At 34.3% G+C, this 72,089-nt stretch overlaps 5 protein-coding genes and 1 long non-coding RNA gene across 6 annotated transcripts in view; 2 read left to right on the forward strand and 4 right to left on the reverse strand.

The window, feature by feature from the left end:
• Positions 1–11,669: 11,669 nt before the first annotated feature.
• LOC129004439 (cuticle protein 19.8-like) lies at positions 11,670–14,794 on the reverse strand. Its single transcript, XM_054433023.1, has 2 exons — positions 14,735–14,794; positions 11,670–12,023 (listed from the first exon to the last, which is right to left on the reverse strand). Exons 1-2 carry the CDS (start codon positions 14,753–14,755, stop codon positions 11,736–11,738), a joined length of 309 nt encoding a protein of 102 aa, XP_054288998.1. The 5' UTR covers positions 14,756–14,794; the 3' UTR covers positions 11,670–11,735.
• A 5,471-nt stretch (positions 14,795–20,265) lies between these two features.
• Positions 20,266–21,620, forward strand: LOC129004317 (proline-rich protein 27-like). The gene is made up of 2 exons (XM_054432855.1): positions 20,266–20,309; positions 21,205–21,620. The coding sequence occupies exons 1-2, from the start codon at positions 20,292–20,294 to the stop codon at positions 21,613–21,615; spliced, it is 429 nt and encodes a 142-aa protein (XP_054288830.1). The 5' UTR covers positions 20,266–20,291; the 3' UTR covers positions 21,616–21,620.
• Positions 21,621–24,469: 2,849 nt separating this feature from the next.
• On the reverse strand, positions 24,470–26,507 carry LOC129002012 (uncharacterized). The gene is made up of 2 exons (XM_054429500.1): positions 26,489–26,507; positions 24,470–25,083 (listed from the first exon to the last, which is right to left on the reverse strand). Exons 1-2 carry the CDS (start codon positions 26,489–26,491, stop codon positions 24,586–24,588), a joined length of 501 nt encoding a protein of 166 aa, XP_054285475.1. The 5' UTR covers positions 26,492–26,507; the 3' UTR covers positions 24,470–24,585.
• A 9,825-nt stretch (positions 26,508–36,332) lies between these two features.
• On the forward strand, positions 36,333–39,187 carry LOC129004454 (TM2 domain-containing protein DDB_G0277895-like). The gene is made up of 2 exons (XM_054433051.1): positions 36,333–36,352; positions 38,835–39,187. The coding sequence occupies exons 1-2, from the start codon at positions 36,338–36,340 to the stop codon at positions 39,150–39,152; spliced, it is 333 nt and encodes a 110-aa protein (XP_054289026.1). The 5' UTR covers positions 36,333–36,337; the 3' UTR covers positions 39,153–39,187.
• A 16,464-nt stretch (positions 39,188–55,651) lies between these two features.
• Positions 55,652–63,814, reverse strand: LOC129003166 (uncharacterized). The gene is made up of 2 exons (XM_054431429.1): positions 63,781–63,814; positions 55,652–57,137 (listed from the first exon to the last, which is right to left on the reverse strand). The coding sequence occupies exons 1-2, from the start codon at positions 63,802–63,804 to the stop codon at positions 56,070–56,072; spliced, it is 1,092 nt and encodes a 363-aa protein (XP_054287404.1). The 5' UTR covers positions 63,805–63,814; the 3' UTR covers positions 55,652–56,069.
• A 4,789-nt stretch (positions 63,815–68,603) lies between these two features.
• Positions 68,604–72,089, reverse strand: part of LOC129004397 (uncharacterized) — a 5,133-nt gene continuing 1,647 nt past the window's right edge. Inside the window, exon 2 of the long non-coding RNA XR_008491704.1 lies at positions 68,604–68,878. This is a non-coding gene — a long non-coding RNA (uncharacterized LOC129004397). The remainder of the gene's footprint in view (positions 68,879–72,089) is intronic.

Genomic DNA, 72,089 nt, shown 5'->3' on the forward strand with positions numbered 1-72,089 from the left:
TGAGTTCCGGTTTTATACTATGACTTTCAACACTGGTGTTTATACCACCGTTAAAGTCTTTTTAGCCAACGAAGAATTGCCTGGTTTGCTTTATATATAATTGATTGATTGGTATGGTTTTATTAAATGGGTAAGTTTTATTATATTTATTACAATTTTTAATTTCTAATATAGCTATTTTACAAACAAATAATTTAGATGTATTTGATTTTTGTCTGTAAAGAGTGAAATCATATTATGTATAATTGCAGACTTCACTTAAATATCTATTGTTTCAACATATTTCTTGTATTTAAACTTTTAAATTAATAACTTACTGTACAATTTAAGGTCTTAATGATTGCAAACACATTGAAAAAACTATCACTTTGTTTCGTACTCAGCAAAACACAAAAGTCACGGTCTTTGCAATGCACCTCAATATTTGTTAACTATTAATTTGTCTACTTGGAATTATAATGCACCTAACTTAAAGTTCATTCTTCTGTCTGCCAAACTATCATATTACTTTAATTTTGAGTTAAGTTAAAACTAACAACTTTAGCCACTATTTATTTACTAACATTACTGCTGTAAAATGTTTGAACCCACAAATCTCTTAAACAAGAAAAAGTGTAAAAATATCATAATAAAAAATAGATATTGAACAATATAAATATATTTTTTTTAAACTGTTCTGTTCCAACAACCAGGATTTATTTGGGCAATAGATGAATACGGTAAAAATTAAATTCATAAACTTTCGTAAAATTGTGTAATAGGTCAAATTAGTAATTTTTTTCAAATTTTAATTTTACAGTCTTTGTTATTATTATTATCTGTTCCCAGTTACTAGTATGCAGTGTTGTTATTATTATCATGTTTGGTTTGTATTTTATTATTGGCATTATAATATAACAAAACGTAAATTAAATACAGGAACTGTAAATTAATAATTAAAATGGATGAGTATTCACTGCACATGATCTACGCATACCGTACAGATTTTTTTTTATTGTCAATTGTATCCCTTATATTTACTCACAATCAAATCACAATTTTTTTTTAACTGTTTACAAGTATTATTTTCCAGACAAGGAAACCCTGGAATAGCCTCTACATGATTCAATAACTCCGTAAACGCCATTGAGGAGTCTGTAGCTTGTAGTACTATGGATGGTTCAAGTCCAACCGGTTCAAGGGTCAAGTAGAAGTACGTTCAACCTTGGAGTAAACAGACGGACAGACAGAACTGCACGTGGTGAGAGGGTCCTTGAACTTTGTGAGGCAGCAAGGGGTCGTGCTCATCACGATCTCTCACACCATGACTGCTGACTCAGCTGATTGGCTAGAGCTAGCAACAATTGGTGGTTCCAACCAATGACTGGCCATTAGTCTTTTGGAAACTAAAGTAAGCCGTGGAGACAGTCCGAAGAGTTAAACCTGCGAGTTATTTATTCAGTAGGGGTTGCTATTTATAAAAAAGGTATAAGCTATTGTATAATTTTCACCACCCTAAGCAGGCAATTGTTTAAGTCTTCAATGTGTATCATGTAAATCTATAACAGAGTAATCACTTTCTTCTGACTTTCAAAAAGAACCCAGAACCTTTGTAGTTTATTCTTTAAAACTATAATAATGTTCTGTCGTATTACATTGTGTTTCCTACTTCATAATATAATAATAGAGAAATTGAAGAATCACACATCTATCTATCTATACTATTATAAAAAAGAGGTGGTTGCTGTATGTGTGTATGTGTGTATGGGAAAAGTAAACTCGAAAAATACTGGTCGGATTGGGCTGAAATTTGGCATGATGATAGCTCACATTCCCGATTAACATATAGGCATATTCTTATTTCAAAAATCCTTTCGGGCTCCGCCCCAGTGGCTCTGGAGTTTCCCATGTTAACCTTATGAGAAATGGAATTATTGAATCTTAACAGCTGTTTCAATTAAACAAGTTGGTTCTGTTCTATGATGTTCAATAGCATTAAAGTTACAAGGATTACCAACAGGGTGCAGCACTATTATTTCTTTTACATTTATGACAACAGCTAATTTGCAACCAAAAGGTGAGTGAGCGTAGCGAACGAACTTCAACCTGGAGGCGAGTTAGCGTAGCGAACGAGCTAACCTGAAGGCAAGTGAGCGCAGCGAACGAGCTCCAACCTAAAGGTGAGTGAGCGTAGCGAACGAGCTGCAACCTAAAGGTGAGTGAGCGTAGCGAACGAGCTCCAACCTAAAGGTGAGTGAGCGTAGCGAACAAACTTCAACCAGGACGTGATTGAGCCATGCGAACGAGATAATCTTGAAAATTAAGAAGTTAAACGGGGCAAAGCCCGCGGGTTACAGCTAGTTGAATATAAATTTATGACGGTAGGACAGTAAAAATAATACAAGAGAAATTTCAAGCCAAACTTCAGACCAAAGAAGTCCTATTGTCTCTCTCTACAAGTCGTTCCATTAGAAAAAATTGCAGATTGATAGTTACAACTGTATTTGATATAATCGAGTGTTTTATATCAAATTACTTAAGTGATATAGTCCATAAACATTAGGTTTCAAATACAGCCTAATATAATATTTATGTAGCTTAAATATAAAATCTTACTGGTCTATATTCATGCCATGTACTTGATGACTATTTGGTCTTAAAATTTAAAAATACATTCTCAAATAAAAGCCATAATTGATTGATTAGATTGTCAGAAATGTATCTTCTAAATTAACATGGTAATCTAAACTAAAGATACTTCCTTAAGTCCTTGTCACAATATACAATAACCCCTTCTTTCTATGGACAAAAAATACCGACAAAATTACCTTGAAACAAAACCTTAAAACAAACACATGACTCCTTTCCACCTGAGTTTGCATACCGCAAAACTTCCGAACCTATTATTAAAAGCCCCTTCACTTTTCAAGGCAACCAGATTTCATTACCACCTGTAATCGGACCTCTACAACAGTAATTGGTTACGGATCATTTTTGCAAACTGTCGACTTACTCGTTTGTCGTATTTGCACGTAAGGAGGGGAGCTAGAAATAGACCAGATCTTGTTCAACCTTGCAGGAGACTTCCTCTGGTGCCGTTGGTCCTGGTGACGTCACATATCCTTATATCCTTGACGCAGGACTTGTATCCTGCCCGACTCTGCTAGATACGCCCTCTGAGACACTACAAAGGACGTATGGATACGGGATGTTTGTTGGCGTTTCCTTGTACAAGGTGGCAAGGCAATAAATTATACTTCCAGAAGTGGTTTTTATGGCTTTTTAACAATAAAAGTAAAGTAGTAATTCAAGTTATTTTTATTTTTATTTTTACTAAAAGCTTACAGTGGTTCTACAATCGTTTTCTATTAATTTACAGTAATTTTTCCCCAGAAACTATACTATATAACTATAGTATATTTGGATTGGTTTTAGTATCTAAATAAACCATCGCAAAAAGAAAATGTTTAAAATGGATACTCTACCACGAAGACCAAATATTTGATAATTGATATTCAGTATTTTACACAGTAGTAATGTGTATTTAGCTTGTAATGTAGTTCCATTGTCACAAAAGATAGTTGGTCTTTGCCTGGTACCTCCCACTTTACTTCCCAACATTGTACATATAATGTCTAGCCAAAAACTATCACGTGAGTAGAGCGCAGCGACCGCTTTTTATCAATGACCTTGACCTTGTGCCTTTCTCTTCACAAGGTCATTGGTCGCCCATGTCAATATGGTGGTCTTTGTTTCATTGTCACTGGTTTGCACATCAAGCCATCTGGTATGTTTTGTGAATTAGAAAAAGTCAGGAAGAAAATGTGTTAAAGCAATATCGGATGGCGTTCCGACAGCAAAATTAGTTACATTGAATGTAAAATAATTTGGTTTATTCTTATTTTCGAAAACTATGAAATTGGTTTTTATTTTTACGATAAGATAGTTTATCTAAGAATTTTGTATCTTATAATTTGTGCCAGCAATATTTCTTTAACAAACTTGGGTAAATGTTTCATAATATATGTGGGATATCTGGGATACATGATTTAAAATATTACTTTGTATTTTGTTTTAAATTACTTGCTTCTCAAAATTGATAGGTGATTTTTTCAGACTCAATAGGTGATTTAGGAAAAATGCCTCAATTCCTGATCGACATGTTAAAAGGTAAACCAAAATGTATTATTAACATAGGCCTGTAATTTCATTTTTCTTATTAACAGGAAAATAACAAGCGTATAAAATATTTTTCCCCATATATATATTTACTTAACTAAATTGACAGGCAATGGTCAAATAGCTATAGTCGATGTAGTAATGTAAATTATATGACGATATTAACCAAGTCTTGAAAATAAACTGAAATAAAACTGAAAAAAGAATGTAAATGAATATCGTTATAATTAGACAAAAAAAAATATAAAACCCGAATAATATAACAAAGAATAATTTTAACCAATCACGTGCCACAAACGTTCCTCTTCTTAGAACCTTAACAAATAAATTGTATACATTTGTCTGAAATTAATGGACAGAGTGTGACGTTTGATATAAACATTTACCCAAATTCCTAGAAAATCATTAAAAGGGCAAATTTATTATGTTATTTATTTCTATGAAATCTTACTTTCATTTATTTTTTTTATGTATGCTTTACAAAATTGTTTCACAAGTAAATAAAAATTATGTCTAATTATTTACAATCGTGTTTTTTTCATACACCCTTTTCACCCTTTTTTGTGTCTTTCAAAATCATATCACATCCAGTACTTTCACATTTTAACAATGTGATGCAATAATCAAACTTCCTTTTGTCATATCGTTTCATCCTAGGTAAACTAATTGGAAGCTGGTTTGCAGGATTCTAACTAAAACCAACCAGGTGTTAGTCTATTAATTGTTATCATTTATACTTTGTAAATATACAACTATTGTTGCTATTCCAATACAAATACTATAAACACAAATAGTAGTTTATGATAAAATGTATCGTAGATTTGAATTTTAATTCTTATAATTAAAATTGAATGCATATGCTACAATGAATTTCGATATATTTCATAAACATTTAATATTAAGACCTGTGAATATTTTTTTACTAGTATTACTTTTCATAAACATCCGAATTACATTAAAAGTACATATGATCCCAGGGGGCGTGGCAGGAATATTCCAAGCTTGTTAGTAACTGATACGTCAAGGTCATGTCATGATCCGTCATCGTTAGTTTGGGGATGGTTAAAGAAGGAAGAAATTCCCCTTACAATACTTCAGGGGATTCTCACCCTTATATACTTCTTATATCTCACCAAAAATATAAAATAATAAATTTGATTGTGCTTAATTATAATACATAATTTATATTTCGTTAGCGCATACAGGGTAAAATATATACACTCCTCAAAATAAAAATGTTCCAGTCTGGTTATTCAAAGTATTGCAGTTAGTCTATACGTTTAAAAAAAAAAACAAGTACCTATCTTAAAGTTATACATTGCAGTAATGATTTATTAAATATTCTATCAGTAACAAATAGAAGCGACAGTCAAGTCGTGGCGCAATGACATTGTCGTTGTTGGTCAGTGTCGTCAGTGTACAGTTATAAATTTTTTTGCTGTGCCTTAAAACCTAAAACCTCTTAAAAACATTTTCGTTGATAAACAGATTGATTTTATTAACCGTGGGAGACATTATAGTCTTTTTATTAGCGAATTTCCCTATAGGGAAGTAGCTATTACCGTAGGTGGCACGGTAAGACCTAGACCCGGATCCGATTTACTTTTTCATTTTGATGTCCCCAGAGGCCAAAAACACCATTCGTTCAAATTTTTATATATGTATATATATATATATATATAGACTTATATATATATATATATATATATATATATATATATATATATATATATACGTCCGTGAACGCGATAACTTGAGTAACTTTTGTCCCATTTTGATGAAATTTGGTTTAAAGGTGTAAAGCGGGATAAACTTGAATGAGTTCGCGAACCAGCATGATCGGACCATGGGAACGGGGCTTTACGGGGGGTTTTATGGGGTAAAAATTGGTTTTTCTCACTTTTGACCCTCAAAACACAAAATTTCCCAATTTCTCTTTAGACCTTTTTAAAGAGCTTAAAAAAACAATTAATTTAGTATGTAAAAGTATTTTTGTTCGGTTAATAGTAACGGAGAAAATTTAAAAAAAATGTAAATTTAAAATTCCCATGTTATTTTTATGGAGAATATTGTCAAATGTTGAAGTTTGCTTGTTTATGGATATATTTGGTATTTTGATCAAATTTATTTATTTTGTACTAAGCTATCAATATTTTACAAAAAAAAACACACTTTATTAGTTTCTTGTAGCAGCAAACCTAGGTACTCGTTAAACCTAAATGTTATTAAAATATATTTAATTGAAAATCAATTAAGACAAATGGAAATTCGCTTAGTCGGCAGGTTTGCTGCGGCGGGGGTATTATATCATCAACTTTGGGCTTTTAATGTATTTTTGTAGATGCGTTTAATAGAATATGTAAAGCATCCTCGTTTAACGTTGCAGCATTGATGATTAGATACGTTTTTACAACCATTTGTATTTAATGATAAAAATGTGCATAATTATCCTACTAATATTATAAATGAGAAAGTTTGGATGTATAGATGTATGGATGTATGGATGTATGTTTGTTACAAGTGAACGCGAAAAATACTGGTCGGATTGGGCTGAAATTTGGCATGATGATAGCTCACATTCCCGATTAACATATAGGCATATTCTTATTTCAAAAATCCTTTTGGGCTCCGCCCCAGTGGCTCTGGAATTTCCCATGTTAACCTTATGAGAAATGGAATTATTGAATCTTAACAGCTGTTTCAATTAAACAAGTTGGTTCTGTTCTATGATGTTCAATAGCATTAAAGATACAAGGATTACCAACAGGGTGCAGCACTATTATTTCTTTTACATTATGTCAACAGCTAATTTGCAACCAAAAGGTGAGTGAGCGTAGCGAACGAACTTTAACCTGGAGGTGAGTTAGCGTAGCGAACGAGCTGACCTGAAGGCAAGTGAGCGCAGTGAACGAGCTCCAACCTAAAGGTGAGTGAGCGTAGCGAACGAGCTCCGACGTAAAGGTGAGTGAGCGTAGCGAACAAACTTCAACCAGGACGTGATTGAGCCATGCGAACGAGATCATCTTGAAAATTAAGAAGTTAAACGGGGCAAAGCCCGCGGGTTACAGCTAGTAGTTTCATAAATATAATTATCTCAACATCATATTATCAGTTAGTTTAGGATACTTTATATGCCTTAGTATACATTTCAATAGAGCACTTGATGGTTAAGCTAGGTTCTTGTTTACATAAAACACAGGTTAACATCATCTTCTTAAATATTTGACATCAACCTATTTTTAATAAATTGGCAGTTTCCATAGTTTATAAAATTAAATAAATAAGTTTAGTTATTCAAACTACAGCTGATTCGACTCCTTTTGGCTGTGAAAAAACCTTTAAGGATTTGAAACAAGCAAACTATGAAATATTTACATTCCTGGTTAATATTATACTAGTGCAATATCAAAATTCTTCAAAGGCAAGCTGACTATTCCAATTCATTGATTATTTACGAATCATTTCTAACGTGTTTGAGTTTTTCATAATTATAATGAAACGTGTTAATTTTGACTTTATTGTGCTAAATAGAATGATTACTAAACTTCTAAATACGATTGGCTATTGTGATAAGTTTGCCAGCATCCCATTCACAATACTCAAAAACAAACAAGCTAATTAAACGTCTAATCTGATGTTCTTTTGTACTGGTTATTTCAGCCTTATTAAATTAGATAATTGAGTAATTAGACTCCATAAACAATTCTATTTTGAGGGTAAATCTGTTTGATCTTTTATCCAACGTTGACACACAGAGAGTGTTAATAGTTATGATCATAATTTTGAACTGAAATTAAAACAATTATTGCACTGTATGCATTGATTGATTCATTGAAACGACGATGCATTATAAATAAACGCAATTATTATAATAGTAACTTACAAACTTCCAACGATTTGTCAGTCAAATATTTATTGTATTTTTTCTAAGGCAATTATATAGATTAATGTACCTTTTTTAATATATGGTTTATTTTAGAACATGACTAACTTATTTATTATATATTTTCACCAGACGGATGTGCAATCATAGTAACGATTTAATTGCGTTTTTAAGTTTATTGAAATCGGACACCCCAATTTATTAGTGCATATTAGATTAGATTTTATTTTAAACAACTTCGGCGCATCAGGAAGCGCATTACAAGGCGAAAATAACTGAAATTTGAGTGTTTAATGGATGATATTACAGCCGTGACTAACTAAGATCAGATGGTTCCTTAACAAGTTTCGAAAAACCCAATGATTCAAAGCTACTGACTTTTCTCAGGATCAGGTAGATTTTTGATTAGTAAGCGATCACACATATTTATTCGTATTTAAACCTTCTTAAGGGGAGCCTGTACCTTTTCTGGTTCAATGCTTTTTAAATTGAGATTCTCTACAAGTTCAAGTACATATAGCACGAAAACCACCAAACCTATCTTACTGTATTTTTACACACTTAATTATCACATCCATATCTTTAAGTTAAACCACTTTTTAAAGAAATATATCAACATCAAAATTATTTTTCAACCATTTAAAAAATACAAATTTGTATGCGATATTTTAAAAATAAAAATTAAAATGTACTCACCAAGTACCCAGACTAATGAATGCAAAATTTTAAGTCTCTATGTATTACAGTTTTTAAACTATGTGTACGTTAAGATAAAAAAACAAACTTTCGGAAAAGCACACTCCAAGCTTTGCAGCACACACTTCGTTAAATACTATGTTTCCAATGTTTCCCTAACATATTAACCAGTTTCCATTTTGATTGTTTGCAGCACACACTTTGTTAATAGTTAACATTTATTAAATACTATGTTTCAAATGTTTCCCTAACATATTCACCAGTTTTCGTTTTCATTGTTGTAACGAAGATTGTTACCTTCAATTATCAGCTGAGTGAAAGGAATCTCCCGGTTGACTCAGCTTGTCAGATTAGCCTCTTTGATGACTTTTGACATCTCAAGGCTTTGCTCAATCTCGGCCCGTTCTTGGCTAACTGCCAATCAAACTACATTGATACAACTTCATCAATTAAAGGTTGACTTGACTGATCTTATCAGGTTCCCTGATCACATGTTCATTTTTTTACGTCTGTGTTTTCAGACATGTTCCCACTGTTATTTTCTGTTTGTGTCATACGATTAACTACGAAAACATTTTTAATTAAGGGGATACGAGATATGTGCATACCTTTTTCCCTACCATCTAGGTGATTTCAAATGTTAATCAATTTTAACTTATCCAACAATGGTGAGTCTAATATTGAATTATTTTCTGCTGAAACTGTTTTTATTACTTTCGAATCCCTTATGTACGACCAACATTAACAGTTGAGAATCCGTAGACTGTTTTCATGACAGAACTTGATATTTTAACACATCAGTTTATTTGTAATGCTGGTTGGTTTTGCTTGGTTGTATGTGCACAACAATTGATCCTATGAAATAAATTGTTTATTATTACGTTTTGTAACCCATGCGTACACTAATAAGCCCCTATAAATCCATCACTTTGATAGTTTCATAATTTTTATAATCAAAACCAATTCTTTTTTGAACCCTCTTCTTAATCGTGTTTCTTAGGTACACAAAGTGTCACCCAATAAAAAAGACAAAAACTATACGTATATTGGTTCTTTTCTACAAAATGCTGTTTAATAACGTGGACAACATTAATATAACGGTATTTACTCAGGGGAGGTATAGAAGAGGCTACGATGACAGCTGAGGGCTTCTTATTAGCTGAGGGACCGCCATTACCGTAACAAAACGTTCATCAGCCATCGGCCTCGGTGGTCTAATGGTTAACGTGCCGGGCTGATATACTGTTGGTCCCAGGTTCGAATCCCGCTGGTAGCATTAACTTCTTGTCCAAGATTTTTTTATTATCAGCAAGTTTGGTTGGTTTGGTTTGGTTATTACTGTTTAATTTTATTATTAAGTCATTATAAAATTTTAATTGAGCAATTTCTAGTTTTATTTAATAAACAGAATTATTTTTCCGATTACTAAACTTTTGTTATATTATTTCTTTACCAGCAAGTTTGGTTAGTTCGGTTAGGTTATGATAGTTTAATTTTATAATTAAAAAATAGTAAAATTGAATTGGAGGCATTTATAATTTTATTTTATGAACAGAACTATTTTTGCGATTAGTAAACCTTCATTGCCAAAGTGCTCTCTACTTCAGCGCTGTTCACGGAGGAATTTTGAACTAAATGCCTCATTTGTACCTCCCCTAAGTCAGACCCTAATATAACCACCTCTTTCAGGTCAGAGAGGTTAGAATAGGTTAGTTATTTAGTTATAGGTGTAGCGTCAGCTGATGCTTTCTTAGCAACACATTATTATTATTCTTGTTATTGTTTGACTAGAGGAATGTACACTTTTGAACTCTTCTAATAAATTATTTTCTTTCTTACTTATTTGGTCGTAAGTGCATTTGAATAACACAAACAACCACAACCAAATTGGTTAGTAGGTTAGTTATCATTTAAAACACCTATCGTGACATAAATCAACTATGAGCCCTAGAAAATAATCGATAATCGCAAATAGTATATACAAACCTTGCTTTATATATACTTTTAGGGCGGCAGCTTCTCTGATCGCTTAGCCAACGTCGCCTATATTTTCTCTTGTTCAGTTTCCCGGCAAAGTCCTTATCCAGCAGTAGACCAGAGTCAACACCGACTGAAAGCATTATGGCAGTAGGTCGACATCAGTGCGTTGTCACACATAACTCGACCGAGCTTTCTATCGTTGAGTAACAGGTAGCATTAGGTCAAGAGTAGTCGCACACACACAATGCGCACATTCTTGTAACGTCTTTGACCAAGTTCACGTGTTTTGGTTACTTTAGGGACGACTTTGATTTCGTAACTTATCCTTCTCGAGTTTTTATCTCCAAACATGTAAAAAAGTGGATAATAAACGTTACATTCAAGATAAGTAACATTCCTTGGCTACAATTAATTAGGAAAGACATTTAACCATAAAGTCACATACTATAGGGTTTCGGCATCATAGCATGTTACGTGCTTTTTAAGCAGGTTCATAAGTCAGGTTATTAAGTTATCGGGGAATTTTTCAATTTGGGCTTTCTTGGACTTTATTTGTTCGTAAGTAACAGTGGTGATGAAAATCGAACTCTATACTTTGTCCTACTGACTATCTTGAATACTTCCCATAATAGGTGAGTAAAAATTCAAATATACATTAGCTTCACTCAATAAATATGAGGGTTCGGTTATATCCAATTCGCACGTAAATATACATTTTTACTTCATTTGTTAACACTTTAGTAGGACAACTAATTAACCTGAAATCTTTCCGCAGGTTAGGCATTTATTTTTGTGATTATCTAGCTAGACAATTCATTAAGAGATTTCAATATAATGTCTTTTTGATCTGTAATACGAAAATGTTACACTATAAGTGTCCAAATGCGGTAAAATTTACTCAAGCATCTGCACAATAAGTGAGAAGGTTTACACACATTGAAAAATAAGAATATAAACATCATAGACTATAGAGCTTTATTGAAGGAAAAGAGATCTGTAATAACAACATTTCGCATGTCTACTTCAGAAGAGGGTAGGTGTAGGGGTAGGCAGCAGGAGCGTAGTAGGGGCTGGCTACATAGGGGGCTGCAACAGCGGGGGCCGCAACGTAGGGGGCGGCAACAGCGGGGGCCGCAACGTAGGGGGCGGCAACCACAGGGGCGGCGACTGGGGTGGCGATGTTGTGGTGGACGGTGTGAGCGTTGTAGCTGGAGGCGAAGGGAGCTACAGCGTAGGGAGCTGCTACAGGGACTACTCCACCTTGGGCACCGCCTAGGGCGACCATGAGGGCAGCGAGGGTGGCGAACTGTGGGGTTTGAGAATTTAAAATAAGTATAACACTAGTACTAGCATCATGGCCGTGCTAACATAACACAAGTGCAAACTGGTTTTCAAACAAATTCACAGGCCTTGAAATAAACGTTACTAAGATAAAATCCCCTTAATAAAACTACAAACAAGCTAGTTTTTGAAGCAATACTAATCAATAAAACATACCATTCTAGAAAAACAATGTTTAAGTGAGAACAGTGGTGGTGATTTAAGTCGGAGGGGGGGCATGGAAGGCCGCCCTCTACATCCAGTGGGGTATATGGATAAATTAATGTAGTTTTTCATAATAGTACAATCCTATGTCTTTCAGGTGGTTCCTCCCCTCCTCTCTACTGCTAATGGTCAATCGTCACTAAGTTAGAACGATGAATAAAATGCAATAAACATCTAAAAGCATTTTTCAACAAAATTGAAACCAAAACTCTTTCAAACAAGCTTAATCCATCAAAGAATATACATAGACATTTTCCCTAGGAAAGCCCTTTAAAGGCTTAAAAGTTTTAAAAGTGTTTTATAAACTCTACGACTCGTCGATAAATAAATTTGTTTGCACGTTCAGATTGTGTTTGCCGCGTGTGGCCTTGCGCGTGGTCGACAATTGCTGTCAACGCACTCGGTTCAATCAGACCCAGTAATTGGTGGCTACGAAGTGCATTAAATATTCACTTTCTACTGTAAATGACGATGTAATAACTCTCTTTTTTCAAATCAATGCAGCGGATTGTAATTACTGTTTTACAGTGTACTCGACTGCTCATCAATTCTTTATTTTAAAATATCTATATTTATTTGTAATTATGTAATTTTATTTGTTTTCTATCCTGTACTTGTAAAATTGTAAAATATCCCATAACCCTTAGGTAAGTTTTGAGATTTTAACCTAAATCCACAACCAATATAAAATTAAGTTTTAACTATCAAATTTTAATAACACAAATTTAATTTAAGTTAAAATGTAGTTTTAGTAAACTTCGTGGAACCTTTCTATAATTAGTCATATCTTTAGAATTGAATTATATTTTATTATTATCCCCTTACAATTACCCGCAAGGATTTTTGCTTGAACTACTTTACAGGTATAAACATTATATTGTGCGAGTCATATTTAAATTTAATACAACGATTATATTAACCGGGGGGTATTAAGACCTACCCATTGGGGTAAACATACTTTATGATTAACCTGTTTTCTTATTCCCTGGAAACGTCATCATTTCATATTGTAAATGTTCAATTTTAAATTGAGAACTGACAAACACAAATCACACTCCCCTTTCAAAAAACATTGGCTGCTCTGTTTAGCTATGTGGCAATGGTGGTTGGATTCTGAAAGCTGTGGATGTCACTACCAAATAAAACTATATATATTTCTTAGGTGAGGAGTACTCCATTTTATACAAAAACCTTCACCGGTTTAGCTCTTATCAATAACTTGCATACTTTCCAAGGTACCGAATGGTTCCGCCAATTTTTCTTTTAAAATTTTCCAGTTAGCATTGCCTCTGCAATAAAATACCCCCTGGTTTACAAACCAGGAAAACAAAAACACGGAATATAATGCAACGAATGTATAGAATGGTAGATTATAAAGCAATTTATTCGTATTAAATTTAGAGTTTTGTATTTCTGCTGCCAATTACTCCGTTTCAAGATAAGTGCCTGCCAAAACCCGCGTTAGAACCAGTAGTTTTAGAACATATGTTTAAGTATTATATACTTATTTATATTATATTACTTACTATACTATTATTCCTTAAGTATGTGTATTATATACTTAAGGAAAAAGAAAACAATTTGTAAAATTTGTTTGTTACTTTTACTATCAATTAGATCTCACCTACAGGTTTTGTAACTTGGCAAGGCCAAGCAGTTGTAATATCTTTAAAAAATATTCATTAGAATTTGAATTTGAAAACAGAAAAATACTATTTGATTGATTAACTTTTAGCAGCATTGATTTTACGTCGTTGGACAAAAAGCTCCATAGTGAGTATCTGTCCAAACACCTACATCCAATTTACCTCAACCCCAAAATGAACACCAAGGTAAGCGAAGTATTTTCAGCGCGACGGACGTGAGAACAGGGCAGGTGGTAGAGGCCTCTGACGACATCCCTGCCCTTTCAAACATTTCTGGCCCCTTCTGTCCTTAAATCGGTCAACCGTGTAAGTGCTGTTGCGTCTCAACATTTTATGCTTTTACACAATTTCTTGTTTTTCGTTCCTAAACTTCGTAAATATCCGAGAAGACTGTACATGCTAGTTAGTTATGAGCACGGCTTCACACTAATTAGAGGCGAAATAAGTATATTGTACGCTCAAACAGGTTTTTTTTTTACGCAGAAACAAAATAATTGTTAATCTTTCACAAGCAATTTAGTTTATTTCTTCCTCACATTTTATTTTTTTCATATATATTTAACACAAATTAACTTAAGCATATTATGTATTTGTTTTAATAAAGCTTGAATACAATTATGTTTGTTTTTTTTCAGCTGTGTATTTTTTATATTTAATGGTAGCAATGACATCTACTTAAAGGACTAAATAAACATTTTATTTCAGCAAATTTAATAAAGGTATTTTAGTTTCAATACTGTCCAAAAAAAGCTAAACTATACTGTTAAATATTTAAAAATATTTGAAAGATAAACATCTTCTTTTAGATTTTTAAATTCTAACTTACCAAAAAGCTGGTGGACACCATGGTTGATGGTAGTTGGTTGATGAGTTGCTAGGGTTGTAGCTGATGATCCTCGAACAGTCAGTATGTGTTATATAGTAGGGCCCGAGGGTGGGGGCCGATGGGGCAGAGCCCGAGAACTCAGTCCGAGCACGCGGAGTTGGTCAATTGTTGACACATGGACCTTGGGCCTCGGCCAAACCGGGCTCTTAGGCCCATTATAACTCATTGACCGATATTGCAGCTGAAAGTTACCAGACTCAAATGATATTTCATATGCAAGCCTTAACATTTCAATACGTGTTTCATTATGTTGAAAATACGATTAAAATATGAGTAGTCTGCAAAAATATTTAAAGTCTACTCGACATATATAAAATTAAAAAGCACAGTACTTAGGTTTGCTGCAAATGGTCATTTAAAAGTTAAATATTAGTCTAAGTTTTATCTATTTGTGAAACAAAACTCAAAGCCAGCACCAGAGTATTACGTTTAATTGATTTTCGTCTACGCTTTTGTTTGAATTCATCGCATATTTTGCCATGGGTACGAAAAAATCATACAACGTTACAATACATTGTCTTTTATAAAAATATCGTATAAAGTCCATACATTTTAGTTAATTTATTGGCTTATTGTAAAAGGTTGCGTAACGGCTTGGTCTTACGGTTGTAACTTCCTACTATAAATAGGAAATTTATGGCTAAAATAAATTGAACTAAATGAATTTAAAAAATCGTGGCTGTTTGAGTACAATAATTATTCTTCTAAATTAATTCGTATAATTTTAAACTGTAAACATTTTAAGTTGTAGTGTAACTCGTGTACAACTATGTCAATTAACAGTTCCCTTTAGAAAGGAATTACAACCATAAAGGGAAATTTATGAAATAATTTATAGTCTTGCGCAAGATTTCTCCTCATGACGAACATTTTAAGTATATGGTTTATGGGGGTGTGACTTCTAAAAAATCTTTTAAAAAAAGTTTTCTAAAAAAATCATGGGTACTTTGGGATTTATATATGGATATTGTTTAGTGCTCTTAATGAACATGTAGCAATGGAGGATTTTTTCGTTTAATGTTCCACAAAATGTTTAATGTCTTAGTCATGCATTTTATAATACAAATGTATACCAATATAGGTTTTACTATACTTGTCAGCAGTTTTAACAGTCAAGGCGTTACAAGTTTCTACAGTTGTTTAATGTCTAACACTTCAGTCTAGGAAATGAATTATTCTTTGTATAAAATGACACCAATATCTAGGTTTAGAGTGGTTGGGTTCTAAATTAAGTTAAACTATTAAATAAAACACTTAGATTGATTTATTTCACTGGGTATTATTATTTCAGTTAAGACTTTTTAATTAGAGAAACCAGACTTTGATTTTAGTTTTGTATTTGATTTTTATACATTAGTATTTACTTTAAATTCACAATATGGCGGAGTAGGGTAAATGCTACAGTTATTGGCACCTTAACGGTAAGCTTCGGAGAAATCTACCAGAGCTCCTTTGCAATACTGTTTTTAATATCTACTTTGTTTTAATCATGTAGCAGAATGTACTGAGAATACTGGGATGTATAAAGAATATATATATATCATTACTTAAGTTTATTAAAAAATGAAAATGTTAAAAAATACAAAAACCATAGTTATTGTCACATCTTGGCACAGTTATTGGCACCCATAAAAAAAGTCTACAAATATTACATTTTAAGCGTCCTAAGGTGGTCTTTGTTGTCTTACGTGATGTATGCCTAATCATATTAAAGTATATAGAAGAAAAAATAAAAATTATACAGTAGGTAAAATTAAAATCCTTAAAATTGTTCATGGTAGGCCTAGTTTTAGTTCTTTGGCAACACCTTTACCGAACTTAATACTGTCTTTATAGATATTAATTGGTATTGGTTCGTCGTAATCAATGCCACCAAAATATTTCCTGTGAAATATTTCATTACAAGGTTCACATTTTACCTTTTGTAGGCCTATTTTTTTTCTCATTGTTACGTATTTGATCCTGATTGGGGCTTTTCGACGGAATTTTAATGGTTTTAAACATAATATGATGATCGGTTTTTGGTTTACCCTTTTTTTAATATGGTAAAAATTAGTTATGTGAAGCTTTGTATCTTTATATATATAAATTAAGTATATTGGCATAAATAATTTTTTTAATAGCATATATTCGTGTAACCATGTTACGATAACTTAGAGACTTCCATGACAGTAAATGCTGTTAATGGCAGTGTCACCTGTTACCAGTGACTACAGTCATTGGCATGCCAATAACCACAATAATTACCAGTGCCAATCGGCATTAGTGTATTTACCACAGTTATTAGCATGTCAGTTACCACAGTTATTGGCAGTGACAAGGTAGTGCCAATAACTAAATTACTATATATTTTAGACACAGTTGTTGGCACCCTCATATATTAGGTAATTTTAAGTATATGGGTAAATGGGTGGCGGGAATAGACAAATCAGTCCTTCCTAATACTAATGAAATAATGAAAAAGTAATTTTTAACGTTCAGTTTTAATAGGAAACAATAAACAGGTATTTAAGTCCTTGTCAGATTCTTAAAAAAAATGTGAAGAATCAATAAAAATCGGCTAAGCATTTGAAAAAAATTTCTGTGCAGGTTAGCATGGCCTCTGAAATAACCAAACACACACTGAAGTACAGTGAACTCATGTGGGCATCTCATCAACTAACTCCCCTCTTCCACCGACATTTGCATTTAGGTGTACGAGGCTTTGAAAAAAAGGTGCCAATAACTCTAGCTCTTACCCTATATGGCATGCTTATGCTAATTTGGTTTTACTTTTTACTTTGGCAAAAACATTCCCCAACTTTCGCTTTCATTTGTTTAGAAATTCATTCAAGTTCAAAATGAAAGCCCAAAGTTCGAGAAGAACATAGTCAATTTATTTAAATATTTTTAATTGAACAGCGAAAGAAGTTATTAAAGTAAGCACCCTATGATATGCATAATTAGTTTCCATATTAGTAATAGGGATTAGTTTCGATGGTTAAGATATTGAGGCATGAGCCAAGTTTTAATATCTATTTCAATTAAGCACAACAAATCTTTTTAGGTGCAAACATCCTGCAGTTTAAGATCACACTCCATAAAAACAAATAATTTTCTGATACATTCAATGAACAAAATATACCCTAACAAAAATAAATCAATACAATGTCATTTTAAATATAAAAAAATATACCTACATTTTATGGGTTATTACTAAAATGTGATATTCATTTGATATAAAAAGTTGAATGAAAAAGTAAAATTGTAGTGTATCAGGGTATTACGCAAAAAGTTCAAAACAATCTTGCCACGTGTATACTCTTTATTCGTCCCAAGGGTTACATGTGAGGCGTAACAGCATGCATGATTGTGGTTCAGCGACTGGCCACAGTTCTTGGCGCAGCGCCACCGTCGCAATATATTTCATCCCCCTTACTCTACAGTACACAACCCCCAAACCGTTTGTTTACACTTGCAAGGTTTCAGCAAAGTTTGGAGAAGGCGGTTAGTTGGAAATAATTGGTGTTATCGGTACGTGGGAATTCACTTTATGTATAATGATGTCGTCTGTAAATTATATCAATGAAGTTTCTAGGAGAGCTGTTGTTCCCGGTTCATAAAACTCAGCTTATCTAGGTCTGCGGGTCAATTTTGATTCAACAAAATTACAAAATACAAACCCGCGTTCCACTAATTTTTAATGAGACGGCCGTCAATGTTGTTTAGGTAAATCTGATACAATCCTTGACATATTAGCAAGTATTAAGACATAATTGATTAAAAAATTCAATGTGTGTTATTTATTTCAATAACAGTCACCAATACAACAAAATAAAATATAAATCCTAATAGGATAGAAACTGCTACAACTTTTTGAAATTTGATCAATCTTTTGTTTGGTTGGTACAGTACTTAACAAAGAAATGTCTAATTTCAATAACTTGGTAATGCTTTAAATACCATAAAACCAAATTCAAATCAGGATGAAAATTTTGGGGAAAAAGGGACGTTGTAAAAACTTTTGCTGATAATAATTTTACACACCAAAACAAGATCACAGAAATGGCATGTGAACTAACGTAAATAATTACTAGCCATACTAGTCATAGTGTATGGCTAGTAATTATTTCCGTTAGTTCCCATGCCATTTCTGTGATCTTGTTTTGATGTGTAAAATTATAATAAGTAATTGTTTTTACAACGTCCCCTTTGTCCCCCAAACTTCGATCGATGAGTAAATAGAGTTTTATAGTATTTAAAGCATTACCAAGTAACTGAACTTAGACATTTCTTTGGAAAATACTGTACCATCTAAACCAGTCTTAATTACACGTTTTATGTTCAATACGAAACTAAGATAACCCAGTTATATATTAACCTGTTACATTTTGCACTTAACAAAGGCTCTTCTTAAGGGGGTTCAAATTTTGCAATAAGGTAAACTTATTGACTTTGCAAGCATTTGACTTTAATGACAGCCTAAATAATCGTGAAGCTGAAATATTATTGAGTCATGTTTTATAAGGATGCTATACCTGTATGTGGTTAAGATTATCTCGAAACAAATTAGTTTGGTTTATATTTAACTATAAAAAATGTTGCACGTTTCGCAAAACATTTAACTCTAATATACTAACACGTATTACTTTCTCCCCCTATACCCTAGTATATTGTGAAAGTATTGTTTCGTCTAAACTTTCGAGTTAGAGTTTTGAGTAGACATATCCTTTTTGGGTCCCCCTCAATGGAAACCCAAAAAAGTGGTTTTCGAAGTGATGTCTGTGTGTGTGCCTGAACGTGGGGAGCAACCATAAAATAACGAAAATATAGGATTTTCTCAAAAATGGCCCGAACAATTTTGATACAAATTTAGTATGTTGTATCCCTTTAAATTCTGAACAAAATGGTACAACTGCTATTTCTGTAAAAAAATAAGGTAATAACAAAAAATCAGATTTTTTTAAAGCTGGTTTTAATCAAAATTAATAAGTTATGGTCCAAATAATTCTAAAAACATAGTACAACAACCCACTGCTGTAATAATTACGGTTCAAAAGTTATTGAAACTTTTGTGACTTAACTATAAAATATTATATTTACTCTCACTGCTTACTCTCACTGATAAAGGTTGTTGACAAGCTTATGGGAGAAAGTATGTGTCAGAATTCTGATACCGTTTATTTACTATGTGCACAAATTGTTGCTGGCTGAACGTGACTTCCCTCACTAACCACTAGTGTACTATGTCTATCGAACCCAAATTAATAAAGCTGCAATAATTTAAGTGATACGTTGTGTCCAGCCATGTATATGTGCACAATTTACTGTAAACGGAAACAGTGTTGCCCAGTAAAGATATGAAGGCATTTCTGGGAATAACTTTCCCAGTCACTTGAGCATGCAAAGAAGTCCTTATTGCGTGTTGTACTTGGCACCTGTATTGGCCTCTTGGCTATATAACCCAATACACAGTACACCGAATCATCAAAGTACTCAGTACAATCAAACAGGCAACATGGCATCAACAATCATCGTAAGTAAAACTACTTTAGCTCAAATTTAAAAATGGTTGAATGCTGGATTGTAATATTTTGTTAGTAACCTAGGTTTTTATTTAAGTAAGTTTGAATTTTACTATTGAAACTTAAGGGAAACGCTTATAACAACAGGTCAAATAACATTATTTAGTTAAAATATATCATGTTGAAAGTTCTTCTTCTCTAAAGTTCTAATTATGTTAATGGTTCACTCCCCCCCCCCCCCCCAATCTCTTGAGGAAAGCAAACTGTGCATTTCCGTAAGATATCTACTAACGGCAAAATATACTTTATTACATAAAAGTGCATGATAATGCATGTAGTTCTTTCTCTCCTTTAATATGATTATGCCTTTTGGTGTTTATATTTCCGAGGAGTGGAAACGGATGCCTTGACAATTTTGTCACTATTTGTATTACTACAGTCCCCAAACATCGGAAGGAGCCCCAATTATGAGTAATTTGCACTTAAAAAAGCAACTTAAAATTTGCACTATGTCAATTATACTTAGAACTACCAGTGTTTAGCATAACCATGTTATGCTAATTATGCGTGAAGTTGTTTTTTTTTAATCTCTTTTTAAATCATTATAGTTTTATATACTTGTCGTTTAGAATTACATGCTAAAAAACTATAACTTATGAAATAACTACATATATAATGAACTGTGAATTTTGACAAATCATTATTTGCTAGGGGGTCGAAAAAAGGAGTTAAACAAAGTATGAAATACAATATACTTACATGTATATGTAACTCAGCAGCTTGTGGTAGTGAAGTAACAAACAGTCATTTCCGTTGACTTTGATATTGTCGATAGCTTAATATTCTAGACAATCCTTATAAGCAATGTTTTTATTCAAACACAACATTTACTATTTTTTCTTGCAGATAACTTTGGCCGCCCTCTTGGGATGTATCGGCATCTCCACCACCTCCGCTGTGGTCGCCGCCCCCGCCGCATACGTCAATGCCGCCCCATACAACATACCACCCTATGCTGCTAGTGTCAACGTTGTGAACAGAGGACTAGCCGCCCCTTACGTTGCTGCCCCCTATGCTGCTGCACCCTACGTTGCGGCCCCCTATGCTGCTGCTCCCTACGTTGCCTCACCCTACGCTGCATCCCCCTACGTAGCTGCCGCTTATGCCGCTGCACCTTATGCTGCCGCCCCCTACGTTGCAGCTCCCTATGTTGCTTCCCCCTACGTAGCGGCCCCCTACGTTGCTGCCCCCGCTAAGTACGCTGCCGCTCCAGTTGTTGCCCCTGTAGCCCCTGCTCCTGTTGTAGCTGTGAAATAATTTGTTAAAGCTATAAAATAAAACTTTATTATATAGTATTTTTGTGCTAATTTTCACCTGAATTTGTTTAGTTTTCACCATAAACTTAAGTTTCATATTATTATCAGAATACTTTACTATTCCTATTTTTACTTGCTTGATTATTGGACCCTTATTCACATTAGAAAATTTTAAGTAAGGTAATATGGAATGAAAAACTCGTATCACCAATGTCTTCGTGTGCAAAAACGAGTGTTTACAAATATTTTATTTCTTTAATACTTAAAAAACTAAGAAAATTGATTGGTTTATAAACAACGAGGCCGACACAGTTGATGAATAATACGTGTGTAATACATTGATTGAATACATGAATTTAGACATAAATTGTAGCAGTGTTACATTTTTTCACGTTTTTCACGTGTTCTTGTTGGACTATGCATATCACTTTGAAAACCTATTAGAGTATGTGAAGTAAAATTTCCAAATAAGAGTCTTATGATGAATAATGTTTTTCAACTAGTCGATTATAGTATATTTTTGCAATCAGCTATTGATTTGATCCATAGTCAACTTGAAAAGACTTTATGTATATGTAACATGCTCAATTCATGTGTTTTTTACAACGTGCCAAGCCGAACAATATTTAAATACTTTTAAATAGTTGGTATTGCTATTATTGGGATTGAGATTGAACTTGTTTTCAAATATGATAAAAAGTGCAAGCCAGATTCAAATTATAATCAACGCTTTAATCTTTTTTATACTATACATTGTGGTACAAAGGGTTTATTTGGAATATGCAGTATCCTAAATCCAGTTGAAATGCCTTGTTTTATTTTGTTTTTTTTTGTTTTGTTTTTTTACCATCCATATTTTTGGGTGTAACTTGTGTTGAAGTTTAATGTTGACGTTTGTGATATGGAGGATCTTGTGAAAACCATCCCGCTATTAACGCAAACTTAAAGTGAGTAAACTCAAATGGGTCTTTTAACAAGTAATACTTATCAACATTTGTACTATGTAAAAAACCTTAATTATCTATATGTACAGTATGAATTAGTTAAACATTATTACGTGTAATAGAAAATGTATTACTTACTTTGTTAGTTAAGAAGGATTAAATAAGCTAATTTGAAATCTACCTCTTAGCCTCTTTATAAATTAATCATCATTTACATGTTTTACGAAGGCCTTATAAACAACTTTGAAAGTAGAGTTGACGTCCCAATGCCCAGTAATATTTGCAGTTAAAACAAATCAAAGATATCGTCTGCCGTGTGTAACTTTTTTCTTACATTCAGCTAGTTTTCTTGTATTTTGCCAGTGATTAAAACGCATTCAAATGTACACCTAGTTGTCCATACCTATCAATAACCCAACACTAATCATAGAATTTTATTATTTCAACTTACTATTAAACGGACATTTACAAATTAATCTCGGTCATTTGCATTTTAATGAATTTTAAGAATTAAAATGTCCTTTTAATAGTTTAAAGTCTGTTAAACATCATTAAAAGTGAGCTGCAAAGTGTTGTTCAGGCTGCGGTAGAGTCAATGAGTGCAGCAACCTCGCCGCATGCACTTGACATTCTTGTTCAGCTTCTCGTGTGAGCTGAGATAATTATTATTCGATATGAAAATAAACAAAAAAGTGCATTATATTATAACATATGTAATAATACATAGTATGTCCCTGACTAATTTTATTGGCCTTTGAATATGTACTTTGGTGAAATAATGTATAATTAGATTTTTTTAAAGCAATATCTTTACAATTTTGTCCTCGAATATTCTATCGGGAAAACTTTCATGCTACCAGGAGACGAATATGTTGTTTGATATAGAATGCAATGCGCTTGTTACACATGACGAGTAACACTTTGTATGCAGTGATACGTGATATACAATAATGGTAAGCCATGATCAGTTTAATGTAATGAACACAATTTTAAATTAAATGTTGTGTTATATAAATGTCGTCATTGAGGGTCAGCCAATGTGGATTGTAATTGCTGCAGAAACCAATTTATTAACTTACATGGTGACAATTATTAAGTCTTAGGACGAATTTTTAACTTCTCAACGAAAAGAGTTATGACAAACAAATTTGGCATATCATTACTGGTAATAGTAAGCTACTATTTTGTGTACATGGTGATCGAATGTCACCTCTGGGCGAAGGCCATAAAGGGAGTAAGATGAAAATCTTAAAAGTAAGCATAGGGTGATATGTAGATCAAATGACAGGTTTTGTTAAAAAAAAACCATGTCACAAACTAGACCTCAAATGGACAACAGTATGACAGTCATTCAAAGATTTCTTGAATTTGACATTTTGAACGCTTAAATGGCTGCCATTTTTTACTCAGTTGATCTTTTTGACACAAATTTTTGGCATTGTATTCTATTAATAAAATACATTTAATTTGATTTGATGTGCATATTGACCTATGATTACGTTTATGATTTTCTTCCATCTTGTAGCGGGCATCTTGTCCGCTGCGGATGTCCGTCTGAATAGGTAGCGTATAGCATTGCAATTTCAATGCATCTATGGACGGCTGTAACTTTTGACTTGAAATTTTTAGTCCAGTTCGTGGCACTATTTTTAGTTCAACAATACCTTTAATTTAATGTACATTTAAACCTTTGCTTACCTTTAAGATTGTCTACTTACTCCATAAGGGCCGTACCGTACCCCACAGGTGACATCTGATCACCATGTACACAAAAAGTACCTTACTAATGATATGTCAAATTTGGTTGTTCCTTCTCTTTTAGTTTTTAAGTTACAATGTCGTCCTAAGAGTTAATTGCCACCCTGTGTAAATTTCCAAAACAAACTATTAGGAGTAATTATAAATACCAAATACATTACAAAAACAACAACACGTTTATTTAGTGTAATTTACACTATGATACATAGCAGTAGATTACATCAGGAATACATTTGTACTAGATAATAGAAACTATACATCACATGTGTCTATCTTTTAAATATGAACGGAGGAAAGACAGCAGACCCGGGTATCGTGAAGGGAGGGTAGGGAGAAGGGATGAAAGAGGAGTAAAAGGGAGATGGGAAGAATCCTGGGGGAGGAAGGGGAGCGAAACCCCGTGGAGGAAACGCCGAAGGAAAGAAAGGTCCAGGCAGAGCTGGAGGAAACGTCCCTGGGTAAAAGGAGGGGAATGCTCTAGGAGCTACTGCTGGTGTTACAGCTGGAGGGGGTAGTCCTGGAGGTGGTAGAGCTGGGGGTGGCAGAGCTCGTGGTGGCAATACTGGGGGTGGTAACGCCGGGGGCAGGAACGCCGGAGGTGGTGGCGGAAACGGAGCAATGACTGGATACTTCCTAGGAGTTACTAGGAAATCTGTTCTAGTGACGTAGGGTGGTACTGCTGGAGGAGCTGAGTGGACATACCCCGGAGCCACCGACCCCAGAGTGCAGGAACAGCAAGACATCAAAATGGCGGCGATTAGAGTCCTCTGAAAATGAAAATTGGAATATCTTAGTAATGTTATTTTTTGTTTCTCATTACCATTGTAATTTGTAAATATAAACCACTGAATTGCAAATGATTATCTGTTACTTTGTTCTTTTCTTTGACTTCCAAATTTGCCAAACCGGTAATTGTAAACTTATCGGTTAAGTAACTTATCGGTAATCAAACTTGGTTCGTAACAATTCCTTATAAAAACTTGTTTTGAAATCGAAACATTATTTATGTTAAAACTAGAGCCAAAGATACGACTAAATAATTTAAGATGTGTCAAAAAGATTATATTGCATACAGTACAACATTACAATAAAGTTAAAGATACATTAGTTCATATTTAGCATGGTGATGGTAAACAAATTTCACACTAACAACTTTGATGAACGTTAATACAGAACCAAACTAATTCTTATATGTGTTTAAGTAATTGATTACAACAATAAAACCTCATTTAATTGTCCTGCCAGATTTTAGCTCGAAAATGAACGGAAAATGATACAGATTTAAAACTACAATTAAAAACTATGTTAAGTTGGAAAACAGCTATAAACATATCATTCTCTATGGGGAAACATAACTCAAATCAATCTGTAGAATACATCAAATTGTTTTGTATTTACATCAAAATAAACCAAAAGTTAACCTCTGTATTGAGGTGTGGGCAGTGAAATTTCATTTCATTGGAGCATTAATTGCCTCCCTCTGTCACGGGTTTTTATCAACAACATTCCTTGAACACTAGTTTAATGTCAGGGTTAAATGAAACCTATATATGAATGGTGATTTCAGAAATGTATTGGTGAAAGGTTAAAGCTTGCAATAGTTGTAAAATGAACAAGTATTGAGTTACTCAGTAGCATTTTAAAAGATGCCTTTGAATATTCTCATAAAATCATTGCCATCTGAGCTCTCTTAATCAGAATCATATCATTGAAACTCTTGAATATAAAAATAGAGGTATTTTTTATGGATTCAATGTCTATCATATAAGCAGCGTACTTACACTTTTAAATGACAAAAAATATCTCATATTATGTTATAATTTTTCCTAAATGCAGTTCGTGGTTGTTAGTTATAATAGCTTATAGTAAATTGAATAAGTTCTAAGTTTCATGATTAAGGTAAACAAAAAATAATCTTTTAACGTGTAAAAAAATTTTACTTTCCTAGAACATATTTAATTGGCAAAGGAGCTTTATTTAATCGTAAAAAGACTCAATGTTAAACTCTACGTATTTTTTTTTAATCCGTTGAATATTGAACGTTCTCAAAATAAAACGGTTGAAATAAGTGAATTTGGCTGTATTACAAGCTAAACCATCCAACCAATTTTTGTTTCTTGGTAAAAATATTTTGCTATACATAAAGTTAATATTTATACTCTTTCTACTCACCATGATTGTACCACTTGGCTGCCCCAGGTTGTATGTGCCACTGTCGGGAAGGTGTAGTACATATACCTAACAACACTTCCGTACCAAACCACCGTCGAGCATCCAAAGTAGCCAAAGTTATCTAACCCGGGCCACTTTCTGTCGCCCTCTCGCAATCTAATTAGTTCTCTAAGTGTCACTTTTGGTTAGTGAATCGGGGGGTTTTAACTTGTAGAATCAATTTTGTGTGTTAAATAACCGTGGTAGTTCTAATTGTGTTTGGTGTTTTTAATTTCGTTTAAAATGTGAACATATAAAAATTTAGATCAATTTATCCTACACATTTTTTTATCATCACAGCCCAACTATAGAATAGTATTAATACGTGATTAGTATTGATATTAAAAGTGTCAACGGCAAACTAAATTTTGTAACTTACAGTGAAATAAAACATGCATAAATTCAAGGCAATATATAGGTATAGTACTTGGAAGGAATGAAAAAGAGTTGTCTTAACATATAGCTATAATTATGGTAATGTATCAACAACAGTATAATGTAAGACTAAATTACTTAGCGTAATCCCGTCACAGCTCAACAAAATGTGCCAATTAGGACTTTTTCGGTGCTAAAACACCATGGTCAGTTTCAGGCACTTGTAGAGTTGATCAGTTGATAATATCGTCGAAAGGTAAACATGATCAAAACTAAGATAAAACCTCGACAGAATATTTTATATTGCAGACAGATCTTTATATTGTTGTTAACAGGGAACTTTAACGCTCCTTTCACACTATACGATTTCGCTCGTACGATTATTAATCGGAGTTGTAGTCAACCATTGGAGCTTATGGCTCCTTTCACATCATGTGAATATTAATCGCGTATGATTTTCTAGCGACCGCAAGGAAGACTTACAGTCACGTTGGTGTTTGATTGAAACCAACTGAAACAAAAAGCAGGAAAAGTCTGTCCAGCTACCTAGGTTGACTCAGCTATCTAAGGTTCGACTCATAATTTCGAACTTGATTAGCCCTAAAAGAAACAACACTTTAAAAATACAGAGTGACCCGGAACTCTCCACAAATATTTTTAGGGCATTGCTCCTGGGTAAGAAACATATATAAATATCATATTCAAAATGTCCGGAAGTCCTTAGTTACTCTCACAGCCACCATTTTGTTTTTTTTTCAGTTGTTAACCTTTTTCTAAAGAATGGTTAAACGTACGAAATAGAAACTTTGCACAAACATTTATGACAACTGGACAAAGCTACCAAAATATTATGACGATTTTTCAAATTTACAAAACAAAATGGCGGCCATTTAAAATTTTGTTTCTTAAATAACTCAAAAACCGTTGATTTTACAAACATTTTACAAGTATAATTTTTTTTAGGCAATTTCAAATCTAATGACACATTATTTTTTAAGATTGGACAATACGAGTATTAACTGAGATATGGCAACTTTAGTGATACGTGACCGCTTTCAGTATGCGCTGCAACTGACCTCCAGCGGTCACGTATCACTCTCATGTCTCAGTTAATATTCATCCAATCTTTAAAATTAAGGTGTCAATTGTAATAAAATCGCCTTAAAAAAGTTATTCGTGTAAACCTTTACACAATTACAGACAATTAACAGTTTTTGAGTTATTTAAGAAACATAATTTTAAATTTTTTGTTAGTTTTGTCTAGTTGTCATAAATTTTTGTGCAAAGTGTCCATTTCGTACGTTTAACCATCCTTCAAAAAAAATTAATAAGTGAAAAACAAAATGGTGGCTGTTGTGAGTAAATAAGGACGTTAAATGTGGTATTTAGATATGTTTCTTACTCAGGAAAAAATCTCAAAAATGTTGGTAGAGGGTTCCGGAACACCCTGTATATAAAAATTAACGATAGTACTATATTCTACCTCAATAACCACACAGAATACTGGTGAATAAGGTTATAAGGTTGAGAATAATTTAGTTTGTTTCCAATCGTTAAGCACTTGGGATTAATTACCAATTCTCTGTATCATAGAATCGTTATATTAATCTGTTGCATAAATTATCGGATTTTTATAAAAATAACATTGTTGATACCAAGAATAAATAGATCAGATGATTGTCGTCTAGCTTATAAAATATAATATCTTTTTAAACAAACAAAAATATATTTCTATTAACCTGTACCACACTACCTACTAACCTGTATTACCACTCGTACCATGAACATCAGAACAGAAGGTATTCGTGACTAGTACCGAAAGATGTGAATACTTACTTTATCTAATAGTTTAAATGAGGCATATACTGTTCATTTTATTCATTAATTTATCATTACCGGATCGTCATATTCTTTTCTTGTTATACTTAAAGAATTTACATTTGGCTTGAGATGACAAACTAGCATCTGAAACCAAACTATTCAGCTCGAATTAATCAACTACACTCTGAAGTTTATGTGTAGAAAATAACTTGTGTCCACTGGGAAGTGAGACAAACACAAAATATTGGGTCAGACACAAATATACGAAATATCACTAGGCTACACATAGAAAAATGATCCAGGAAAACATTGTTAGTTTAAAGATATCTACGATTTAAACAATTTGAATAAACACCTAGAGACAAAAGGGTAAGGCCAAAACAATATGTTTCATATCACAATTCACATTTTGTGAAACAACTAGCCATAAAAAGCAAAACTAATAATTGAATCTCTAAAATGTCCAGTTCCGTAACAAAACCAAGAGTAGGATCAATTGAGGCGCGCACGACCCTTCCTCCATGCCTTTCCAAGTTCCAACACACATGGCGAGTGTGAGATACGATCGACCACGTAAACGTTACGTGTTGTATCACACTTTCTTCGCCAAAACTGCAATATTACTGTTGAGTAAACTACAGTCAACTTATTTGAAATATTTAAATTGTTTTGTTATTTATTATGAAATTAGCGAGGAGCGGAGTTTTACAGTTACCTGTCAAAGTGGATCGCCTTGCACTGATTATAGCACACAAAGTAGCTAATTGTTGCATTTACTTAGTTTTGCCACACTCATTGTTGTTTTGCAGCACTCATTGTTTTGCCGCAATTCAGTATTCAAATCAAACAACAAAAAACAGTGTACGTTTATTAGGCACGAAATACGTGTATCCTTTGAAAATAAGTTGGCAACACTTAGAGAGAAGAGAGCCAGTCACAGAATGCGCTAGTAACTAAAACTCTATTTTCTACCAAATTTTTCCTTGCCATATTGATGGGTCCCAAAAGTTGATCCAGCTCATAATAGGCAATTCCATTAGTTTGAATAACTAATAAAGATTGTTTATTGGACAGACATTAGTGATTAAGATCAGCGCAATCTGTCAGAGGCTCACATCAACTACGACGATTTTGGTAAATAATAACAAGCTACAAATTTATATGGGGATGGAATGTCTAAACCTAAAAAGTGCCTTAAGAAAAGTGCCTTTGCTGCACTCGAGAAACTTTCCCCATACTAGTTACACAAATAACTATTCCTGTAAGACCAGCTTCGAATCCCGAAAATTCCCAATTGCTAGGGCCATTAAAATGGGCCTATCATGGATATTGTTCGGGTAAGGTACGTGATTTGGTGGGCAGGAAGCCTTATTCAACATAAGGTTCGCCTAACAAGTAAAAAATATAAGTCCCTGTGGCATGGAAGTGTATCTAATAGAGATGTCCCTTTATGAATGCCCCCAAAAAATATATATTTTGTTAAGTATAAGGATATTTGAATAAGTTATTGAGTGCACTGTGATATTTTTAGCATCGTTTAGATTTATGTAAAAATTACATTTGTTTGTGCTCAGCTCACCTCTGTTAACAATAATATAACAGTAATATTGTTAACAATAATATATAACTCGTAATATTGATTACGAACTGTCAAAATATTAGAGATAGCATTTCGTGCATTCATATTGGCATATTATTTAAAGGTTTGGTCAAAACCAGTTCGAATATCAACGTCTTCTTAAAAAAACCGTATAGCCCTTCTCTTTTGGGCAGTTAGGTATACGAACACCTGACACCTTTCATTTGTTCAATCCGCATACGGTTTCAGTCTTAGAGGGGCTGCTGAGAACAAAAGTACATCTCCATGATAACTATATGACAGTGAAAAGGCCAATAAAAATTTAACCCTTTGGCAAAATCAAATAAGGAGTTTTAGATCAATGTAGTTGAGAGATAGTAGTAGATCAAAGGTTGAACGAAATATTTGCTATATGCTACTTAGAGAACACATTTTTGTATATTTTCACACGCCTGGATGAAATTCCTCTTTAAACAGGCCGGAGGATGATGATACGGTTACAATAGAATGTCTGATTACGAAATAGGAACAGCTCGTGGCGGGAGCTCTGACCGCGGTGCGTGTGACCTTGACGTCATCATTAGCACGCAGACGCCTGCGTAGTGCAGCGGTCACTGCGGCTGCATAGTGCAGAAATGTCTACGCATGCGCACAAGTGCTGTCCCGTACCGTCAAACGCACGCACGTGTCCACTAAAGGACGAGCAAAGAGAAGTGGATAGCTACTCATACGTTCTTCACTGGCCTTCACTGGCCATGCAGTTTTGTTAAGTTCATCTATATGGTTGCAGGATTTAAGTTCAAACCGAATGAATTTCAAACCCGTTTCTGGTGATCTTTCTCAATTTCCCCTACAAATTTAGACCTTTGGATCCTCTCTGCATTTGGTACCATCAACGAGGATAAAAAGCTGATGAGGAGTGCTGCGATGATGGTTCTCTAATTGTAACCCAGTCTAAATCGATCATCTTTCTATTGAACTTGAGATAGATATGTTATTGAAATAGGATAGTGCCATTGATTATGACGGTGAACATTACTTAATTACCTTTCCAAACATGACCACATATTATTCTAATAATTATTATCATTTTCAAATTTTTAATTTGCAATAATTTTAACCCCCCCCCCCCCCAACAATACAAATGCAAAGGTATTACTTTGCAAGGCAATCTACCTCTTAAGCTATATCAGTTTATTATGCAGGTAACAGTTAACTTATGAAACAGTTGAATGTGGGTCGTGTTTTGAATCGGTAATGAGGACTGAGGAGAATATAACATGTAATTGGCAGTAAGAAGCCGTAAGTTGTGGGATGAGGGACCCTGTTTTCCTGCGTACATTTTTCTTTGCATCTGGATGGGAGATTAATTGAAGCAATTGATGTTGTTTACTAGTAACCTGCATTTACATCAAATTACTTATTATTCATCACATACAAACAGAGTGTACATGAATGCGCCATTGTTAAGACTTGTGTCTAATACTAAATGTAATATGCACAAAGATGTTCGATACATTTCCTTTTATACAAAACACATTTTAAACAGCATAAGCCATGTCTTATGTTATACCTTTTTAAACTATAAAATTCTTAATCACTTACTAGGTGTACAATGTAGTTGTCTGCTTGCAAATTGAGCGGAGCTAGAATATTAATCCAATTCTTTTCTTAAGTCAATGCTACATCTGTTTCTCGTAAATGAGATATATACTTGCAGTATCCAATTTCAATGGTATATTTGGTTCACATAAATGGAATGTCTATTTGCAGTATCCAAAGTCATCATCAGTCTAGTTCACGTAAATGAAATGTCTTCTTACAGGATCCAAAGTCTACGTTTCATCTGGCTCTCATAACGTAACATCTACTTGCAGTATCATTACCTTCCCAAGGTTTTTGGTTACTATGGCTGTGCTAAATTTCACGCAGATCGCTTCAGCCGTTCAGGAGAAGTATTTGTAAAACAAAGGCAGGAGTGTAGTATAAGAGCTTCGCTCCGCTCAATACATCTCATGATTTATTTTTAAACTTGTTTCAGTATTCCTCATTTTGATTACTTCAAGGGAGGGAATATGAATGAATTTAATTCAATTGTAATTAGGACTTTTATAAAAATTGTTCTGCACTTTTTCTCGAAGATGATTAAAGCATAACAAATGTTTATGAATCGGTTACATCTTTAGGCTTTATTTTGTAAATATAAATTTTGCTATTTAAGAAACACCTACTTGTTGCTGTATGAGATTTGTTTGCTAATTGGATGAATAGTATTTGTTTTAGCTATAATGCATTAAGCTAATGCTAAGTTATATGAGACTTGTAACTGTTTGCAAGACTGCTGTAACAGATTGTAAATTAATAACGGTATATTTGCCACAAATCACAGTTCATTTACATCTTTGGAGCTGCACTCTATAGACCAGCAATAATAATATAGAAGAAATAATTAAAATATTATTAGGTGAACAGAATTTGACAATTTGGTGGACATTTGAGCTGCTCTTTCCATCCTGAGTACGTACCTTGAACGACGCTCGCAGGTCGTTGCAGTTGGCGGAGCTGTCTCCGGCACTCTACATGTCGATTTTGGTGTTCCTCAGGGTTCGGTGCTTGGGCCTACACTTTTTCTCATCATGATCAATAATCTTGATCCCCTTGGAAATACCCTCATATTTGCGGATGACACTTCTCTCCTGTCATATGATACCAACGTTGATCAGGTTTTGGACGTCTCCAGAGAGAGCCTCGAAGATACAGCTGCTTGGTTTCTGGCTAACCATTTTCAACTTAACGAGGATAAAACGCAGCACATCATCTGCAGCCTTTCCAGAAATCAACCAGATGTTCAGGGTCCTGTAAAACCGCTTGGTTTTGTTCTTGATGGGAAGTTCAGCTGGACACACCACATAGACCAGACCAGCAACACGGTCAGTTTCCTCCTCCTCAAACTCATATTATGCGTAACGGAGTCATACTGGGCGATGGTGTACCATTCCTCCTAATAATGCGGTAAATTTATTTCTATAGCCTAGTGCGTCGGTTACAAGTTAAAATAAAAATAATAATCTCTTTGCTGTGTTATTATTAAATGAAAGTCGTTAGCCTTCATGAGTTAATATTAACTCAATCAATATTGAATATTAATAATTACTCTTCCACTGTCCCCAAACTTAATTTTTAATCAATCAAATTCGAACCAAGAGCTTTAGGACTTGCGAAATATATATTAATACCTACTTGTTAAATCTGTAAACCTAATCACGCCCTATACACAAAAAGAAATCAATGCAAGTCAACGATCCTAATGTCACTAATGTGAAGGACAATAGGTCCTTATGCCATTGTCCGTTCTGGGCTGGTGGGTGAAATCTATTACGTCCAATCAAACATTGTGTAACTAACGTCTCACGGACACACTTACGTGCAAACGTACGCACGCGCACGCCCGCATTGTGCTTGACCCGTGCAACTAACAGTTGCACATAATTAACAGTTTCAGTTTCACGGTTAACAGTTTCTAACAGTTTCAGAACATAATTAATTGTGACTGCAGTTAGATGAGGTTTAAACGTCAAAAATTTTAAAATTATCATAGGCATAATATCAAGCTTTTTTGTTTCAAGAACCGAAATAACTTTCTGAAGCTTTTCTCTTGTGGTCAACTTTTCCATGAACAAGTATCGTATACATCACTGAAGCTCTGTTCAGATGGGCTAAATAACTTTTCGGTTTCCACTTAAATTTTATAGGCCAATTAATTAAGTTGACAATCAATAATAGACAGATTTCTTCAACCTGTTGATTAGTCGGTCATTCTGCTGTTTTTAAGAAGCAAACTAATACTGCTGACCAAATTATCCAGATCCAACAATAAGTATGACGGAGCCCGTCGGATTAATGGGTTAATGCCATAAAAAGTGCGGAAGGCATCGGAAGGTGTCGGAGACTAGTTGAGATGTGTCGTGTCGGAGTAGTGGGTTTCCTGCTTTAGTTTTAAGCGTAATGACAACCGACAAAATAGACTGTTAATAAATGCCTATCCGGCCCGATTACAAACCGTACTTGTTAGAATTTTTAAACGCACTAAATATGACAATTTAATATGTTGAATGTCAAAAAATAAAAACCTAAGACATCAAAACGTGACGATGGCCAATGTAAGAATAAAAATAAACGCAAGTCTCTGCGAAATTGAGGAATAATACACTTTTATTTTTAAATCAAGATTGCTTCTTACTACGTCAGATGGCAGACGGTGTGGTCTCGTGTCACTTTCATTTGCCTGCCGCGTGAGGCTCCTAATAATTTGACGACATTTTATGTTTTGTTACAACCGATTTACCTCTGAGAACCATCTTAGTTTATTTGGACCCAAAAAGTTGTTTTCGAAGTGATGTATGTGTGTGTGTATGTGTGTGGGTGTGTCTGGATGTGTAGAGCTATGAACCATACCTGTGGTCCGATTTAGATGAAATTTGGTATGTAGGTTATAATCCATGGTATCTCCAGGTGTTTTTTTCATTTTTTTGGAAAATAGATTTTTTATGGGCATTTTTCCATAAAAATCATCAAAAAAACCGGAAAAACGGATTTTCACAAAAAGTTTCCCAAAACGATTTTGATAAAAATTTAGTATGTTTTAGCCCTTTAAATTTGGAACAAAATGGTAAAAATACCATTTTTGTAAAAATTACGGTTCAAAAGTTATTGTAAATTATGTTATTTCCCCCATAAAATCCCATAAAATAACGAAAAATAAGATTTTAGAAAAAAAATCCTGCTTTGATTTAACATAGTATGTTATGGTCCTTAAAATGTTGATAGTTTTTTTTTCCTTTTTTAGAAATTTTGATTTTTAATGGGTATTTTCTCATAAACCCCATAAATAACGGAAAAATAGGATTTTCCCAAAAATGGCCCGAACGTTTTTGATAAAAGTTTAGTATGTTCTATTCCTTTACATTCTGAACAAAATGGTACAAATCCCATTTCTGTAAAAATTATGGTTCAAAAGTTATTGTAAATTGTGTTATTTTCCATAAAACCCCATGAAATAACGGAAAAATTGGATTTTCCCAAAAATGACCCGAACGATTTTGATAAAAATTTAGTATGTTATATATAGTCCTTTAAATTCTGAACAAAATTGTACAAATCCCATTTCCGTATATTTAATCTCACCTCTTACACATGATAAAGGTTTTTGACATACTTACGGGAGAAAGTATTTGTCAGAATGCTGATACCGTTTATTTTCTTGATGCCGACGTTAGAGGAACTTTTACAGGTGAGGCAGTATACAGTGTACTCAATTATTTTGACTTTGAGGGTAGATCGGTTCAAATCTATACGTGTTGTAGATAGCTGAGAATCGAACTCATAACTTTTGCATTGAAGTCCGAGACGCTAACCACGATCTAGGCTATCAACAAACCTTTTTTTCGTACCAGGCCTCATTTTACCTTACCCTCTGATTCCCACAACTTGTATAATACCCTCATTGCACTACACTATATAGTTTATACGCGCTCTATACTACCCTTGTCTCGAATACTCTTTGTGACCTAAAGTAACATTTGATTATGATTCTTGTTCATAAAAGACAACTAACTGTAAGCGGTGGTACGGTGGTGAGACTTAAAGTTCTCTTATGTTTTGTGGTTGCATAGTTTACCATACTCTCTAACTTTGAATATCATCTTTATCCTCTGGTTTGCACGTTCATTTTCTCAATCCTTCTAGTTAACTGTTTCCTCTGTTTAACATGCACTATTTCCTCTCACCTACTGAATCTTCATTAAAACCTGAAGTTTACCAAATCCTCATTAACCATACAAAGTTCACCCCCTATAGATCCTCATACTCTCTGTTACCATACTTTCCAGGCTACCATGCCCTCGAGGACGTCCCTATACCCTGAACGTATCGTTAGGCAACCATGGTTTGGCAAGCCTCAGTGATTCTTGGCACGCTCAAGAAGCCTGCTTGTATAAAGACTACTGGACATCGGTTGCTGGTCATCACACACCACCATGAGCTCCAGTCTGGTAAGTCAACTCCACTTGTTGGTTAACAAACACTGTTTTAAGTATTTTGTTTTAATTATAAAAGTCAGCTATACGTTTACAAATCCAAGCAAATTGACATATACTTTCTTCCATTATATTGTAAAAAACCATTATAATGAGTGGGAGTAACTATGATATTTTATGATTAAAATCACAAAATCAAATCAATCTTTTTTAACAAATAATGGAGCAGCATTACATATTCATATAACAAAAAATTATCACATGGGCTTTTGCCTGTGCACGATAAGAGTTCATCACTGGCTGCTTAATCCTGATACTATTTACACAAAAAAATCACTTCTTAGTGTAATATAACTTAAACACATATTTAAGGCGGGGCGAGAGTAGGAAATGGATTGGAGGCTGCGGGTTTGGACAGTAATCAAATAGACTCAGTTTCTTTTGTCAGTAAATGTTAAATATTAAATATTTAAAGCTTTACACAATTTTTGATGAAAGAAAAATAACGTTATTTGGTAACGGTAATTTAAATTTATACGGCAAATGGGAAACTGAAAAAACTGCAATAACTTCAGAAACGTGATTTTTACAGCATTTGGGTTTGTGCTATTTTAATTCAAATTAAAAAGGCTAAAAAATACGATTTTTTAAAGTGTGTGCCATTTTTCTGAAAATCTGGTTTTACTGGATTTTATGGGAAATCCCTATCAAAATTAAAACTTCTAATAAATGAACGAAACCTTCATATATTATGGATTGGTACTCACAAACAAAGTTTAGTCAAAATTGGACATAAGTGTAGCCTGAAGCACAAATCCACACACACAAACCCATCCAAAAACACCACTTAAAACCACTTTTTGTGTTCCAGGGGATATTTCCACCCAAAACTCAAACTTAAAAAAATTTGACGAAAACAAAACGTTCTCCTACTATTCTAGTATCCCATTGAGTTAAATTATATGGATATATTGTATGGGTCAAGCAACATAAGTTATCTGATGCATTTATCGTCGATAAAGGAGCATATTAAAGGAGCTTATCAATTTTATAAAATGTCTATTGCGTATCCAAACAAAAGAGTTCGGATACGCAACATTTCATCTTTGCATTTCATCTTTTTATTTCTCGTTAATTTAACATATCATTATTAATTTTTTTTTATTACTGAATTACCCCATAGATAAGTACTGTAGTCACCATTATTAGGACCTTGGTTAGGAACCACTGTGTTTTTAGTTTTAAAACAGATTTATAGCAGGTCACTCATATTTTTGACGATGCAAAAATAGTTTCTACTGTTTAATTCAATTCGAAACAAAATGCTTCCTTGCCCAAGTTTGCATTCAACGTTTCGGCAGTCTGTGTAAGTAATGCACACCATATTATCATATAGGCCCTAAGACATCCAGGGGGCTATAGAGTGGATCGTTATCAGTTTTTAAATAAATTTAAATTTAACTCTAACAATTAGGAAAAATAAATTTGTATCCACCACTAAGAAATATAGAGTTTACAAAGAAATGTCTCTCCACTTAAAAGCCAATGATAAATGCATAATCAAATTATTTGTTAAATTTTATATTAAGGGAATTTTTCCAAATAATATTTAGAATTATGTTCTTGCATTGAAGAACCATAACACGGAAAGATCTTTGAACGCAGCAACCACTAAGAAAAGTTGAGGAAAATCTTTTTTCAGCTAAGAATTGTGAGAAAGAACATAAGGATATTAACGTATAAGAAGATTGAACGTTTATAAGGAAAAGTGTAAAAATAGGTAACAAAACATGTGTTTAAGTATTCCAGTAAATCTATTCAACTCCATTCTATGATGGAAAAGCACACTGGGATACTACGCAATATAATACTATTGTATACTTTTTTCAGGATATAATGGTTTAATTGTCTACTGGATGTGAAATTTATTAAGGCGCCCAAACAAAATCGATCCCCTGTAACCATCTTTTTGTATATGTTTTATCTTGTTTGACAATATATGTTATGTTGTTTGACCTATGTGTGTTTTCATTTAGAGTCCGTGATACTTGAAGTGAAATCCGATAAAAAGTTTAAATCTGTTAAATTAATCATCCATTGAATAGGTGTGATTTAAATTATTAGTGTGATAAAAAGGCTTAGAACGCCATTGCATTGTAGAATGTAATAATTTCTTGCTTGAAGCCAAATCAAGGTTTTTTTACTGTAGCGTTATTGTAAAACAATGCCCCAACTGATTGATTTTAATGCTCAAAAGTATAGAGGGTATAAGGCTAATAAGGCTTCATAAGTAGACTTTTTAGCATGTATTTTAAGCTTATTATTTTCAGTAATCAGTTGTGTAAGGTAATCTGACACTACCGGTCTTAAAAGTGTCGGATTTTCGAGAGTAAACTACACTAACATTATTTCTTAAAAAAGGACTCTTTAGAAACGCAAACACTACGAGTATATGATTACAATGACGATTCTTATATATGACCCTGTTACGTTTCAGTTCATCGTCTTCGCTCTGACTGTGGCGGGAGCTAGTGCTGCCCCCAGTGCCGTAATCGCCGCCCCCGTAGCCTACGCCGCCCCCAGCGTAGTCACCGCCTCCAGCCATCAAGTGGTAGCTAGGAACTACAATGGTTTGGCACCCGTTGTCCCTGCGGCCCCCTACGTTGCTCCATATGCGGCCCCCTACGCTGCACCTTATGCTGCACCCTATGCTGCACCCTACGCTGCACCCTACGCTTCACCCTATGCTGCCCCCTACGTAGCAGCCCCCTACTCTGCTCCTTTTGCCCCTTACGCAGCACCCTACGGCTGGTGAATGGCAAATGTTTGAACTCATTAGTGATTTTTAGAAAATTGTAAATATTGAATAAATTCATTAACTTTACTTTTCCGAATATTATTTTATCCTTGACCATTTCCATGTTACAGCACCGTTGTGGTATTGTCTCGACTAAACAAGCATTTCAAATAGCTACAGATTATATTTTCCTTACACTGAGCCAAGTTTACATAGAATGTTCCACTATATCCACGTATATTATAATCTGTTCACCTTAGATGAAAGGTCAATTTTGTCTCGTTGAATGCTCTTTAAGTTATATATTTCCAATAACTCTAAGAACAGCTACTCTGTTAATTTTTTAAGTTTATCCCAGTTAAGGTAGTACATAAGAAAACACAATAAGGTGCCAAATATGGTTTTATTATATATGCCCTATAAAAATAGTGGACAATAACTCGAATCAAAATTTATCAAATTTTACTAATATTTATCAAGTAAGGTAAAAATGGGCTACCCATTTTTTTAAAGATAAAATTTAATGGAGCTTATAATAACAAATAATTTATTGAATGAAAATGTTGCTGTAAGCTCGGTGGTTAAGGAACAAAATTTAAAAATATCGCATTAAAAATGTCCAGGTTATTATTATGGGGAATAAGTAAATGTTTATACTTTGCATGGTTATTGGTTATGTATATAGCCTATTTATATCAAATTAGGCAAATTTATTTTTCATACTAAGCTAATAGTACCTTTCCTGTAGCAGCAAACTTTAGTTATCATTTAACTGAATGTTTTTAAAAAGGAAATAAATCTAAGTCAGATCTATTCCCCATTTAAAAACATTAGGAAATCTTTTAGTGAAAATCCAATAAGACCAATAGAAATTCGCTTAGTGTACAGGTTTGCTGCAGCGGGGGTATTTTTCATATATGTTAGTATATATGTTACAGGTATTTTTAAGGTATTTCTTAAGCCTCATTCCACCTACCTGGATTTGTAGTTTGTATCAGCAACGTATGAAGCCAAGCCGGTACAACCAGATCATAAAACCGGTGCAGTAAAAACTTTACATTTGAGATGACCGTAATTAATGATTGCGGCTGTCTCGTAAAAGTGAATAGCAACATTCTCACTCACCATTCGCAGCCTCGTTGCTTTGATTTCAAAGTTAATACCGCAGTCGACGAGCCATCAACTCACAATTAAACTATTTAATGTATTCAAGGCTAAAATATAGCTAGAGATCTTACAAAACCTATAGGTTATAACAATTACATTTGACAAGCTATAACATTTCGGCTAATGCAGTTAAGTAAACTAGGTTTTCAAGGATTTGCAAAGTTCTAAAAATGAAAATGAAGATGCAATTTACAACCTGGGAAACCCATGCATCCCGCTGACTATCTGAAACAGACTAACTAAGCAGAGCAGTGCCGCCGTCTGACAGAATTACTTCTGTCTGTGGTCTCTACACAGAGGAATCCGGAATTGTGTGCTTTGAAAACTTATTAAATGCTATATAACCTCTGTGGAGAGATTTTTTAAATTGTCTATTAAAATTGAAATGTTCTAAATATCTTTTGTTTTGAATAAGTACTTAATTTTAGTAAACAATACTGGATTACTGGCTTTTATTTTTTATGTATGGACATGGGGTTTACCTTAATTTTCTTTTGATTCAGTTCTTATTCGTTTACCATTAGAAAAAATATATGGTGGGATTTGTGTAGGTTTTCTTTTGTAGTATTTAAATTTCGGAAGGAATGTTTTTTTGTTTAAGGCTGGACAAATTGAAATACTATTGAAAGGTCCAACTTACCAATGACACGCACATTTGAAATACGAATACAAATGTTCAGGATGAGATAAAAGCCTTGACGAAAATATGTAACCATCATGTCTGAAAACCAAGACGTAACCTTGTGAAATTATTATTATTTATAAAGAACATTCAGAACATTGAATTCTCTGTAATTATCTTAAAATTGTGTTTTGTTGCTTATGTAAACATTTTTTTAGAGATACATAAAAAATGATTGTATCCTTCTCTAAAGCAAGTATGTTGAAGATTTTGTCAAATCAATCTCACAAAAACCTGTCATAAAATTTGAGTGGGGTTCCAGTGACGGACCTATCATGTATATCACATTCAGTGTGAACAAACGTTAAATTAATTTAATAACTAAATCCATTTAGATACCAGGGGCCTTATAAACAGATTGTGTCCTTATTTAAGGTTTCATTGGACTTGTTTTGAATGCTCACTTAAAACTAGGACCACCCACAAAATAATTGTAAAATCCATAATTTATTAAGTAAGTGACAGAACAACTTCTTAAGCATTAATTAAGGCTCACAGAACTATGTATCTACATTGGTTTTTTATGTCTAGTAGTTTCTATACTATATTCTTTCTCCAATCACACATACCCTACGTTGAAGTAAATGTCTCCAGACACCATCCAATCCATTAGGTTGAGCATTCAAGGTTAAAAATCAAAACACCTAACATGACAAATAACTTATTTATTGAGCACATCCAGTACGAGGGTAGAGTTGGTTCCTAGACGACGACGGCGGGCGCGTGGTACAACAGAGGGCCCGGAGCATGGTACACGGTGGCAGCTGGCACTACAGCTGGGACAGGGTGGCTGGTGAACTGGGTGTGTGACACGTGGGAGTACGAGGTAGGGTAGTGGACCACGGGGGCGGCGGGGGCGTAGCTCTTGACCAGATAGGCGTGAGGGGCGGCGGGCACCACGGGGTATAGCAGTGAGGTGGGGGCGGCCTGGGCGGCAGCGAGGGCGGCGAGCACAACAACCTGGGGAACAGAAGATAAAATCACATAACTTGTACTGTACACTCTGCACTCACATTAGGCGCTGGGCTCTAAGTTTGAACCGTTTTACACGTTAGTTCAGGCAGTCTTGCAGGTCGTGGGATATTACAAATAAACTTTTTTTATTTGCTGTTTCTGTACCCGAGACCTGGGGGCCAAAGCCCCGCACTCTACACTTGATCAGCTTGCTCTGCAAAAGTAGTACTGAAAACTACAACAATACCATTTGGTATTAATATTTTTACAATCTGTATCCTTAACAGTACTTTTTTGAGATTTTCAGACTACTCAAACCTTTTGTCTACCTCTGGCAAGTAACAGAAATGCGTCGTCCTAAACCAGGAACAAATTGGCAAAAAAGACTAAGGTTGTGCTGTGTCTTAAACCCGAAAACATGATTCACATTGTAGTCTGATCAGTCCAATGTGAGAAAAGACGGTTAAAATCAATTTTGTCATCAACAACTACTGTAGTTTTATATTTTTATGTGAGTTTGATTGGCCGCGTATTAGCAAAAATGACATTGGTGTACAGACACTTAGAATCCGAGTCCTTACAAATTTTATACTGTAAAATTGAATGACGAATTGAATGGTAAAGTACAGTAGTAATACAGTGCTAGTATTTAAATATTGGATATAAGTCAAAATCTTGCTAGTTTACAGCTTGTATTTTTTCCTTGTTCTCACTTTAAATACGCTAAACAATTTTTCGTGGTAACTTTTAGGTAAAAATAGGTCTAAACTAATCTATTGAAAAAGTAAGAAACATTTTCTAATATGTTTAGGGTGATAACTAATCAATAAGTATGCTATGATCATGAGATTCTAATAAATATCACAATTTAACACATACCAAATTGCATTTGATCCTTAACAAAGTTTTCATTAATCTTTAAATCACAATAACCTTAAATCATGCACGTTAGAATAGACATTTCCATGCAGGAATCGCAAAGATAAAGCTAAAATTGTAACACTGTATCAGCCTATAGTATATTTAGCTATAGGTGCGTTAGACTATAATAAACTATTTCATCACATTGCTTAATAGGGAGTATTATAAAATACACGAACTGTAGCAATGTTTTTTAAATGTGAACCATTAAAAAAATAGTGCAACATTCCAGAATATAATAACTGCAACTGTAGGCATTTAAAACAAGTTTTATTTCGTCAAATAGTAATGACTTCTATAGCAAAATGGGTCAATTATTTATTTATAACATAAATTCGTTTGTGTAGCCTATAATTCTATAATTTTAAAACAGCAATGAATGACGTCGGCAAGTCAGTGTCCTATTGGCAGAGTATCTCAGACAAGTATTACGTTAGACCCGAAGGTGAAATCCATTATATTACATTCGACTGTTGCACTCCGAGTCAAGGACTTGTTTTGAAGGTGCATCGCCCGAGCAAGAGACATTATGTCAATATACCGCTGCAGCCTTCAGTGATTAAATTAGGAGAGAGATTCAATATAATTCTGTTTATATTTTACATCTTTATTACTCATTCGTCAGTTATTGGATAGTTTTAGATTATTTCTATGATGTAATCAAGTATATTTATGGTTTTGTTTTATTTTATTTTTTTACTTTATTTTGCGAGTGTATGGTATTAGTGTAAGGGTTTTACAGGGTTGATCTTGTTACTACCTAATGTAAGCCTTTTTTCAAGTAGCTTTATTAATTGATAGCAAATAGGATCGAACCAGAATCCTTGAGATTTGATGTAAGCTCTATAAACAGGCGATTATACGTATCTTATCGTGCTCAGATTCTTTATCTTTACAATTTACCATACAAGCAGATATAAATTAGTATTGATTTGAACGTAAATCAGTAAATTTGGTTGTAAAAAATATTTTGCAATTTTTTACTATTGAGGTTACAAATTAGCCTACATAGCCTAGTTTTAAAACGTTTAAAATATTGCATTAGTTAGCTATCAAATTAGTATTATGTAATTAATGACTTGCATGAATTCCTACAATATCAACGTACCGTATTTCTAAAAAGATATTTTAATAGTACCTATGTAGTTTTAAAATATTTTACTGATATGAACAAATTATATTTATGTGATTTCAAATCTTTATTCGATAATTTTGATATTTTTCTACGACAGTATAAAAATAGATCCATTTGTTATTAATTATTTCCATTTTTGTTTGTTTATTTCGAATAAAATCAACATTGTTTTTAGATATATATTTTGCGTATTAAACCACACGCATTTACCTCAACAATGTATCAAACAAGCACAAAACCAAAATTACAATATAACTAATTCCAAGCCAACGCTCGTTTTGAATGTAAAACAAAACCAACAAAACAGTTCGATTAGGTTAAATTCTACTTAAATCTTTTATTACGTTTTTATTCTACTTAAATGTGGGCGTTTTATCTTGAACCACGGGAAAACAATTTCTCCAATAAAACGCTACAATTTTACCCAGCCGTTTTATTCCTAAGCTAAGACAGAGGGATCAAGTTAAAAAATATATTACAACATTGGGAAGAAGTGAAAATTAAGCTCAACAAAGTGAGACCCGGAGGCAGTGCGTGAGTGAGGCCAAGTCCCTTTTAATGTACCAGTGGCCAATCCAGTGAGTAAGCGGGTTTCATGCCTACAAATAAATTTTAAAAGCATTTTATTTTTTTATGAAATACCTCATCACCTTGTCTCATTATTCTGTTTTTTTGCTAATTTACAATTCAAAACCATTTGATAACTAATGACTTTTCCCAGTATTAAACATTGGTCATTGATTGTGGCGCGCCTTAAAAAGTTATTAACCTCCAAATACGTCATTGGGCAATTTATTTTTGGATTAAAAACTGTTTCGCCATGATAATATATTTTTCACAATTTAGTTGTTGTCTGATATCAAATTCGACTAGTATCCAAACGTTTTTATGATCATTGGTTGGTCTTAAAAAAAATACTAGATTTATTTTTGTTAATACAACTTTAAAATAAAGTCAAAATTAAATGGAAATGTGTCCAAAATAGCAAATATTTACTGATTAATAGTCTAATAATAGTCAGTACATAGAGTACTTACAACAGAGAGCATCTTGATGGTAGGTGTGTGTAGACAGGATCAAAACAGAACTATCTGGAGGATGCGTCTTATATAGGAGTCAAGATCAAGGACACGCTGCCATTGGTCCTGGCAGGACCTCTTTGTGATCTTCTCTGTCCCAGGGGTCCTAGACCTGCAACATGGCTGGCAGAATCTGAACCTTCTAAAAGCAGGGAATGATTCCTTCGGTTTCCTAGTACATTAATTCTTACTTAATTACCTCGTCGGAAAGAAACCTCAACCGAAATCTAGGTGCTCAAAATTGTATGTAAAATTGATACAAATAATTCTTTTTAGGTTTTACCAAGAGAACGATCCATACCTTAGCCTTGTCATCCAACCCAGAATTTTAATAGGGAACATTATTACTCAATTGATACACCGATGGCAAAGGACATTTCCGATTCAATCTCGGTGGGGGTCGGCTCTTAACTCTTATTTTGAATGAGAACACTGTAAACCACTCGGCTACCCAAACATGTAATACTATTGTTAGATTTTTAGGCCGTAAAACTTTGGTGCACATTGTTCAGGTTTAAGTCCAGCTAGTTATTGTAAAGTTACAATCTGCTAAATAAATAAATCCTCATGCACGATGGAGTACCGAGTCCCGGGCAGCGATCCCGTTGGTTATTATGCATGTGTTGCCAACATTTAGCAGTTCAGTTTATTACTGAACTCTACCGGCTCACATCTTTGCTAGATACACTTCAATTATACCACCCCGAGATCTATGTGGACCTGCAAATCCAACGACTAAAATAAACCAACACCCTCGTATAATAATGTGCGAAATTAGTTGAAGTGATTTCATAATAAATACACATCATGTGTGCTACAGATCTTCCAATTTAAAAGATATGTTGAGAAAGAGTCACGAGCAAAAAGTAAAATTTTGTAGACCCTATGGACATGAGTGATGAGATGTGTGGCCTGATGATCAATTTTTATGATAATTTGAGTGGTAAAATATTTGCTTGGCAATAATTTAAAATAACAAAACAAATACTCATCTTCATTTGGTGTAGTTTGTATTTTTTTACGTTTTGAAGAGGCAACGATACTTTTTAGCTAAATAACTCTCTAATTGCATTTCAATTTAAGCATATATTACTTTTAACTCTTTACTCCTTTGTTGACTAACCAACAATTAATTGGTTTACTGTTCTGCACTTAATTTACCAATGTCGTAATTTCAAATGTAATGCTTTCTGTATTTACATTCATTTTATCACATGAATACATGTTATTCTCATATATAAATTTATTTTAATTGTTTCCCGAAACAATGGATTACGAAAGAGATATCCATATACTTTAGTTTGTTGCTTGAAAGATGCTGCGTGGCTATATCGGTCAAATTAACTTACAGTATTTCTGAATGATCGGAACTGAACCTTCGTAAATTGATTTCATCGCACCAGCGAATAAACCTACCCACCAAATAACCCATTATTTAAATTATAAGATTCTATGCTCTTATCGTCAGCCTTATTACGTGCATTTATAGAAGAAACTTTAGTTTTGAACAGCAAATAAAGTATACTAGTGGCTTGTAGGGGCAATAGCCCCTATATTCTAGTAATTATTTTGTACAAATTATTAGTCTCATGGGTTACCCTATCTTGAATTATCATTTAGTTTTTTTTTTATTATGATATCTATAATAGTTATTACATACCTGCATATGCGTTTTGATGTCTGCTCTATTTAAAATACAAATTCCAAAGGACATGTGGTGTGTTTATGATATAAACTTTCAAATCATAATACAACTAAGGAACATTTTCCAATAACAATCTTCATGACTATTAATTACATGTATATAGATTTCTTTAAAGATAGACAAATTCACTTAGAAAAACACATATAGAGATAATGTCATCATCCAAATTGTAAAATGCTAATTCTATAACAAAATCTCTCTGAAACAACATTTGTTGTATAGTATCCATTTTGGTCTATTCCTTGGCCTTTATTTGGTTCTAGTACTATTAACATCATCTACCCTCTTTACACATATAAAAGCAACATAAAGTTGACCATGGATAAACACTGGGATTTTCAAATAAATGCCAACTTTTGTGAAGGTTCGGCCTTGCGCCACAATTTCACCAAATCAAATTGCGCAATGCACCACAATGAATGCATCCATCGTTCATTGGCGCTACGCTGTGTTATGCAATCTCTTTTAAAAGTGGTAATCTATACACAGGAATAACTTCGGTAATCTATACACAGGAATAACTTCATGTTCATCCGATGCTCATTTATTCTTCTTCCATTAATACCGTGCCAAATCTGGCCCCTGTAGTTCTCATTTCGAGGAAAATACCTCTGAGTGGTAGTCTTCCGACATTATACATTATTACTGTGCAAACCATTGTAAAGATATATAGCTTTCTTAAGTTAAAAGTATCAAATTTTTTGTTCAAAAGATTTTATCTAATTTTCACTTTGTGCTGTTTACTACTTCACTAACAATTTTACAATAACAAAATAATGCACATTCAGGTGTGGTTATATTTTTTCAATTTATATAATCACAGCTGTGTTTGCACTAAATAAAAAGACATAAAATTAGATTCCCATGCTATTTAAATGTGAATTGTTTTATTCCGTAACAACCTTTTGGTGCATAATTAAGAAAAATGAATAATTTTCCCAAAAATGTCATGCTCAGACCTTTAAAATGAGACCTCTCCCAGCTTTCTACGGCCTCCCGTTCGCTCACAATTTCATTGTAAAGTTTTGGGCTTACGGAATTAGATATACAGGGTTATTCTAAATGATGGACCCATTTTTAATGCGTTATAATTTTTATACTGTTAAACTTGCCGCTATAAAATACACATCAAACGAAAAAGTAACTCAAAGAGTTTACGCCTTCCAAAGACACATCATTTAACAAAATCGATCCAACAGAACTGTAGATTTAATTGTACAAAGTTAAAAAGTAATCTCCAACTTTTTTACCACTAGAAATTTGGAGGTTACTCGACGTTTTTGCAAATAACTTTTAAATGGTGAGGAAATCGACCAAAGTGGAAGGTATTATTCCGAAAGAGAATAAAATTTCCTACAATCTACTATATGGCATTTTTTGAAAATACTCAAGAAAGGTACCAAAAATTGCCTCAAAATGAGAAAAAAATTGAAAATCCCCGTCTTCAATGTAGACAATAAACATAGCAAACATTAAATTTCGCACTTTTTTATTTTAAGCCAAATTTAGGCTACATTTATTGAGTATTTTCAAGATATGCGTAATAGTAGATTGTAGGAAATTGTATTCTCTTTCGGAATATTACCCTCCACTTTGGTCGATTTCCTCACCATTTAAAAGTTATTTGCAAAAACGTCAGTTAACCTCCAAATTTCTAGTGGTAAAAAAAGTTGGAGGATACTTTTTAACTTTGTAAAATTAAATCTACAGTTCTGTTGGATCGATTTTGTTAAATGATGTGTCTTTGGAAGGCATAAACTCTTTGAGTTGCTTTTTCGTTTGATGTGTATTTTATAGCGGTAAGTTTAATAGTATGAAAATTATAAAGCATTAAAAATGGGTCCATCATTTAGAATAACCCTGTATAGATGATTTTTACTTTTGTATAAGGTTAATGTTACCAAGATTGTTTGTATTTTGCGTCGACACAGTCTAGATCAACTAAATAAAGTGAGAGTTGCAAAGCTGTATAAATATTTATGAAATTCTCTTCCCTTCGATGCTATGTTAGGCCAGTCATTATTCCGCTATAGAAAACCATATAAAAATACAACAGTAGCATTTAAATTTATATCCATCGATACACCGTATGACGAAATCATCAATTCTATCAATGTCAAAATAACGTTGAAAGGAAAAAATCAACAATATGGCTATGAAAAGTTTAATTTCAATTTAATAATTTAATTTATTCAATGAAATTTAATAGTTAGAAGTCTTGCAACAATCATAAAAGCTAGGGTATACGCCTTCAAACTTGAATGCGTCACCCGCTTACATCTGAGCAGTGCGGGCGGTGTCAAAATGCTTACTGGAGTGCACAATATTCCGCTATTTAACTTTATATTTTATATAGGAAGTAAGTCGATCTCTGTTTTACCTTTTAAAACTATAAGTGTATATTGCACGGGCGTGTGAGTGTGTGTGTGAACGAACATACGAATTTTCTATTCAGTTGATTGTGTAAAGTTACAAAGATAACACTGGTTATTCAGACATGAGCATTTAAGTTTCATTCAATTTTCCTCACTTAATTTGGTCAAATAATACCTTTGAACTATTTGGATCAGTGTTTTTGAACAAAATAAATAATAAATTGTTATGTTTTTATATATGCGTAACGTAGGCTAAAATACCACCTAACACGGATGGTTAGGTCACAATCCCTCGAATAACATGTCCGAATAAACATATCATAATCACATCGTTGATGTAAAAGCTTATTAAATATAGTCAAATTTTTTTAATAATTAAGAAACCAAACAAACATGGTAAATTTTAAAGGCAAAATAAAAAATGTAAACAATAAAACGAGGAAAACAAAGTTTGATTGGATTCTATGAACGTTACAATTATTGTAAACTTAATACACTTAAACTAAAAATGCAATTTTATAGAAGAATAATGTATTTGAATTATAAATAAAATAATATTCCCTTCAATAATATACCAACAAACTCCAAGAAGAATTTTATATGTTTGGCATGCTCATTGTTAAAAAGTTGAACTAATCAGAGTTTGTTTCGCTGGTCACGAAGCCATTGTTTAGCTCCGCGTCAAAACAATGGAAAGGTTGACGAACCACACAACAATGTCTTTAATTATTTTCTTCATTGTTGTGTGTACACTCGGGTCATAATAAAGCAGACCGCATCAATTGAAATTGCAATAAACAATTTTCTTTGTAAATAAAACTCTATCGAGAATTTCTACGAAATGTTTTCAAATTACTACCGTTTTATGTTTTTAGAGAATACCCCATACAGGTAATACGCTATTACCTTATGGTTAGTCTCTTGGTGAGACCTATATCGGGACCGCTTTGTTTTTTGTAGATGTCCCCAAAATCTATAAGCACCATTCGTTCAATTAATTAATTCAACGTTTTTATGGGGGTTATGCAGTATTTTTTCCGAATTTTTTTACCTGCTAAACACATTTTGCAATTACTTTCTAAACTATTTTAACGAGCTTTAACAAACATAAATTTATTACAGTGTTATTGTACGTCTAGGTCTAATAGTTAATGGAGAAATTACAAAACACTGTAAATGTAAAATTACAATGATATTTTTATAAAGAATTAAAAAGCCTTTGTAGTTTGCTTGGTTATGGATTTATTTCGATAGAATTTGGCAAATTTATTTATTTTACACCAAGCTATTAACACTCCAAGAAAAACACGTTTTACCTTCCCTGTAGCAGCAAACCTAATTACTCATAAAATTTAATGCTTCACGAATAGAATTCTCTATTCTATACTTCCACTGGTTCTATACTTCCACCCAGGAAACCAGTAAACTAATCGAATTTCCAATTTCCTTGTTGAATTTACTACATTATTGCCTTACAATTCTTAGAAGTATTCACTTCTAAGAATTGTAAGGCAATAATGTAGTAAATTCAACAAGGAAATTGGAAATTCGATTAGTTTACTGGTTTCCTGGGTGGAAGTATTTTAACTTTAAAAGTAGGTTATTTCGCGATCCATCAGTTTATTGCACAAGTACTGTATTTATTGGATATGCTCTTTATAATTCTAAAGAATTTGTGTAAATACCTGCATTTATGAGATCAGTGTGATGCTAAATTGCAACCGGTTTCGACTCACATAGGAGTCATCGTCGGGTCAGTACGGTCTTTATAATTCTCCAAATCTCTCTAAGTAGCCCTTTAAATCAGTTGCATTTTCTTTGTTCTACTTGTAAGTAATTAGGTACATTGGTTTCGTGGTAAAATATATTTTATAAATGGTATAAAATGTAAAAATTGAGACATTTCCTCCAAGATTTTATTCAAAGTAAATTTGCGAAAGGTAAGAGTGTATATGTTTTGTATACTAGTATTCTTCAACATAACAGTTGAAAGATTTAACACCATGTTAATAGCAATAATGAATTGATGGTTCGTTTAAAATAATTATAGTTTAAATTAAAACTTTTCGGGTTGTAATTCTCAATATTACACTTTTAGGTGTGCGTTTATTTAATCCTATATAGAGTTTGAACATGTACTGAACCTGTAATAAACATAATTAGTTACATTTTATCACATATAATCTGTGATTTTATTCAATCAACACGACAATGATTAAGGTGGTCATATTTATAGATATTCTAGCGTATTACATTTTGAATTCATTGCTTCCAAACCATGTCCATTGCCATTCTTAAATGTGTATTTCAGGCACGTATGCAAGATTATTTACCCTTCACAAAACATTATATGTCATGTGTTTTATAGGAATTTATGGTTTTTCCTGGTATCGACAACAATTATTATTGGATATTAACGTTTGAAAATTAATTATTCTAAGATTCATAAAACATAATAATTTTAGACTCCACAAAACTGAGAAGGATTCAGTAGAATTAGTTTGTGCCATACAGGTTATAGTTTGAACGGAATTTTACATGTGTATTTTAATCAGTAATTTATTATAATAAAATGGTTATAGAAACGATTTCAATTTTAACGAGTTGTCTTGAGTGTAAAATACCAACAACAATATTTTAAGATCCCATAAATATAACAGTCAATCCTCTCCTAGTATTAATATAATCGTCCTCCTCATTATTTATCTATCAAAAATATTCAAGGAATTAATTTTTCCCCGATAAAGATTACTAACTGTATCTGTGTCAATAGAAACTTCAACTTTAAAAAATTACTTTCAAATTTAATAAACCGGGAAGTGTCAAGTGACAGGGCTGAAAATTGAAACTGAAATTAATCCAAATGACAGTCATTGATTAAGTGTCGTAGTTAACGTTATAGTGACCTAGATAACCTAGTCATTATGTTTATTGGTTACTATGGCAACAATGAAATATATCAAACAATATACGTCGTAGTATTACCAAACATGCCATAGATATTAAAGTTTAATTGTTATTATTTTCTTTTTACTCGGTTAGTATGACAACAAAGACATACGAAATATCACAAACATTATAAGTAGTTGATGGTGTGAAATTGAATACGCTTAATATCTATGTACTTTAGATGGAGCTTATTAATGTCCCAATGAGTTTGCAAAAAAATATATTGTTTGTAGCTTTTTGTGGAGGCGAAAAATTGCTTTCGTAAACACTAGAAAACTGTTTAACATCAAAAAGTTCAAAAAAAACTTTGGACCTATCCGCATTACAAAAAACATATTGATGAACATGTTGTTTTGTTCATTTCAATATTTGCGAGTATTTAGGTAAACTCATATATTTACTTTGTTTTGGCTAACTGAAACAGTTGTGACACTTTATAGCATCATGTATTGTCATATGTATCATTTCTTATATGTAAGGATTTAGTTTTTATACAAAGTGGTTATTTGTTATATTGTCGTTGTCTTTGATTCCTTGAGTAATTGGTGTAAAACTAATTGACAGGTGAATAGGAGTAAGAGGAAGTAAAAGTTTGACAACAATTAAACACGAGTTAAACTGGTGTGAAAGTTGACATCGCCGACAATGAGAAGCAGGTGCTGGCGACATTGTGATAATGATCAGCTGTTGTCCGCCTGTCTCAGTTTGGTGTCAATATCTACGACGCATACAGTAATGCGACTTGCACCTCCAGTCCATAGAACTAAATACATAATCAACCACCTCTTAGGCTTATAACAGGCCAAAATAATAGTCCGTGACCGCTGTATTTTAAACGATTGTCTTCTTTAGATTTTATACAACAAGCCACAAACAAAGAGATATATTTATCATGCGCTATAAACATGCTTCGCAAAACAAATCTGTTTCTTGCTTATTTAGTGTATGGTATCTATTTTGTTCATTTTCTGTTAATTTTACGTTACAAAATTGAGAAGAGTTTCATTTGACAGAATTTATTCCATTTATTCTTCCAACGGATACACTAGTTACTATTATGATTTATTATATGACTAGCTATTGTACCCGTGCTTTGCAACGGGAAGAGGATACAAAATGCAAAAAAATAATAGTACTGCACCCTGTTGGTAAACCTTATAACTTTTTAATAATATGATTACTATGATAAGGTTAACATGGGAAACTCCAGAGCCACTGGGGCGGAGCCTGAAAGAACTTTTGAGATAAGAATGCGTCTATAAGTTAATCGGGAATGTAAGCTATCATTTTGCAAAATGTCAGCCTGATCCGACCAGTATTTTTCGCGTTTACTTGTCACAAACATACATACATCCAAACTTTCTCATTTATAGTATTAGTAGGATAATTTTACGGTCATTTTACAGACAAGTGGTATAAGCTATTTTAAAATCTTATTAGCTAGATACTTTGTTATCTCAAGTATACATCTACTTCGGTTTTAATATCCGTGTGCTCCCGCTATCTCCGCTTTCCGCCACCTCCGAACCCAAATCTGTCCCACCACCTCCGAATTCTTGAGTGACCCTTATAATCCCGTCACTGCCTGCGTTGGTAGCTGTCATTGCATCCACGGCTGCGAAGCCCCGTGGATGGAAGATTTAATGAAAATTTAGCCTCTGGGTTAGGTCAGGTTAGGTCAGGTTAGGTTAGGTTAGGTTAGGTTAGGTTAGGTTAGGTTAAGTTAGGTTAGGTTATGTTAGGTTAAGTTAGGTTAGGTTAGGTTAGGTTTGGTTAGGTTAGGTTTGGACGGAAAGTCTTCACGCAGGTAGTAACCGAGGATTATAGGGGTCACACTGAAATTCGGAGGTGGCGGGACACGGAGGTGGCGGGACGCGGAGATAGCGGGAGATAACCTTAATATCTACACAGCTTTTAGACTAATTAGTTACTGAAAGCATATAAACTATCACGATCTAATCTTAGAGAGTTCAGACAAGGGGTTTACTCTCTTTTCGGTCAAAGTCCGTTTCGTGCCCACATATGTTTTTTTCTTCTTCAACTATTCTGTGGCTAACTGTGATAATTTTTATATGTCAACAATACAGTGTGATTGGAAAGTCCCGAACGGTGTAATATATTTCATACTATTATGGATAAAGGAATGAAACTTGGTAAATCAATTATGAAGCAATAAAGGTATACTCTTTAAATCTATCAAAGAACATTAGTTTATTATCCCTTAAGAGGACGGCCCAAGAGGAGTCAGACAAAATTCTCTAATAGCAGCATAGGTCTAGTTGGTACAAAGTTTGTCTCTATTAGTAAAACACAATGAAACAAACCCAAACTCAAATGGGGTAAAAATTACAGTTGTTCAAAGGTTCCTTGAATTTGCAGTACTTATCATATTGTGTCCACCCGCTGAAAGTCGGAAAAAAATTTAAGCATGGGTCGATATAAACATTACATTAAAGTTCTTTGTTAGTAGAATATAATGCCATAAATTTGAGCTCAAAATAAGAGCTGGGTAAAAATGGCAGCAGTTCAAAGATTCAAAATGGTAGATTCAAGAAATATTTGAACGGCTGCCATTTTTGACTCGATTACCCGTTTGAGTTCCGGTTTTTGGCAATGTGTTTGAATAAATAATACCTTTAATTTGATACCAAACTTGACCTATGCTGCTATTTAGGAATTTTGTCTTACTCCTCGTAAGCCGTCCCCCTTAAGAGGAAAAAAGTAATAAGAGTCTTTCAAGCCATTTATGGTTATTACTGATATACTTATATTTATTACTTTATCTATAATGGTAAAAATGTATCACACCATTCCGGGACCTTTCCATCACACTGTAGATACAAGTGTACGGTATGTATATCATATTTTTATGTTAAAAATATGACTATAGGCTATACCTTAATCACCCCTTAGTAAATTCCAAAATGTCATTAATTATTGTCTTGATTCACATAAAACTACTCAGCCAAGTATACACTTTAACAGTCCCAAGGAACTGCTGTATTGTGTACTGTACTTATATCAGCTGGAGATGAAATCACGTGATCAACTGATGAGGGTGACCATGGTCAGCTGATGATCAGCTGTATGAGTGAAACTGTGCAACTTAGTCATTACTATTGTCGCATTTCCTGTATTCAAACCAATACTACAATCTTTGATTTAGTATTTCTGTACAATGTGTAGTATTTCATTATATTCTGAAGTTTGAATTGTCTTTTAGAATTTGCAGAAATTATTTGTAACCTGCAGTCGAAAGAATTTGAATAAAAATTGTTAATCTTACACAAAATTTATGAAACTGTCCATATACTAAAAATTATATGTTTGTTGTTTGCTTAGTATGAGTTAGTTCGATAGATTTGTATACATTATATACGTTTTTCTCTGCCATACTTTGCCGGGTAATAACAGTCATACAGTAACCTAAGTCATATATAACTCAGCATTTCTATTACTAGATTTTTCAAGGCAACTACGTATCTATGGAGCTTATAATTCAATACAAATATATTTGACTTAATGTTTTTAGGTTCAAATAATAAACAGCTTTCGAAAACATCATTTATTACCATAACAATTAACAAACTTAACGTATTTTGCTATATTCTTTGTCTTATGTGGTAATTTATGCGTAAAAGGGTGTGTGTAAAAGTGGTTTGTTTTTTGTTAAAATATTGTGGTTGGGAATACCCCATCACACATGTTTAGTCACTTGATACGAGGCAAGTTTTCTTACTACTGTTTACAGGTAAAACTTTCTATGTAACTTTATAGGACCTAGTTCTGTGTGTTCATAAACTATTTTACTGGATTTAACTATCAATATAAGTACTAGTGTTCTTCATGTTAGAATACTTTTAGGTTTGTTCTAATTTTATTCGATGTCATGTAGTTTTTAGGAGTTCTAACATAATAGATCATCATTAAAATCATTTATTACATCTACTCATGTACAAATTCTCTTTTTAAGGTGGAGCTGGGTGTCCGGGTGCTTCAAATAAAACTCGCTGAGTTTCAAGGGCATTCGCCAAAAGTCCTCGAGCAGAAGCACTTTGAGAAATTAAGGGCGGAGAAGTAGAACCTTCAAGTGTAGTTTGACTTGTGAAAATAGGGCTAATAGTTTCCTCTACACCATAGTCTGGGAATAAACTCGATTGAAATGATGGTGTTGAGGAAGGGATAGGTGACATAGTTGGCGAAACTGTTGTAAAATAGTTGTAACGGTTAACACCATTCAAAGGAGTGATGGACGATGAAAATCTATATGTTGGGGTGGAAGAAACCGGATTAGTATAGCTATGTTTGTTTGAATTTGAAACGGGCTTGAAAAGTTTGTTGACTGAAGGTACTTCACCTCTGATGATGTTAGGAGAAGCGGAAAAAAGAGACGGGTTTCGATCTGGTTTATACGATGGGTTAGGCTCAAAAGTATGAGGTATGTGATCATTGTATGAAGAAGCGTATATTTGAGATTGGTCATGATGGACATTTCCTTGATCCTCATTCCTGATTATGTTTGGAGTACCTGATGCAAGCACTGTTGGCAGAAATGTCGTGGAAAAGGAAGGAGTTTGAGAGGGATTGTATGGTGCCTGTGTGAATTCTGTAGAGTATGGATTTTGTAAAAAATGGTATCTAAATTTTTGATCAGGAGTTAGTATTTCATTTTGGTTGCTAGCATCGTTAATCGTTGGGTAATAACCATCATTAATGTTTTTAGGGGGAAGTGAGTTTCTATCTTGCATAAAGATTCCACTCTCCGGAGTCCTCCAAAAGTTGTGAAAGTTACGTTGGCTAAAATCTTCGGTTGGAGATGTTTTAAAAGCAGGAGCATAGAAGTAGTAGTGGTAGAAAGGAGTCATGACCTCCGTGTAGGCAAAGTTGTGCTCTGGTCCTGGATACCCAGGAAGTTCTAGTGTCCTTGAGTCGTACCCAGGATAGGGAAGGTTTCCTTCGTTGTGAGGATATACTTCAAGACTAGCTCCACTCGCTGAGGCGATACACAGTAGAGATTCTGCGACGATTAATCTCATCTGAAAAATAAACTAACTGAACATTGCTATCTAACATACTATACCATGAAGTTTTTTGAACGAACTTGAAGTTAAAAACGAATCAGCCGATAGTTATATCTTTGACTATTAATAAGACATGCCATTCTTAGACATTCATCCCCATGTTAAATGGGTAGCCAGACCTTTATCAAAATTGTCGTAGTTGATGTGAGCCAACAACAGACTGCACTAATCTAAATTACTAAATTCTGTCAACTACACAAACCTTTTTACCAAGTCAAACTTAGGGAATGACTTATGATGAGTTACAGTAACCGTTATGACCCATCAACCTGATCAGCAACAGTAGTGTATTCAAATCTGCACTACAGCAAGCGAAAGTCCTTTCACGAAGATAAGAATCCTTCAGTGCAATCTTGAGCGATCCAGGTCGGCTGACGCACTTCTATGTCAGCTTGCCCTAGAACACGATGTCGACGCGCTCTTAGTCAGCGAACAGTACCAGTACCGTGATAGGGACCCATCTTTTTGGTTCCCTGATAGTCTTGGTACTGCTGCATTCTGGGCGCGTAATGCAGCGAAAGTACAAGTACGGGGTCACGCGAAGGGCCGAGGCTTCGTTTGGGTTCGGTGCCGGGATGTCACTTACTTTAGTGTCTACCTCACTCCCAACGAGGCCATCCGTGAATTTCGTGAGAAGATAGACCGCCTGGAAGAGAGCGTGCATTACACGGGCAGTGACCACCAGTACATTATTTTTGATGTCCTGGATGGTCATCAGAGACAAGTAGCCGCGTTTCGTCAAGTGCCCGTTCGATGGAATATTAAAAAATTGGACGTGGCAAAATTCAATGAAGCCATCTTACGAGGAACACCGGTGGTTCCCCCCGCAACTAGCGTGGCTCACGCAGAGGTGTTGGTTACATCCATGATGGGACTAATCGTCTCCGCTTGCGATGAGTCTATGCCTCACAGGAGATCCCGGTGCAATAAGCGACCTGTGTACTGGTGGACTGCCGAGATTGCGGAATTGCGTCGGTCAGCATTGAGAGCCAGAAGACTTGCTACCAGGGCCAGAGAATCTGTAGACAGACGTCGTAAGTCGGATGCTTACAGAGTGGCTAGGAGGTCTCTTCGTCGAGCCATCAACCGGAGTAAACGCAGTTGCTGGGAGACATTAAGGGACGATATCGATTCCAATCCGTGGGGCTTGGGTTACAAACTGGTAAGTAAGAAACGTGGCACCCGCTCTCCACCTTCCGTCATGGATGGGGCCACTATGGAGAGGATAGTCGAGTCCCTTTTCCCGGCTCACACGCTGCGCCCACTGCGGGATTTCGGAAGGGTGGATGACGTACCACTTTTCAGTCTTGGAGAGTTGGAGGCGGCCGTCTTATCCCTGAAGAACAATAAGGCTCCTGGACCAGATGGGGTACCCGGCGAAGTTCTCAAAAAGGTTTTGACTACTAACCCCTTGATCCTTTTGCGCATGTACAACGCCTGCCTAGTCGAAGGAGTTTTCCCCTCGTGCTGGAAAACAGCTAGGCTTGTGCTTGTTGGGAAGGGGAAGGGAGTCCCAGACCTGCCATCCTCTTACAGACCTCTGTGAATGTTGGATACGGCTGGAAAAGTCCTCGAGAAGTTGATACGTTCCCGACTGAATTCAGCCGTGGTCGCTGCGGGGGACCTGTCCCCTCGCCAGTATGGATTCAGGATGGGGCGATCTACGGTTGACGCTGTTGAAGAGGTGAAGCAAGCCGTGATGAGAGCTGAGGATTTTAACCACTACTCTCGAAGGGTTGTGCTGCTCGTCACTCTCGATGTGCGAAACGCATTTAATTCGGCGAGGTGGTGTGATATGCTGGATGCTCTTAAGAACACCTTCCACGTCCCGGCATACCTCATGCGTATCATAGAGGATTATCTCCGGTTCCGCCTACTCTTGTATGACACTACAGAGGGCCCACGGACGATGTGTCACTTCCGGTGCTGCCCAAGGTTCCATACTCGGCCCGGACCTCTGGAATGTCGCGTATGACAGCCTCCTGAGGTCTGAAATGCCTGAGGAAACTGTTTTGGTTGGGTATGCGGACGACGTTGCAGTTTTGATAGCTGCACGTAGCGTTGAGCTGGCTCAGCTAAAGCTGAACCGAGTTATGCGTACTATAAACGCATGGATGACAGACCACGGTCTCTCGCTTGCTTTGAGCAAAACTGAGATCGTGATATTAACGAAAAAACGGATTGACACCATCGTGCCGTTGAGGGTAGGGGCCGTCGAAGTCCAGACTGTTCGTTCTGCCAAGTACCTTGGGATTATGGTGGACAGCAAGCTTAGCTGGCGGGATCAGATTTTCCGTACGGCGGACAAGGCCGCTAGGGTGGTCTCCTCTCTTAGCCGGGTGATGGCCAATGTCGGAGGGCCTCGGTCCAGCCGTAGAAGGCTTTTAATGTCTTCTGTCCAGTCCGTACTCTTGTACGGTGCTGAGGTGTAGGCAGACGCGCTAAATAAGGAGGTATATAGGATGCGGCTCACCCGAGTGCAGCGTCAGGCAGCACTAAGAGTTGCATCCGCCTACCGAACAGTGTCCGAACCTGCCGTCCTGGTGGTTGCTGGAGTCATCCCCGTCAAACTTTTGGCGGCGGAGAGAAAAGCAATTTATCAGCGCCGTGGGGAGGACCAGGCACGAACAGAGGAACGCACCCGCACCTACCAGCTGTGGCAGGAGAGCTGGGAACAGGAGACTCGGGGACGCTGGACCAGGCGACTGATAAAGCAAGTCCAACCTTGGGTTAATCGGCGGTGCGGAGAGGTGGACTTCTACCTCACCCAATTTCTGACGGGTCACGGCTTTTTCCGGTCGTACCTGTTCAGGATGGGCAAAGCCGTGTCACCCGATTGCATATACTGCCCAGGCATTCCCGATGACGTGGAACATACCTTTTTCCACTGCCAGCGTTGGGAAAGGCCCCGCCTGGAGGCTAAACAGTTAGTAGGACTGCTGTCGGTGGACACGGTCATACCGATGATGACGGAGGGTGAGGACAATATTGGACCTGTGTGTCACATTACATCCAGGGTATTCTCCGCGCCAAGAAGCTCGACCTTGACCGGGATGCGGTGTAGGTCATGAAGTATCCAAATGCAATAAACGGTGAGAGCCCTGAGGGCTTAGGTAACATGTTGGCCTGACTTGAAGTAATGTGACAATCAATTCCAGGTCTGTGTCCAACAGAGTAGAGGGGGTTTTTTAGTGAGTAGTCTGCGATAGATTCAGGAGTCTCACACTACAGGCTGGCTACCTGTGTGCGTAAAAGCATTTTCCCTCCTCTCCCTTAAAAAAAAAAAAAAAACCTGATCAGCAACAAAATATAAGGGATAAAATATAATTTTAGACACGAGCGCATTCTGTGACTGGCTCACACAACTACGTTATTTTTTCTTTTTTATGTGATAACTAGCTGTAACCCGCGGGCTTTGCCCCGTTTAACTTATTAATTTTCAAGATGATCTCGTTCGCATGGCTCAATCACGTCCTGGTTGAAGTTCGTTCGCTACGCTCACTCACCTTTAGGTTGGAGCTCGTTCGCTGCGCTCACTTGCCTTCAGGTTAGCTCGTTCGCTACGCTCACTTGCCTTCAGTTTAGCTCGTTCGCTACGCTAACTCGCCTCCAGGTTGAAGTTCGTTCGCTACGCTCACTCACCTTTTGGTTGCAAATTAGCTGTTGTCATTAATGTAAAAGAAATAATAGTGCTGCACCCTGTTGGTAATCCTTGTAACTTTAATGCTATTGAACATCATAGAACAGAACCAACTTGTTTAATTGAAACAGCTGTTAAGATTCATTAATTCCATTTCTCATAAGGTTAACATGGGAAACTCCAGAGCCACTGGGGCGGAGCCGATTGGACGGATCACGAAATTAATGGTGTATAAACCTATTCCATGACATTCTACACGTATGTACCAAGTTTCGTGGCAATCGGTTCAGCGGTATTTGAGTTTATCACTGCCAAACAAATATACAAACATCCTCTTTTATACTTATAGAATCTATACTTTTTATACTTTTATACTCTAACAAAAACACTACATCGACCCCATTAAACATTGAGTAAATCAGCTTATGTCATTGATTTATTTGGCACCTGTTTGTTCCAACGTCTCCATACATATTGTATAAGTGTTAAATTAAACTCCTACAGATTCCTAATATGAAGCTCTGCTAAAAATGGACAAAACCCTTTACAAGCAACCATTTATGTACACAGAAGAAAGTCCACGTCAGGTTAAAAGAATGCGATGTTAAGGGGTTTGCGGGAAATCGCTCTACATTTAACATCGATCAAAACTGAAAGTGTAGGCCTAATAGTATTTTCTGTATACTTTTCTCATGCTGCAAAAATAAAAACTCAATTTAAAAGTCTATAAAAACTGATTATTTAGACTGTTAAATTGTTTCATTATTACAGAATAGCGTTTTTATTTTCATTAAAGTCCCTATGAAATGAATAGTATATTTCATTACTAGGACCGAAAGTGGCATTTTCCGGCGCGCGCTCTAATTTTTGTGTGAGGCGAAGCCGAACCCAGGGAATCCCAATCTCACGTGCGAGGCGAAGCCGAGTACGTGAGAGCTATTTTCACGTACGAGGCGAAGCCGAGGACGGGAATAATGGAGCAAGTACCGGATAATAACTTTCGGTACGAGTTATGAACGATACTTTTCATCACAACGCAAAAATACACAAACACAGAATAGCAGACCAAAGTAATATTACAATAATTATCCATCAAACAATTGGTTTAAACATAAAAATAAAATAAAATCTTCTAAAAGTAAACCTATGTTTGTTTTTGTTTGATTTTTAAAACATAAAAATAAAATAAAATATTCTAAAGGAAACCTTCGTACATTTCTCAATACTTCGAACATCAAAATAAAAGAATAAAACGATTTTGAACAATACATACAGCTGATTTAAATCATTAAGTTAAACCTTAACAAAACACTAGCGCGCGTAGTGAATAAATGGAAAACTAATTGAGAGCGAGGGAAAGTAGATTTAGAGCGAGGGAAAATCAGCTGATCGATTTTCCCTCGCCCTAAATTAGAGCTTGGGAAACGGCTACTTTCATTGATGTCAGCTGTTATCGAAAATAGTTACTTTCGGTGAGGAGTGATGAAAAAGCTTTTTCCGTATTTGTATAGTTCCCTTCATTGGTTTGTGTACGTTATGGTAAATTACACAAAATATTAAATCCGTAATAACCATCTTCGCAACTGTGAAATATCTTTGTTACTCCTATGATCCATAGTGAAAAAATTCAAAAACATAGTAAATGTCATAAAACCTAAATTGTTTCCAATGGTTTTACTTGTAAACGATACACAAAGTTAACAAACATTATAAAATCTCATGGTGATTTCATGGTGTAGGTACCTCCCATCAGCTTTTTTGTATAGTTAGTCGTTTATAATATATATGTATATATATATATGTTTGCATGATAGTGTGGCAATAGTAATTTTTACATTATAGGCCTATACCAAACATCCACCATGGAAGTAAAATGCCATGCTGTAACACGCAGACTGCCAGTATTAACACGGATCATATCATTTGAATTTCTAGTGATATATTGGAGACGTTACCTTATAATATATTGCAGTAGCGATCAAAAAGCTTTTAACTTCCATGCTTTGAGCTGCACTAGATTATTGAATCAGGGCTTTCATATGTAAAACTTATAACATGCAATTTTATTCTACTACTTATTGAACTAATATAGAACCGACAATTATTCGTTTTAAACTACGTATAAGCATTGGAGTGCAATCTAAGAATTGTATAAGCTGCAATCTTTGATTATATCCATTTCGTGATCTATTTTGTATTTCTAAATGTTAATGTTTATTAAATAATCCTTTTTATTATTTTTTATTTTACATTTAGTTGAATGTCCAAGTTATTCAGTTTTCTGGGTGGCTAGGTGGATACAATGCTAGCATTAAAATTTGAGATTCCAAGCGAGATCGATTCAAGCCATAAATCTGTCAATTGGGTTATTCAGTACCTTGAAAAAAACTCACGTTTTAATATATAAGAAGATAAAATTACCCAAAACATTCACACAAAATTGTAGAAAGAATGTTGTCCAAATAAAGAAATCCTTCCTGGACAATGACGTCACCAACTCCTTGACGACAGACTAATCTTACAAAGGACATTGGAATCTCCTTGCGGAAAATTTGCACATGATACTCGCGTTTTTGGCATTGCAATGTTATATTTTTGTCGTTTTATTTTTATTCAACAATTGAGATGGTTGAAGTTGATAAAGAATCCTGAAAGCTCGTGTCGAGCAGTGAAATAGAGCCACATTCTAAACTGCGTTTACTATTTCTTTATTAACAAGTTTTTTTTATGGATGGCTGAATAAACTATGTATGGGGTTTGTAGGGAGAAATATGTTTCATGATGAACTTTACGTAATAAAAATACACTATTGTTTTAGTTGAAAAGAAAGCAAAATTTAAATAAAGATATTATAATTTTTTTCTATTACTTTGATTGTTCTAATAATGTTTAAGCTACTTGCTAAATGCAATTGAATTATACATGACAAAAAATAGTTAACTTATTCAGAGTACTTACGTGTAAGTCCATTCTTGAGCGCATTGTGGTGAAAACTGGGCTACAGAGTTTGTTTGAATTAACCTTGACATTAGTACGTGTTAGTGTTGTGTGTGTGTGTGTGTATGTGTGTGTGTGTTGTACTTAGAGTCACGACGTACCTTGTCCAACAGGTTATTAAAGCACTAAGCAACACTTAGTGACTTCCTGTGTAACTTGCTCCTTCACAGCATCCTTACAAATCCCTAGAACGTTCCGGAGAATGGTTAATCAAAGTGGAAAATTCTTGAAAATATTTTATTTGGCTTAAATAATAATAATTAATATTCAAATTGGGATTTTTCATATCCAAAAACAGGAAGACAGGATCTGCAAGGGGCTTAAAGAGTTATTCAAACGAAGATAAATTCAAGATGACATATTAGTTTAGGGCATCACAAATCAGTTAATTTTTTTAATGTTAAAATACAGGTAGAACACCTAATAAATAGTTTTGAGAAAATTATAAATAACTAAGCAGAGTACCCGTTCTTCGTACGGGGTTGGCGTATAAGTATGAAATGCTTATTGCAGTTGTACTTGGCTTTGCGTTTGCAATGGAAGAGGGCACGGTTTAAGAAAATGTGGCTCTTTTAATTTACGGTATGCTATAGTATAGCACACCTACCATAGCCATAATTTTCTAACACTGAACCTAAACAACAGAAAAAAGTAAACTTGTATTATTGTATTATTAAGTACTCATTGTATTTCACAGCTTTTTGTTGCTAGTTGGTTCAAATTAGCTGTTGTCATAAATGCAAAAAAGTTTAATAGTGCTGCACCATGTTGGTAAACCTTATAACATTTTAATGCTATTTAATATCATAGAACCAACTAGTGTAGTTGAAAAAGTTGACAAAATCCTTTAATTCCTTTTAAATATGAATACTCATAAGGTTAACATGGGGAACTACAGAGCCACTGGGATGGAGCCTGAAAGGATATTTGAGATAAGAATATGTCTATATGTTAATCGGGAATTTGAGCTTTCATTATACCAAATCTCAGTCCAATCCAACCAGTAGTGCGTGATTGAACTTCAAACAAACACACAAACTGTAACATTTATAATATTAGTAGGATAATAATTAAATAATGGCCAATTTAAGACTCTTCTAGGATACTAGTGCATAATTAAATGGAAATACTTAACTGTATTTCACACTCAAATGAACGTACAGTTTCCTCAATAGTTTGCATCCGTTGCATTAAACTGAGCTTATGCGACAAATTAGTTTTACTTTTTTGCCGCTTAGCTCCAGAATATGTAGATTCAGCAAACCTAAATGAATCTACTACAAGTAAAATTTAGTGTAGCTAAAACCGTTATATTTTACTTAAAACGTTCAAGCTTATTTAATATTATGAAATTCAGCGAGAGTTACAATAAGATCTTTGTTGGCCAAATGGTTCAGCCGTTTTATTCCAACCAGAAGACCAAGCAGTAAGATTTTAATAGGAGTTTTTCATTTTCATTTTCATTGCTAAATGCAATGAAAATTTGCAATGAAAACCCATGCAAATTTTCATTTTCAAGCGTGTTTTAAGATGGAAGCCTACTGTTCATTTCAGTGTTTTTAAAATAGTTTTTACCATCGTAATTATAGTATAACTCACACCTAGGTGACCGTAAAATGGAAGTGGATATTCTGTACAGCCTTAGCTATGAATATTAATTGAAAACTCCCTTGGACAAGGAACATGAGGAATATTTATATAGCCTTGTAGCTGAGGGGACATTGCGCTCGCCTAGAAAGCAGATGGTTACCAGTTTGATCTCAAGAAAAGTCAGAAGCTTTTTATTATATAAAACCTGATTTCCTTGGTGTTTGGGCTTTTAATAAACGGTCCTGGCTAATGAGCCAGTTGATCATAGTCAGTAACAAAGCCGGCATATCACTCGTTCGAACATACCACGTGTTGGCGTCCAACCAATATAATAATGAAATAATGAATTTATTTTCTCTGGTTACATACTTGTACAATTTATGCAGTCAGTTCTGGAAAGTCTAAGACATACACTGATGATTAGCTTATAATTTTTTAATATACAAATTTTGAGTATATTATTTGTGCTACATACAAAAAGAGAAAATATAAGGCCTCCAAGGCTATGCCTGTTTGGAAATTCCATTTTAATTTTTAAAATAAACAAATAAATTCAGCGGTCAAAATTAGATAAATTAAGTGAAAAATCAATCTCACTCAAACCTAAATAGTTAGTTTAAATAAATAACACATATGTTCAGTTTTTACAATTAGTATACTCTTAAACATACGATTTAACTTACATAACAAATCAATGATAGCCTAGGCCACTAAATATTTCTACGAAAATATTTAAATCTACGTGTAAAATATAGAACTAATACTGTACTGATATATGTTAAGCTAGATCCAGATCCGAACCGTCAACCAACGGCCCTTTGATTGTCAGACGGGATGATCTTTCAACTACGTAGCTTTTAAACCAGTTAACCCAAATGCATACACTATTAGAATGCTATAAGGCAACGTTGCATAGGCGTATTACGTATTGCAGAACAGATGTTACGGTTATGATCATGTACGCAAATATGATGCAGTCACCCCTACCTCCCCCCCCCCCCCCCCACCGACTAACAGGTATGACTCTGACAGGTTTGCGTGTCAAGTGCAGAGGCGCCTTACCTCACACATAGGCAACATTGAGGGGGACCCCACAATAGTACTTTTGGGCTGCTATGTTTAGACGTGCCATGCTAATTGCATATACATAGGGCTGGAAGTGGATATGCTGTGACTAGTGGCTTGCGTCTATCAACAACCATAGATTGCCTCTTCAAATTTGTAATCCTTAACGGGCGGAAGACAATTTACATGTAAGCTCCGTACGTTTTATGAGAAAGGAATTTTGTTTTACGGGGATTTCTTGTGTTTAACAAATTACAAAAATGATTTCCTGGGTAACCGTGTGTTAGTAGATATCTCCTTTAAACCGGAAGGCTTTTGGATCGACTCCAAGCGAGATAGTTTCCAGACCAGATACAATTTCTCATTGAGCTATTAATTAATTAAGCTATATATCAGGAAAGTTCGATGCTATATTAACTAGCCCAAGGATTGGCCTGTGCCCTTCCAAAATAGTAAAAAATAACAAGGAACCTCAATAACAAGACTGTTATTATGATTACTAAATAATACTTGTTATCAAGGCTGACTTCTTATCAAGGTTTACAATAACATGTTATTAGGAGTAACATTATATCTAGGGGATTTGAAAGATCCTTGCCATCGAGGTTCCACTGTGCTACTTCATTGGACTTTTGTCTAGAATCGAATTGTTTTAGTACAACATTTATGTAATGAATGAAAATAAATTACTCTCAAAAACGGGAACAAACTGTGCTATGTATTGTCCCAAAGGTCCTCACGTGTACACTGTACATAATTTCTCCATTAACTACAGCCGTTTTTACGAATTTGCTTTGGAAATGTCAAAACTGATTACATTGAGTCCTGTTCCTTAACACCGGACCTATGACGCAACCCTGTAAACGCTGTCACTAAATAACTGAGTAAAAATAAATGCGACATTTTTATCTACATAAGGTCATGGACATGACGTCATATGGGGCTGTAACCACGTCATAGTTCCGAAAAATTGCAATTATTTCGTCTAAAAAGGAGTAAAACGACGTTCCTTTGAGCAAACGCCCACTGACTAGGGGTTTGTGTGATCACCAAGGTTTAATTAGAATATTGTCTCCTTAAAGGTCACATGAAAGAGTGTCTTCCTTCAATACGAACGTCAATGAACAACAAAAACACTTCCTCAAATTCCTTTTATTACGTTTATTAACGTTGGTTTATTTCACGTTCAAAAAGTAAATTGTAATAATTTTAAGGCTATTTCACTTTTTTTAATAGATGGATGAGTGTATTTCTTTATGTAAACTACGATAATTTTTAAGAACATCATAATTATTGTTTATATTTCTTTTCTTTTCTTTCCAATGAAAAATGTTTCTTGATAAATCCGATACGAGAAAGAAGATTATTTGTTACAACACACCATAATTAGACAGTATCTTAAAACATTCTTTTCATCATTTATTGGCTTTTTTATACCCCCTTGGTTAAAAACAATAAACATGCACATAAGATCTTTTTTAGCTATTTAACATTTAATGACATCATTACTGGTTTTAACGTTAAAGTGTTAATCTTTTATAAACTTGTTATGCCCGTTTTCAGAACCGGATTTGTTAATATGCTTTCAAAAATCATAATATGGATACGTATTAGTTATTCTTATAAAGGATTTTCAATTTTCATACAACCTTGTGCACGTAAACCTTTCACTCTTTTCAAACGACGTATGATAAAAGTAATCACAGTACCTGAAATAATGTTATTCTCATAGCAAAAATCGTGGTAAATTATTTTTATAATTTACCTCACTGTGGTATTTAAATATTTCTTTGTTTTTATTATTGTAATTTTTCAGTTTTGTGTAAGAAAACGGCCATCAACTAGTATAACTAACATCTTGATTGACCTTTTGTTGGATTGTATGATTGATTTTGCAATACCAAGTAGTATCTTGGTTCAGACCAATCTCGGATTCGAACCGGCATCCGCCAGAAAAGCGAGCAATGTAACCTCTTGGTTACCAAAACAATAAAATTTTTATCTTTAAAAAGTAATGAACATATTGTGTAACTTTTTTCATAAAAAAAGCATTATTTTACACTTTTACCATCTTTTCCTCTCGTGTATTAGATATTGGTTCTATTGCTATACAAGTGATAACACAACGATGCCAACTAAAAACTATTTATTAATACAAAAATTAAAAAAATATAAACGAAAGTAATTTGGAGCCTTGTAAAATCCAGGTCAGATATGGTCCGTATCAGTGCAAGAAGGGGTAAGGTGCCCTGAAGTAGGGGTAGTAGCCGGGGTAGTAGTGCGCGAGGGGTAGTGGCGCCTTTATCAGTGGCGCTGGGTAGTGAAGGGGTGCCGGGTAGTACTTGGGCACTAGTGGTACAGGAGGGTAGGCGGCCGCCATGGCGAGGAGGGCAGCCAGGATAATCTGTAATCAAATAAAAAACCAAAATAATTACAAAATGTTTCATAAAAATGATGTTGAAACTGTACCTAATTAACTACGACTTTTAAAGAACCAACAGTAGATTTTGCTAAAAATCTATATTGAATTTTAAAACAGGGTGGAATAAGAAAGTATACAAAGAAATAGTTAGTGAATTGTTTTTTATGACATTAAGCTATAATGATTTCTAAATTTTAAAATGGATTATACACTTTCAACTACTTATTCAAATAATATTTGAGTAAGAGAAATACGTGATTGTTAATTATTGTTTGGAAACAATACAATGAAATAGTACAGAATTTGTTTTCATAACTGACCACCACTCTTATGAAGAAAAATGATTAAAATACAATATCAGGCATGTAGTAGAGAGAACTCCATGGCAATCCTTTACAAAACCACAATTTAGTACATATTAAATTATACATAACAATGCCAACCATGACTTTAGATAGTGTTTACATTTATAAACCTTTCACTAATATTAGTTCTCTATATGATATTCTCCGATGTACGATAATGTATCGATTTAAGTCAGAATGCACATCAATTATGGTTAGTTTTTGGAAAAAACCATGCCTTAACCACGCTGTTTTAGATTATTTTTTTCCTGCAATAATAATATTTTAAATTATGAAACAGTTTATCATTATAGTAAAAGTGTTTGTGTGCTCCTAGTTCAAAGCAAGGCAATCCAGTTGTAGAATTTGTTGGGTAAATCAGAACCACTCAACTTTAGGACATAACTACCAGTATCTATTAAATCACTAGTTCCATGGACTACAATAGCTGTATCCGTAATTTTAGCTATACAGTAATACATGTTATATGACATTAATATAGTTCGAGTTGTATAACATAGCCCGTGTATAAGCATCGACACAATTATAGCTGATGAGTAACACATCACAAGCAGCTTCTCCTCATCATCTCTATCATTAGAACTGATGGAAACATTCCAAATATCGCAGAGCAACTGAATAAGTATTGTGATTAATTATTAGATAAGTATTATAAATTGAATATTTGATGGTAAATAGTACTCTATTAGATTTGTATTATTGCGTATGCCTAGGTAAAAAACTTTCATACTATTTCACATAAAATTATGACGTCCAGTCATTGATAAGCCAATCAAAACTAAACCGTACTAACCATCATACAATTTCATCAACAAGGCACTTTTTTAAGGATACTGCGATTACACCCTCTTAAGTGTAATCCATAACTTGAGGTAAAAGGTTGCAAGATTGAGCGATACGCCATTCTAAGATTGTCATTGTTGTTTTGTCTTTGAATTATTACTTGAAACTTTAAAATAGTCCATACGTAGCAACAAAAACGTCAAATAGGGACAATTTCAAGAACGTGTTATGATGCTAAACTCAGATATTTACGAGTTTTCTTAGCTCACGTTGGGTTTTATTAATACGTTCTGACTAATAGAAAACTGTAGTTAACTATAAATCTAAAGAGCAAATTGTTAAAAGTCAATTCAGATTCAGTCCTCAAACATTTGGATCTTTTTTAAAAATACTTAAATGTTGACGACCTTACATTCAAATACAACAAATCACAATGAGGTAGAGACAACCAAACTATCAAAACACAAAGAAAAATATTTTAGAAAAATAAATTACATGTCTTATGCATGTGTACTTTCAAATTATATTTAACATTTGTTTTTTGTTTTTTATAATGTTATGTATAATAAAAGCCCCACAAACATAACAGTTACAAATTGAACTGGCTATTTATACAATTGAGTTTCCATCATTAAACACGATTTAGCTTATAAAGATAAGCAGCCACATAGGAAAATTGTCCTACAGTTTTGAAACGAAACGTGTTCATCGGTTGCGTTTACCTAAAAAACAATCAACCATACTTTAGAAGAAAGTCGCATTTTCCGGGGAAAGTTTTCAAGTAAATAATTAATCCCTACTCTTTGAGGCCTTTCTCGTTTACTCGGCTCCCTTGTCCATCGTTATTCGTCTAGACCTTGACGTCTCCTTGTTTTGTCACACTCTTTCTCTTCCTACATCGACGTATCTCTTAGCCTTTGTTACTGTTTAATATTCTATTCGTTAGCTTAACATAAGAATAAGTCTCAAGAGAGTCACGAGTCAACAATACTTTGTCAAGGTTGATGTTATCCTTCTACTGTAAAGAAATAACTACAGTGTCTTGGAAATCTCTGGTTTTAGGGGATAGTTTTATAAAATTTGATATAACACAATTGAAAACTGAAAAATTATGTATTCTATGTTTAGTATGTCAAAGCCATGTTTGAAATATTTCAAACACAGCCACATTGGAGCATATTATCGTAGACAAATAGAATTTGTCTATGATATTATCAACGTTATGTATTTGCTGAATTTCTTTTCTCTTTTGGTTTTTAATTTGAAATCCACTAGCTCCTTGAACTACAGTATTAGGTCAAATTTGCAATACTAACATGATATAAAACTAAACAAAAAAATCATAACATAAAGTACTTTAAACATTCTACTTGAAGTAAATTAATTAGACAATATACAGAGAATTTATTTGTACAAACGTCTTGCTATTTAATCTCCTAAAATAAACGAAACAACATAAACCAAACAAATCTATGAGTTTGTATCGAATGACTCATTTAATTTACTAATTTTTTGTTTGTTTTGATAAGATTAAATATTAAGTATTGGTGGTAATATACAATATTGAGTTCGTCCTTTATGTTAAGCTTTTACGAGTTACTATCAACCTGGATTTGTAGTAATACTTAATCTATATTAGTTGTTATTAGTTGTTATTAGTTTGTTTGTTTGCAAAACCATTTCGGCTCGTGGTACGAACGCTATTTTTCACCACATTACAGTATACACTATTACCACTATTCACCACAATAATAATGCACACTGATAGTCACCACAACTACAACTTTAAGGTTATGTGAAGAAATAATTTGAGGAATCAGCAAAAATAATAATAAATAGTTGCTAGGCAGCGGTGATAATAAAAAAATTCTATTGCAATGCCATGGATACTGATTGTGTATTTAATATGCATTCGTGTTTTAAGAAAGTAAGCGGGCAGCTGATTTTTTGACCCTAGGGATGTAAAAACCTGCTCGGTCCCCAAATGACGATGACAGCGGGCATGGCCAGGAAAACTTAACTGTCAGACCCCAATTAACGTATGT

This window comes from Macrosteles quadrilineatus, unplaced genomic scaffold (genome assembly GCF_028750875.1).
Source record: "Macrosteles quadrilineatus isolate MER2022 unplaced genomic scaffold, UCM_ALF_1.0 Scaffold_9__3_contigs__length_116548681, whole genome shotgun sequence".
NCBI classification, from domain to species: Eukaryota; Metazoa; Arthropoda; class Insecta; order Hemiptera; family Cicadellidae; genus Macrosteles; species Macrosteles quadrilineatus.

Coding starts and splice junctions, on each gene's coding strand:
- LOC129003166 (XM_054431429.1), bottom strand. CDS start 63,804: ATGCGCTCAAGAATGGACTTACAC. Junction 57,138..63,780: donor GCTCAAGAATGGACTTACAC/GTAAGTACTCTG, acceptor TTTATTTTTCAG/ATGAGATTAATCGTCGCAGA.
- LOC129004439 (XM_054433023.1), bottom strand. CDS start 14,755: ATGGTGTCCACCAGCTTTTTG. Junction 12,024..14,734: donor TGGTGTCCACCAGCTTTTTG/GTAAGTTAGAAT, acceptor CAAACCCCACAG/TTCGCCACCCTCGCTGCCCT.